This window comes from Coregonus lavaretus (genome assembly GCF_964263955.1).
Source record: "Coregonus lavaretus genome assembly, chromosome: 11".
Lineage (NCBI taxonomy): Eukaryota > Metazoa > Chordata > Actinopteri > Salmoniformes > Salmonidae > Coregonus > Coregonus lavaretus.
Window position 1 is genome coordinate 47,757,488 of NC_139998.1, and position 72,089 is coordinate 47,829,576.

The following is a 72,089-nucleotide window of genomic DNA, read 5'->3' on the forward strand; positions in this document are numbered from 1 at the left end:
ATAAAGGAAACCTTTTAATGAAGAACATTTATAAGAATACTACTTGCAGTGATATGTAACAAATGTAAACATATTGATGTTTGTGGTTGAACGATAATGTTATAATGGTGGTTATTATGCAGTGGTGCATATTTGAAGTGCTGTTCATGTTTTCCCCTGTCTGGTCTATACCTGCTGTTTCCATGGTCAGTATGCTATTTGTAAATACAGTTGGAAGTCGGAAGTTTACATACACTTAGGTTGGAGTCATTAAAACTCATTTTTCAACCACTCCACACATTTCTTGTTAACAAATGATAGTTTTGGCAAGTCGGTTAGGACATCTACTTTGTGCATGACACAAGTAGTTTTTCCAAAAATTGTTTACAGACAGATTATTTCACTTATAATTCACTGTATCACAATTCCATTGGGTCAGAAGTTTACATACACTAAGTTGACTGTGCCTTTAAACAGCTTGGAACATTCCAGAAAATGATGTCATGGCTTTAGAAGCTTCTGATAGGCTAATTGACATAATTTGAGTCAATTGGAGGTGTACCTGTGGATGTATTTCAAGGCCTACCTTCAAACTCAGTGCCTCTTTGCTTGACATCATGGGAAAATGAAAATAAATCAGGCAACACCTCAGAAAAAAAACGGTAGACCTCCACAAGTCTGGTTCATCCTTGGGAGCGATTTACAAATGTTTAAGGTCCTACGTTCATCTGTACAAACAATAGTACGCAAGTCTAAACACCATGGGACCACGCAGCCGTCATACCGCTCAGGAAGGAGACGCGTTCTGTCTCCTAGAGATTAACGTACTTTGGTGCGAAAAGTGCAAATCAATCCCAGAACAACAGCAAAGGACCTTGTGAAGATGCTGGAGGAAACAGGTACAAAAGTATCTATATCCACAGTAAAACGGGTCCTATATCGATATAACCGGAAAGGCCGCTCAGCAAGGAAGAAGCCACTGCTCCAAAACCGCCATAAAATAGCCAGACTATGGTTTGCAACTGCACATGGGGACAAAGATTGTACTTTTTGGAGAAATGTCCTCTGGTCTGATGAAACAAAAATAGAACTGTTTGGCCATAATGACCATCGTTATGTTTGGAGGAAAAAGGGGGCTGCTTGCAAGCCGAAGAACACCATCCCAACCGTGAAGCACGGGGGTGGCAGCATCATGCTGTGGGGGTGCTTTGCTGCAGGAGAGACTGGTGCACTTCACAAAATAGATGGCATCATGAGGAAGGAAAATGTACAGTGGGGGAAAAAAGTATTTAGTCAGCCACCAATTGTGTAAGTTCTCCCACTTAAAAAGATGAGAGAGGCCTGTAATTTTCATCATAGGTACACGTCAACTAGGACAGACAAAATGAGAAGAAAAAAATCCAGAAAATCACATTGTAGGATTTTTTATGAATTTATTTGCAAATTATGGTGGAAAATAAGTATTTGGTCAATAACAAAAGTTTCTCAATACTTTGTTATATACCCTTTGTTGGCAATGACACAGGTGAAACGTTTTCTGTAAGTCTTCACAAGGTTTTCACACACTGTTGCTGGTATTTTGGCCCATTCCTCCATGCAGATCTCCTCTAGAGCAGTGATGTTTTGGGTCTGTCGCTGGGCAACACAGACTTTCAACTCCCTCCAAAGATTTTCTATGGGGTTGAGATCTGGAGACTGGCTAGGCCACTCCAGGACCTTGAAATGCTTCTTACGAAGCCACTCCTTCGTTGCCCGGGCGGTGTGTTTGGGATCATTGTCATGCTGAAAGACCCAGCCACGTTTCATCTTCAATGCCCTTGCTGATGGAAGGAGGTTTTCACTCAAAATCTCACGATACATGGCCCCATTCATTCTTTCCTTTACACAGATCAGTCGTCCTGGTCCCTTTGCAGAAAAACAGCCCCAAAGCATGATGTTTCCACCCCCATGCTTCACAGTAGGCATGGTGTTCTTTGGATGCAACTCAGCATTCTTTGTCCTCCAAACACGACGAGTTGAGTTTTTACCAAAAAGTTATATTTTGGTTTCATCTGACCATATGACATTCTCCCAATCCTCTTCTGGTTCATCCAAATGCACTCTAGTAAACTTCAGACGGGCCTGGACATGTACTGGCTTAAGCAGGGGGACACGTCTGGCACTGCAGGATTTGAGTCCCTGGCGGCGTAGTGTGTTACTGATGGTAGGCTTTGTTACTTTGGTCCCAGCTCTCTGCAGGTCATTCACTAGGTCCCCCTGTGTGGTTCTGGGATTTTTGCTCACCGTTCTTGTGATCATTTTGACCCCACGGGGTGAGATCTTGCGTGGAGCCCCAGATCGAGGGAGATTATCAGTGGTCTTGTATGTCTTCCATTTCCTAATAATTGCTCCCACAGTTGATTTCTTCAAACCAAGCTGCTTACCTATTGCAGATTCAGTCTTCCCAGCCTGGTGCAGGTCTACAATTTTGTTTCTGGTGTCCTTTGACAGCTCTTTGGTCTTGGCCATAGTGGAGTTTAGAGTGTGACTGTTTGAGGTTGTGGACAGGTGTCTTTTTATACTGATAACAAGTTCAAACAGGTGCCATTAATACAGGTAACGAGTGGAGGACAGAGGAGCCTCTTAAAGAAGAAGTTACAGGTCTGTGAGAGCCAGAAATCTTGCTTGTTTGTAGGTGACCAAATACTTATTTTATACCATAATTTGCAAAAAAATTCATTAAAAATCCTACAATGTGATTTTTTTGGATTTTTTTTCTCTCAATTTGTCTGTCATAGTTGACGTGTACCTATGATGAAAATTACAGGCCTCTCTCATCTTTTTAAGTGGGAGAACTTGCACAATTGGTGGCTGACTAAATACTTTTTCCCCCCACTGTATGTGGATATAGTGAAGTAATATCTCAAGACATCAGTCAGGAAGTTAAAGCTTGGTCGCAAATGGGTCTTCCAAATGGACAATAACCCCAAGCATACTTCCAAAGTTGTGGCAAAATGGATTAAGGACAACCAAGTCAAGGAATTGGAGTGGCCATCACAAAGCCCTGACCTACATCCTATAGAAAATGTGTGGGCAGAACTGAAAAAGCGTGTGCGAGCAAGGAGGCCTACAAACCTGACTCAGTTACACCAGCTCTGTCATGAGCAATGGGCCAAAATTCACACAACTTATTCACACAACTTACCCAGGGTTGTGGGTTCGATTCCCGCGGGGGGTATGAAAAATAATAATGTAATCACTCACTAACTGTAAGTTGCTCTGGATAAGAGCGTCTGCTAAATGACTTAAATGTAAATGTAAATGTGGGAAGCTTGTGGAAGGCTACCCGAAACATTTGACCCAAGTTAAACAATTTAAAGGCAATGCTACCAAATACTAATTGAGTGTATGTAAACTTCTGACCCACTGGGAATGTGATGAAAGAAATAATAGCTGAAATAAATCATTCTCTCTACTATTATTCTGACATTTCACATTCTTAAAATAAAGTGGTGATCCTAACTGACCTAAGACAGGGAATATTTTTAGTAGGATTCAATGTCAGGAATTTTGAAAAACTGAGTTTAAATGTTTTTGGCTAAGGTGTATGTAAACTTCCGACTTCAACTGTATGTGCATATTTGAATGTAACATTTTCATATGTAAACATTTATCTTTTTTTTTTAATGTATTGTTTGTTGGTTTAATTATTTCTTAGCGTTAAAGGCCGAATTCAGAGTTGAGAAAAAATTTCGCAACTCAAAACGTTTTCCTAAATCATTAATGGAAGTCAATTGGAGAGTTATAAGAATCAAGTCTGAATACGGCCCAGTGTGTTGTCTTTCCCCATTTTGGTTGGATAGCTACTGTATCCTTTTTCAACGTATTACTTTCCCTAATCAAATATCAGAACCAATTCCCTGGAAATCGTTTGAGTAGCCTGTTGAATGGTCCTGTCATCTATCGTCAGAGATTATATCCATGGTTTGCTTTTCAAGTTTTTACTGTATTTTAAACGTTATACATTTTAATAGAGTTTATGTTAACAGGGAGTCACATTGAGAACCATGTCTCTTTTTATGAATGATGAGGTACAGGTATTATGAGTAGTAGAGGGTCTATTATATTTCAAAATTGTATTTAATGATCATAAAGTATGCGAAGACCACTGTGGTCTCTACTGTACATTGTTGTCAGTTGTCACTTTTGTGCTGTTTGCAAATAATGAGATACCTGTGGCTGAAATGTTCAGACTTCGATCTCTTGTTTGTATTATACTTTAGGTGTCTTTGCCACAGTTCGCTTTGACAGATCATTTTATACAGCTTCTTAGAGGAATTCTAATTTTGCCATATTCAACTAAACACGCCTATTTCAAATACTGCACAGGTGTATCTTTGTTCATGTTATATTTTTTTCTCCTAATGTGAATGTGTAGAACTTGTTTAGCAGAAGCCACGTACTGGAGGAAGCCTACAGATAGAGGAACATTTATCAAGTTCAATCTTTATTGTACTCCTATAATCTACATGAGATCGAATCCAATTTTATTGTTCACATACACATATTTAGCAGATGTTATTGCGGGTGTAGCAAAATGTTTGTGATTGTGCAAACGTATAGTAGACTAGGTCAGTTTGAATGTGTCCATGTCAATTTGTGCTTTTAGGGGCTTTAAACAAAAGGAAACATTAATTTATATTTTAATGCTGTATTCCAAAATAAATTGTACTGCTAAATTCTTCAGTGGCAACTAGATTTCCTTATATAATGAGCAGTGGAAATGCACCCAAGTTATTACTTGTATTGCAACAAGGGGTAGGTAATGGTTTAATAAACTAGATTAGATAAAATAGCAATCCTTCAATGAAAACCATTTGCAATGTTATGACAATCAAATTTTAACATACATTTATTTTCCTTTGTTGAAACTATACCATGTTTTGGCAGTAAGGGTTTCCAGAAATTTGAATTCAATTGAATTTAACACTAAAGAAAAACCTTACCCACACCTTGGCCAGAAAAGTATTTGCCTTATCAGATGTTTTATAAAGATCAGATGAACAGTACCACAAATAACTTTGACCTTGGATGACTTCGGTGTGATTTCCAAGAATTGTCTCACTAATTTGGAAAGGAAATGTGATTTCCTCCTCCATTCCAGTTGGTGAACTAGCTACTGGCCAAAACCATTCCGTCTGACCTGTAGTGCAACTTAACTATACTGAACATAAATATTAATGCAACAGGTGACAATTTCAACGATTTTACTGAGTTACAGTTCATATAAGAATTCAGTCAATTGAAATAAATAAATTAGGTTCTAAACTATGGATTTCACATGACTGGGCAGGGGCACAGCCATCGGAGGGCATAGGCCCACCCACTTGGGAGCCAGGCCCAGCCAATCAGAATGAGTTTTTCCCCACAAAAGGGCTTTAATACAGACAGAAATACTCCTATATTTCATCAGCTGTCCGGGTGGCTGGTCTCAGACAATCCCACAGGTGAAGAAGCCAGATGCGGAGGTCCTGGACTGGTGTGGTTACATGTGGTCTGCAGTTGTGAGGCCAGTTGGACGTACTGCCAAATTCTCTAAAACGACGTTGGAAGCAGTTTATGGTAGAGAAATGAACATTAAATTATCTGGCCACAGCTCTGGTGGACATTCCTGCAGTCAGCATGCCAATTGCACGCTCCCTCGAAACTTGAGACATCTGTGGCATTGTGTTGTGTGACAAAACTGCACATTTTAGAGTGGCCTTTTATTATCCCCAGCACAAGGTACACCTGTGTAATGATAATTCTGTTTAATCAGCTTCTTGATATGGCACACCTGTCAGGTGTATAGATTATGGCAAAGGAGAAATGTTCACTAACATTAATGTAAACAAATTTGTACACAATTTTAGAGAAAATAAGCTTTTTGTGTGTATGGAATATTTCTGAGATCTTTTATTTCAGCTTATGAAACATGGGACCAACACTTTACATGTTGCGTTTATATTTTTGTTCAGTATATTTACATTCACACCTTCAATGACACGTTCCAAATGGCACTTTTCCAAGTAAGGAGATGTGAGGACTAGAATTGGCAGTACTATAATGGTATCATTTCCAAAGATAGTTGAGCCTCCTGTTAAATGCATCTAGAGGGTCAGAGTAGACATGGTTTTGACACAACGCCCTGTTCAGCATGTCAAACGTTTAACTTCTAGCTAATTACTGAGTGGGTATTACCGAAGGTTCTGAGTGTTACCCTACCGAAATAATTCCTTTCTAAGTAAATGAAACCATGGGAACAGTTATTCAAATCTACTACTGTAAAAGATATGTTTCACATTCTCAAACATGAAAGGGATATAACAATAAGGGTATAAGGGGAATTTAACCAAATTATAAATTCACCTCACTATATTAATACCCAGAAAGACTGAAAATCATCAGTCACTGACTCTCCAGGACCATACAGTGGGGAAAAAAAGTATTTAGTCAGCCACCAATTGTGCAAGTTCTCCCACTTAAAAAGATGAGAGAGGCCTGTAATTTTCATCATAGGTACACGTCAACTAGGACAGACAAAATGAGAGAAAAAAATTCTCCAGAAAATCACATTGTAGGATTTTTTATGAATTTATTTGCAAATGATGGTGGAAAATAAGTATTTGGTCAATAACAAAAGTTTCTCAATACTTTGTTATATACCCTTTGTTGGCAATGACACAGGTCAAACGTTTTCTGTAAGTCTTCACAAGGTTTTCACACACTGTTTCTGGTATTTTGGCCCATTCCTCCATGCAGATCTCCTCTAGAGCAGTGATGTTTTGGGTCTGTCGCTGGGCAACACAGACTTTCAACTCCCTCCAAAGATTTTCTATGGGGTTGAGATCTGGAGACTGGCTAGGCCACTCCAGGACCTTGAAATGCTTCTTATGAAGCCACTCCTTCGTTGCCCGGGCGGTGTGTTTGGGATCATTGTCATGCTGAAAGACCCAGCCACGTTTCATCTTCAATGCCCTTGCTGATGGAAGGAGGTTTTCACTCAAAATCTCACGATACATGGCCCCATTCATTCTTTCCTTTACACGGATCAGTCGTCCTGGTCCCTTTGCAGAAAAACAGCCCCAAAGCATGATGTTTCCACCCCCATGCTTCACAGTAGGTATGGTGTTCTTTGGATGCAACTCAGCATTCTTTGTCCTCCAAACACGACGAGTTGAGTTTTTACCAAAAAGTTCTATTTTGGTTTCATCTGACGATATGACATTCTCCCAATCCTCTTCTGGTTCATCCAAATGCACTCTAGCCAACTTCAGACGGGCCTGGACATGTACTGGCTTAAGCAGGGGGACACGTCTGGCACTGCAGGATTTGAGTCCCTGGCGGCGTAGTGTGTTACTGATGGTAGGCTTTGTTACTTTGGTCCCAGCTCTCTGCAGGTCATTCACTAGGTCCCCCCGTGTGGTTCTGGGATTTTTGCTCACCGTTCTTGTGATCATTTTGACCCCACAGGGTGAGATCTTGCGTGGAGCCCCAGATCGAGGGAGATTATCAGTGGTCTTGTATGTCTTCCATTTCCTAATAATTGCTCCCACAGTTGATTTCTTCAAACCAAGCTGCTTACCTATTGCAGATTCAGTCTTCCCAGCCTTGTGCAGGTCTACAATTTTGTTTCTGGTGTCCTTTGACAGCTCTTTGGTCTTGGCCATAGTGGAGTTTAGAGTGTGACTGTTTGAGGTTGTGGACAGGTGTCTTTTATACTGATAACAAGTTCAAACAGGTGCCATTAATACAGGTAACGAGTGGAGGACAGAGGAGCCTCTTAAAGAAGAAGTTACAGGTCTGTGAGAGCCAGAAATCTTGCTTGTTTGTAGGTGACCAAATACTTATTTTATACCATAATTTGCAAAAAAATTCATTAAAAATCCTACAATGTGATTTTCTGGATTTTTTCTCTCAATTTGTCTGTCATAGTTGACGTGTACCTATGATGAAAATTACAGGCCTCTCTCATCTTTTTAAGTGGGAGAACTTGCACAATTGGTGGCTGACTAAATACTTTTTTCCCCCACTGTACATGCTAGGAATCCATGAGTTATTAACTCCGCCCCTCATAACTCAATGCAAATGAATCAGTATAGATCAGAAAACTTTGGTGGCAACAGGAAATATTGCTGCTGTCCTGTGCTGGACCAAAGTATACCAAAATGCTTGCATTTGACTTCGTTGCACCCAACTGAAGATAAAGCCCATGTAGACTACATTTTAGGTGTCCAATGTACTGTATAGCTAAATTGGATAAATCGACCCTTAATTATTGCTTGATTCTGTCAGTATAGGACAATGCCAACAAAATATAAAATGGATTAACATTAGAACATTATATGTTAATGGGATGTTAAAATACGTTAATTATTATGTAGCAAATAGTATGTTGATAATAAATATACATGTAAATCCACAGAGAAGACATTCAGGGGCACATTAAGAAGATCTTGAATTAATTGAAGACCTTTTGGCACACACATCTAGGTCAAATTGTGGCACAACCTCTTCCCAAGCCTCTCAAACTAGTTGCCCAGTTGCATTTTCCATCGCTTAACTGTTGGTTGACCTTTCCACCTACACGTCTTATATAGCCTGTGCAGTGTTAGGATTTGATTGGATTGCAGCCGTCCCTTTGTTGTATCTAGATCACAATGACGATCAAACCTTATGAGATTGACCTTAATGAGGATTCATCTACTGATCCTTAGATGTTTGTGATGGGATCAGTTTAATTGGGATTCATTTAATCTCAGTTCATAAATTTGATTTGAAGGCACAATTTTATAAAATGCCCCATTGTTACCTGGCACAGAATTGTTCAGTTTGGCAGTGCATTTGAGATTTAGGTACAGTTGAAGTCGGAAGTTTACATACACTTAGGTTGGAGTCATTAAAACTTGTTTTTCAACCACTCCACACATTTCTTGTTAACAAACTATAGTTTTGGCAAGTTGTTTAGGACATCTACTTGGTGCATGACACAAGTAATGTTTCCAACAATTGTTTACAGACAGATTATTTCACTTATAATTCACTGTATCACAATTCCAGTGGGTCAGAAGTTTACATACACTAAGTTGACTGTGCCTTTAAAACAGCTTGGAAAATTCCAGAAAATTATGTCATGGCTTTAGAAGCTTCTGATAGGCTAATTTACATCATTTGAGTCAATTGGAGGTGTACCTGTGGATGTATTTCAAGGCCTACCTTCAAACTCAGTGCCTCTTTGCTTGACATCATTGGAAAATCAAAAGAAATCAGCCAAGACCTCAGAAAACAAATTGTAGACCTCCACGTCTGGTTCATCCTTGGGAGTAATTTCCAAATGCCTGAAGGTACCACGTTCATCTGTACAAACAATAGTACGGAAGTATAAACACCATGGGACCACGCAGCCGTCATACCGCTTAGGAAGGAGACGCGTTCTGTCTCCGAGAGATTAACGTACTTTGGTGTGAAAAGTGCAAATCAATCCCAGAACAACAGCGAAGGACCTTGTGAAGATGCTGGAGGAAACAGGTACAAAATTATCTATATCCACAGTAAAACGAGTCCTATATCGACATAACCTGAAAGGCCGCTCAGTAAGGAAGAAGCCACTGCTCCAAAATCGCCATAAAAAAGCCAGACCACGGTTTGCAACTGCACATGGGGACAAAGATCGTACTTTTTAGAGAAATGTCCTCTGGTCTGATGAAACAAAAATAGAACTGTTTGGCCATAATGACCATTGTTATGTTTGGAGGAAAAAGGTAGAAGGGGTTGCAAGCCGAAGAACACCATCCCAACCGTGAAGCATGGGGTGGCAGCATCATGCTGTGGGGGTGCTTTGCTTCAGGAGGGACTGGTGCACTTCACAAAATAGATGGCATCATGAGGAAGGAAAAGTATGTGTATATATTGAAGCAACATCTCAAGACATCAGTCAGGAAGTTCAAGCTTTGTCGCAAATGGGTCTTCCAAATGGACAATGACCCCAAGCATACTTCCAAAGTTGTGACAAAATGGCTTAAGGACAACAAAGTCAAGGTATTGGAGTGGCCATCACAAAGCCCTGACCTCAATACTATAGACAATGTGTGGGCAGAACTGAAAAAGCGTGTGTGAGCAAGGAGGCCTACAAACCTGACTCAGTTACACCAGCTCTGTCAGGAGGAATGGGCCAAAATTCTCCCAACTTATTGTGGGAAGCTTGTGGAAGGCTACCCGACACATTTGACCCAAGTTAAACAATTTAAAGGCAATGCTACCAAATACTTATTGAGTGTATGTAAACTTCTGACCCACTGGGATTGTGATTAAATAAATAAAAGCTTAAATAAATCATTCTCTCTACTATTATTCTAACATTTCACATTCTTAAAATAAAGTGGTGATCCTAACTGACCTAAGACAGGGAATTTTTACTAGGATTAAATGTCAGGAATTGTGAAAAACTGAGTTTAAATGTATTTGGCTAAGGTGCATGTAAACCTCCGACTTTGGGACTGTCATCATACGTCTTATCTCATCACACTTTTTATCTTATGGATAAGGGGCTACTAAAATGGCTACTGCGAACTGGAGCACATTTGGGATGAAACCATGAAGGACCTCCTACTATAGCCTACCTACCCAACAAGCCTGTTGTCAATACTCCCATCTAGCAGTGCCATAGTGTGCTGAATTCACTTTGATAACATAAAATGCAGCCAAAGTCCATTTTCAAGGAATCCAAGTTATCATTTCGTAAAGAAAGAATCAGTGATGCACAATTGTGAATGCAAAAGTTTCTGAATGTATCATTTAATTGTGCGATACAAACAAAATAAAATGGCCTACAGACGGCCATATTGGTCAGCTAGTACAGGACTCGTAAAGGCACAGTGCACTACATTTCTGAAAAATGTTTTTTTTTTTCAGGGGGTGCTGCAGCACCCTCAGTACCCCTACTTCCCACAGCTATGCCCTCAGTAGCCTATAACTTGTCCAAGAAAGTTAATGGTCCTGCGAAAAGCAAGGTTGTAGCAGATTGCCTGTTACAGCTAGAAGAGGATGGACCTTACGTTCTTAGCTTTGTTCCTCTCTAGGTTTTCCTCTCTAGGCCTCTAGGGAGTTTTTCCTGGCTACTGTGCTTCTGCTTCCATTTCTGCTTGCTCTTTGAGTTCTATGCCGGATTACTGTAAAAGCACTTTGTGACAACTGCTGATGTAAAAAGAGCTTTATAAATGTGATGATTGATTGAGATGACAAGACATCAATAATGAGGAAGTACAAAAGCATGGCAGCTGTCTAACAACAAAGACATGTTCGATTTTATTACACACTTGTAAGCCTCTTAGTCCCACTAATTCTCCCTGACCGTGGGGCTGTGGCTGGCTGGTGTTTACTCTGCACAAGCCATGATGGCTTAATCCCCATGTGGGCTATATGGTTCCTAAGAATCGCCACACTCCAGAAGAAGTTGACTGTCTGCCCAGTGAAGGACTTGGAACTATGGAGGAGCTACTACTACTGCCCACTGAAGGCGAGGAGACACGCTCCAACAATAGCTCGTATTCTCCAAGAGGAGAAACCATGTACGAACGTGTCAATACATTTCTCCACAGGGCTTTTGTTGATGACTTGAAACAGTGGTTAAGGGGCTACCTGAAGCGCAACGGCTTGCTGACGCTCTCGGTTTTTGCCGTGTTGATGGGCTGTGTCCTGGGGGCTGTGTTGAGAGGGAGCCATCTCTCTACCCAGGTAAGTCACTCTTTATCACACAGTCAGATGCATGTGCAAATGCTGTTTGATTATTTGATGGGCCTGCCCTCCAGGTCCATATGTCTCTCTTGGTTTGGTCTCTCTTAGCAGTGCATACATACGTTGAGTGTACAAAACATTAAGAACACCTTCCTAATATTGAGTTGGATTTTACAAGTGACATCAGTAAGTGATCATAGCTTTCACCTGGATTCACCTGGTCAGTCTATGTCATGGAAAGAGTAGGTGTTCTTAATGTTTTGTACACTGTGTACATTTCTGTGTTTGAGCACCTCTCCCTCTTTTCGTGACGGTGTTCCACTTAAACGCCTACAGAGCTCCTGTTTGCATTGCCTTGATGCACTGGAGCATTTCGTTGTTGGGTTGTGGAAAACCATAGGATAACATCAACAGCCAGACCTAATGAACCATTGAGAGAAGCTTCAAGTGCACTACACTATCTGCAAATGATGGGACTGGAACCCTGTAAAGTGGTGTGTGTTACAGTTGTTATAGGAACAGAGAGTCAGTGCACAGCAATAAGAGCAGCCTGCATTCATCCCCTTGATTCAAAAAGTGGTTGTTGGGAAGGAGTTAATGACCTCTACTAAGCAACATGTTTCTGAGAGGAAAGCACTCCATTGACGCACATGTATCAGTCTCAATGCATTTTTTGGAGGAATACATTCGAATCTAGACCATAGATGGTGAATCGATTACTGGCTTCAGAAAAAGAATTGCAGCATATTCTTGGAGGGCAACAATAGATACTTAGATAGTTACAGGACATCTTTTGGGACTCATAAGGTTAGGAAGGAAATGTATCATCTGTCCACATTATCACGCCCTTCCAGTTCACTTTTACATGAAAGACGAAAGAAAACCGATGTTCAGAATCGGAGGGGATTATTTGATCTCAGACTGAGAATTGGCTTGCCAAAGCAAACATGGCCTTAAGTGTGCTCGATAATCACAGGTGACGTGTGACCCAAGGCTGATGTTTAAAAGTGAGCAAATGTTTAACTGGAGGGAATTACTGTGCGTGTTACTACTAAGAACTGTGTCACGTATCAGGGTTGGGGTCAATTCCATTCCAATTCTCTTCAATGCTTTTCAATGGGTAACATTTAGAATTTCTGAATTTAAATGGAGTTGACCCCAACCCTGTCACTTATAGCTAGTCATCTATGGCTTTGAGACCTATTAATGCAATCCAAACATTTGAAACCACATTGATTTTAAATTTTATCAACGCCAATGACTAATGTAAATTATATAGTTTCCATTCTATTCATATGAACCTGATCGAATCAACCAAGATTATTCCACATTTTTGTATGTCTATTTTGAAAACCATGAACAACTTTTTCACAAGGGGTGAATCTGAAAAGCCTTTTCCTAGATTTCCCTTCTCAAAACATCAGAGGGAAGTTGGGCGCATTGGAGGAGAAGGAACCTTAGATCTTCTTCAATGCGCTCCTCACCTCCCTTTGATGGTTTGAGAAGGAATCTAGGAGAGAGGACACAAGGAATCTAGGAGAGAGGACACAAGGAATCTAGGAGAGAGGACATAAGGAATCAAGCAAAAGGCATTTGAGATTCACCCAAGTGTGTGCTGATGGGCACTTTTTCCTATAGGAAAGGAATGCTTGAAACAAAAATATCTGTCCAACCTTTGAAAAGGGTCTCCTGTGGTAAAGTCAGGAACACTGCTTGGGTTTCTTAAGTTTTGTAATATGTTTGAAGGTGCTCTTTGGCTCTTTTTTCAAAAGTCACCAGCTGCCACTGCTTTGGAGGGGTTCATGTCTACTTCTAATGTATAATATTTTTTTTAATGTAACTTATGTTTCTTCTGATTTCCCCTCCAGGCTAAGATATATTTCTCGTTCCCTGGAGAGCTTCTCATGAGAATGCTCAAAATGCTTATTCTTCCCCTGATCACATCCAGGTAAACATCTGTGATGTCAGCCTCTGTCCAGTAATATGGTTTTATATTTCATCAGCAGTAGCGGAATACAAATATTTGATGTTCACTCACCACAAAAGATATTCAGCCTCAAAAGTGACTTTTTAAATGCTTTTGAGAAAAGTGCATAACTGGACAAGGGATGTTGAATGAACTGTAGAAAGTGCTGACTGCAGTGACCAATTTTGCTGTTGTTATCACACTACATTTTACATTTAACTTATCCAGAGCGACTTACAGGTAGTGAGGGCATACATTATTTTATTTTTTTCATTTTATTTTTTTTCATACTGGCCCCCCGTGGGAAACAAACCCACAACCCAGGCGTTGCAAACGCCATGCTCTACCAACTGAGCTACACCCAAAATAAGTAGTAACCCCCTACAGACAGGCAATTATAATGATAAAAGATGACAAAACCAGACTTTTTGGAAACCAAATGTCAATAGATTCCATATTGTCTACATAACATGACAGGTTGTAGTTATATCACACCTGTCAGATAGTATAAGAAGAAGTAGTACTTACAACAAACATTTGAAATTAGAATTAGATCTCGCTTAGGTCCACACTCTCTCCTGGTCATTCACCGTAGCTTCACTTAACCAGTCAGTAGAATGGAACCATATTTGAGTTCCAATTTAGGCACCTGAGCATTTATGGGGCCATTTGTATTATATATATGCGTTATTTGATCCTATCTAATCCTCTCTCTCTCTTTTCCCTTTTACAGTTTAATGTCAGGCCTGTCGTCCATGGAGCCCAAAGCATGTTGTCGTATGGGTGTTCTCACTGTGACCTACTACCTGTGGACCACCTTCATTGCGGTGGTGGTGGGTATCCTGCTGGTGATCATCATCAAGCCCGGGGTGGGTACTGAGATGGACAGCAACAGGCTAGGAGGAGGGCCCGTCATGACTTCTGCTGATGCCTTGCTAGATCTCATCAGGTGAGTGACCAATGAAGATAAACCTGAAGCTCAACAAGAAATATCTACAAACAATCAATACTGTCTAGGGCAGGGGTAGGCAACTAGATTCAGCCGTGGGTCAATTTTTGTCAGAGCAGATGGTCGGGAGACCGGAACATAATTATAGGAATTTGTACACTGCAAATTGACCACAACTAAGCCCAAAATAGATTTTATTTGAAAATAACAATCATTTCATAGCTTAATTACTTTGAAACACGATCACATACACTAAAAAAGTATGTGGACACCCCTTCAAATTGGTGGATTCGGTCATTCCAGCCACACCCGTTGCGGACAGGTGTATATTTCTGCCCTGCTAGAGCTGCTCCAGTCAACTGTAAGTGCTGTTATTGTGAAGTAGACCGGCCCAGCCGCGAAGTGCTAGGCCACACAAGCTCACAGAACGGGACCGCCGAATGCTGAAACGCGTAGTGCGTAAAAATCGTCTGTCCTCTGTTGCAACACTCACTACAGAGTTCCAAACTGCCTCTGGAAGCAACGTTAGCACAAGAACTGTTCGTCGGGAGCTTCATGAAATGGGTTTCCATGGCCGAACAAGCCTAAAATCACCATGCACAATGCCAAGCGTCGGCTGGAGTGGTGTAAAGCTCGCCGCCATTGGACTCTTGAGCAGTGGAAACGTGTTCTCTGGCGTGATGAATCATGCTTCACCCTCTGGCAGTCCGACGGACGAATCTGGGTTTGGTGGATGCCAGGAGAACGCTACCTGCCCCAATGCATAGTGCCAACTGTAACATTTGGTGGATGAGGAATAATGGTCTGGGGCTGTTTTTCATGGTTCGGGCTAGGCCCCTTAGTTCCAGTGAAGGGAAATCCTAACTCTACAGCATACAATGACATTCTAGATGATTCTGTGCTTCCAACTTTGTGGCAACAGTTTGAGGTAGGCCCTTTCCTGTTCCAGCATGACAATGCCCCCATGCACAAAGCGAGGTCCATACAGAAATGGTTTGTTGAGATTGGTGTGGAAAAACTTGACTGGCCTGCACGGAGCCCTGACCTCAACCCCATCGAACACCTTTGGGATTAATTGGAACACTGACTGCGAGCCAGGCCTAATCGCCCAACATCACTGCCCAACCTCACTAATGCTCTTGAGGCTAAATGGAAGCAAGTCCCTGCAGCAATGTTCCAACATCAAGTGGAAAGCCTTCCCAGAAGAGTAGAGGCTGTTATAGCAGTAAAGGGGGGACCAACTCCATATTAATGCCCATGTTCGACTAGCAGGTGTCCACATAACTTTAGTTGTGTAGTGTATGTCTCCTTCCTAAATGAATTTTATTCTGCTGAATTACTGGTGATTTTAGTCTTTCTTTGTCCAAAAATTAAAACTATATTTTTTTGTTTACTTGGAGGGCCCAAAAAATAACTTGCGGGACGGTTCTGGCCCGCGGGCCTTCTGTTGTCGACCCCTGGTCTAGGGACAAGCAATATCTACAGCAATCAATATATGTCTAGGGCCTAGGTGCTAGGGACAAGCAATATTACAACAATACCTATATTTTATGGACAACCAAGATCTACAACAATACCTTCAGTCTAGGGACAAACAATATAGTCATTTTCATGTAAAAGGAACCATAAACACCAACATGTGAAGTTCATAGGAGCATGTCAAATGAAAGCTAAGAGTATATATTCATTTTAATTAAGGCATATATAGATTTTCAACCATTTACCATCCTAGACCTTTTGAATAAGCAAAGGCTTCTATTTCATGTCTATCAGATGGTAAAAAGGTATTAGAAATAAATCAAAAGCAAAGACCCTGCCAACTAAGATAAATGTTTATATTTCATTTAGGATCATTTTTTGCCTTGTGCCTTGAAATTCCATTACCAAAAACCTACATATTTTCTAATTCAAATCAAATCAAGTCAAATCAAATTGTATTTGCCACATGCGCCGAATACAACAGGTGTAGACATTACAGTGAAATGCGTACTTACAAGCCCATAACCAACAATGCAGTTTAATAAAAAAAAATAAAAAGCAAATAATTAAAGAGCAGTGGTAAAATAAAAGAACAGTACGGAGGTTATATACAGGGGGTACCGGTACAGAGTCAAGTGTGCGGGGGCACCGGTTAGTCGAGGCACCGTTTATCCTCCCTCATGAGGGAGGACAATGAAAGTTCACAGAAGTAACAAGTAAAGGTAGACCTATCAACTAGTTATGTTTTTACTGATATCAATGTTGTTTATTAATTATTAAGTGATAAAACATTTGAAATTCTGTTACCAAATTTCAGAAAAAGCAGGATTTCTGCAGTTGAATTAGCTACAATGGGAAATCATAGTAGTTACAAACCCCATTTGGGTCACCTGCTATAGTCCTCCCTTCCACTGGCATACTGTTGTTCAGCTGATAACTGTTTCTTTCTCTTTCTGTCATCTGGTGGTCAAAGCAAGAGTGTGAAAAGTCTGGACAACCTCTCTCTCTCTCTCTCTCTCTCTCTCTCTCTCTCTCTCTCTCTCTCTCTCTCTCTCTCTCTCTCTCTCTCTCTCTCTCTCTCTCTCTCTCTCTCTCTCTCTCTCTCTCTCTCTCTCTCTCTCTCTCTCTCTCCGCCATGGGCGGTGCACAATTGGTCCAGCGTCGTCCAAGGTAGGGGAGGATTTGGCCGGCAGGGATGTTGGTTCGTTTCCCACGGGGGGCCAGTATGAAAAAAATAAAAAAAATAAAACGTATGCATTCACTAACTGTAAGTCGCTCTGGATAAGAGTGTCTGCTAAATGACTAAAATGTAAATGTAGTACAGATCAGGGACCCATGATGAAATTCCTTTACCGCAATTCTGTTACCGGGTGTAAATCCACTTCACTTACTGTAGTCAATAACCAAAGTACATTTTTTCAAAGTCAAGGTGTCATGGCTGACACCCCATTCTTAATTTGGAGCAGATATTTAACAGAGTTTTTGGAAAATGTGATCACATAAAAAACGGAGAGAGATTTTACCAAAGTTTTGTTACCAAACTTTGCATCTGCACAGTTCTTCCAGTAAATGTGTTTTTGTAAAAATGTCTGTGTGAATTGTTAAAAGTAGTCCTTGTGCATAGAGTTGTATGGTTTGTTAAACTTTGAAATCAATTGTTTTTATGTGGCATAAATATTAAGTGAAAAATGTGAGTCTGAGCGTAATTCCGTTACCGTGGAATTGCTATATACAATACCTAAAGTCTAGGGACCAACACAGTGGCCTTGTGATTACAGTTTCCGCTCTGAGATTGGAAGGTTGGGAGTTTTATCACTGGCTGAGTCATACCAAATACTGTAAAAATGGGACCCGATGCGTCTCTGCTTGGCACTCAGCATTAAGGAGATAGATTGGGGGTAAGGTCCAGGGGGACTACATGAACATCAAGCTGCCTCACGGTACAGTAATAATCTCCTGCTCCGTTCCGGCTCAAGGCTACTTACTTTTTCTTACAGTCCAGGGAGAACTAACAACCAAAATCTTCAGACTGATTGCAAGCAAAACCTAGGCCTGTATTCAATCAATTGCAGATAGTGATTTTCCAAAAAGTGCTTTCAGGAGTAAAGGCCTAAATTGGATTTGTTACAGCAGTGTGTCCTGGGTGAAGGGGAGCTGGCACTAGATTTAGGAACTGGCAGTCCTGTGGCGAGACACTATTCAGTGCTGATGACAAATCAGGCTTAGAAGTCACCCAGCACCCACAACCAGACTGCCAATTTCTATATCAAGTGTCCACTCCCTTCATAGGACTCTGTGCAAATCAAACACACTTTTGCTAAACGGAAATCCACTGTCTACAATTGATGAAATACCGGCCTCAGTCTAGTTACAACCTACACCTAATGTCTCACAGAAACTAGCAAACTAGTATCTGTAGTTTCAAAACAGCCTATATATCCAGTCTAACAACAATCAATTACCAGAATCTCACATCAAACTCCTATCTAATATCAGTCCCAATCACAGTGGCTTTTGAATGTTTTTAAATGACAAAAAGCAGGGAGCTGCATATTGGCTTTACTGTAATACAAGACATGCTAAAATGTCAAGCCTATGTCTTAAAGTGATCTCTAGTGTTTGAGTGTTAATCAATGTGTTTCTTTTCTCCACTCAAATAAATAACATCAGTAGACATTCCAGTCCAAATAACTACTTCTGGCAATAATTAAATCAATAAAACATATAAATAAATACATATTTGAATTGTTAGATACTACTGCACTGTTGGAGCTAGGAACACAAGCATTTCACTACACCCGCAATAACATCGGCTAAATATGTGTATGTGACCAATATGATTTGATTTGATATGATATGATGAAGACATGTCCCCTCGCAAATTGTGCAACTTGAGACTTGACTTGGCAAAAATTAAAAACACTTGCCGCTCGACTTCGACTTGAGCATCTATGACTCGTGACTTAACTTGGACTTGAGCTGTGTGACTCGAGAGACTCAATTTGTCATCTCGCGCACTATGTTATCCTATCTGTCCTTTATATCGGAGTGCTGCAGGTTCTGTGCTTTTTGTTCTGTGTCTTGAACAATCAGATTCACAGAGATCACTGGTTGCACAGGACGGGCACAAAGCATGTCATCTAGAAAAGCATAAAGCGCGCGCCGCCCAACTGTCCTCTGGTATTTATTTAGAAAAAGTGATAACACATCACTCCCGACATACACAAGCAAGAACTCATCACAGAAATGTTGCAGCACCCTACACCTAAACTGTATGGGAATAAAACGAGACGATTTCTCAGTCTGATCAACTAAGCTACTGATAACAACCGCAGCTACATGGACTACAGGCTACAGCCAATACGCCCTGTCCCCTCTTGCCCTCTGGCCAGGGTAAACAAAGTGGTAATGTTATGTAGCCTATTTATAGCCCATTTATATGTGTTAGGAGAAAATGTGAATGTGATAAAAGAAATTTGGTTTAGGCTATATTGAAACTTGGGCTGGCTGGCTAGGCTACCTTGACCTTTTCAGTCCAAAATGATGAACTGAAATTAATCAAACAACACAATACTGATTATGTAAATAGACTGTGAGGGTAACTTTTTAATTGCAGTTGCATAGGCCTATACAATGCAAACCTGCATAAAGCAAGCTCAGCCCTGTGAGTTATACAGTATTGTCCAATTGCAGTGGTTGTGTCTGGGTAAAGGAAAGTTTTACAATTGTATATACTGTAAGTACAACGTTGCTGCAGTTTGACAGGGTTTTCATCCTCCCTAGTGCCAGGAGTTTTTCCAGATTTTCTTTAAAACCATGTGACTTGTTTAGAAAATAATGTTTCTGTATACCTAGGTGAGTAGGCGGTAAGTGTTTAAGAGCGTTGGGTCATTGGTTCAAATCCCTGAGCCAACTAGGGGAAAAATCTGCTGGTGTGCCCTTGAGCAAGGCACTTAACCCTAATTGCTCCTGTAAGTCGCTCTGGATAAGAGCATCTGCTCAAATGTAAATCTGGTCCCACTCCCATCATTGCCCATATAAATACCTTTTTACAACTACTAATTAATCACTGTCAGACCCGGGTATCCTGGATGGATATTGACCTCATTCCGTCAGTAGAGGATGCCTGGTTGTTCTTTAAAAGTGCTTTCCTCTCAATCTTAAATAAGCATGCCCCATTCAAAAAATTCAGAACTAAGAACAGATATAGCCCCTGGTTCTCCTCAGACTTGACTGCCCTTGACCAGCACAAAAACATCCTGGGGCGTACTGCATTAGCATCGAACAGTCCCCGCGATATGCAACTTTTCAGGGAAGTCAGGAGCCAATATACACAATCAGTTAGGAAAGCAAAGGCTAGCTTTTTCAAACAGAAATTTGCATCCTGTAGCACTAACTCCAAAACGTTTTGGGACACTGTAAAGTCCATGGAGAATAAGAGCACCTCCTCCCAACTGCCCACTGCACTGAGGCTAGGAAACACTGTCACCACCGATAAATCTACAATAATCGAGAATTTCAACAAGCATTTTGCCATGGCTGGCCATGCTTTCCACCTGGCTACCACTACCCCGGCCACCAGCTCTGCACCCTCCGCTGCAACTTGCCCATGCCCCCCCCCCAGCTTCTCCTTCACACAAATTCAGACAGCTGATGTTCTGAAAGAGCTGAAAAATCTGGATCCCTACAAATCAGCTGGGCTAAACAATCTGGACCCTCTCTTTCTAAAATTAGCCGCCGAAATTGTCGCAACCCCTATTACTAGCCTGTTCAACCTCTCTTTCGTAACGTCTGAGATCCCCAGAGATTGGATAGCTGCCGCGGTCATCCCCCTCTTCAAAGGGGGTGACACTCTAGATCCAAACTGTTACAGACCTATATCCATCCTGCCCTACCTTTCGAAAGTATTTGAAAGCCAAGTTAACAAACAGATCACCGACCATTTCGAATCCCACCATACCTTCTCCGCTATGCAATCCGGTTTCCGAGCTGGTCATGGGTGCACCTCAGCCACACTCAAGGTCCTTAACGATATTATAACCGCGATCGATAAAAGACAGTACTGCGCAGCCGTCTTCATCGACCTGGCCAAGGCTTTCGACTCTGTCAACCACCGCATTCTTCTTGGCAGACTAAATGGCCTTGGTTTCTCAAATGACTGCCTCGCCTTGTTCACCAACTACTTCTCAGATAGAGTTCAATGTGTCAAATCGGAGGGCCTGTTGTCTGGACCTCTGGCAGTCTCTATGGGGGTGCCACAGGGTTTAATTCTCTGGCCAACTCTTTTCTCTGTGTATATCAATGATGTCGCTCTTGCTGCTGGTGACGCTCGGATCCACCTCTATGCGGACGACACCATTTTGTATACATCTGGCCCTTCATTGGACACTGTGTTAACAAACCTCCAAACGAGCTTCAACGCCATACAACACTCCTTCCATAGCCTCCAACTGCTCTTAAACACTAGTAAAACTAAATGCATGCTCTTCAACCGAACGCTGCTTGCACCCGCCCACCCGACTAGAATCACTACTCTCGGCGGGTCTGACCTAGAGTATGTGGACAACTACAAATACCTAGGTGTCTGGTTAGACTGTAAACTCTCTTTCCAGACTCACATTAAGCATCTCCAATCAAAAGTTAGATCTAGAATCGGCTTCCTATTTCGCAACAAAGCCTCCTTCACTCATGCTGCCAAACATGCCCTCGTAAAACTGACTATCCTACCGATCCTTGAATTCGGCGATAAATAGCCTCCAACACTCTACTCAGCAAATTGGATGTAGTCTATCACAGTGCCATCTGTTTTGTCACCAAAGCCCCATATACTACCCACCATTGTGACCTGTACGCTCTCGTTGGCTGGCCCTCACTACATATTCGTCGCCAAACCCACAGGCTCCAGGTCATCTATAAATCACTGCTAGGCAAATCCCCGTCTTATCTTAGCTCACTGGTCACCATAGCAACACCCACCCGTAGTCTGCGCTCCAGCAGGTATATCTCACTGGTCATTCCCAAAGCCAACACCTCCTTTGGCCACCATTCCTTCCAGTTCTCTGCTGCCAATGACTGGAACAAACTGCAAAAATCTCTGAAGCTGGAGACTCTTATTTCCCTCACTAACTTTAAGCGTCAGTTGTCAGAGCAGCTTACCGATCACTGCACCTGTACACAGCCATTCTGAAATTAGCCCACCCAACTACCTCATCCCCATATTGTTATTTATTTTGCAAATTTGTACCCCAGTATCTCTATTTGCACATCATCTTTTGCACATCTATCATTCCAGTGTTAATACGAAATTGTAACTATTTTGCACTATGGCCTATTTATTGCCTTACCTCCATAACTTACTACATTCGCACACACTGTATATATATTTTCTGTTGTATTTTAGACTTTATGTTTTGTTTACCCCATATGTAACTGTGTTGTTGTTTTTATCGCACTGTTTTGCTTTATCTTGGCCAGGTCGCAGTTGTAAATGAGAACTTGTTCTCAACTGGCTTACCTGGTTAAATAAAGGTTAAATAAAATTTTAAAAAATTATAATTAAAATAGTGTCCTGATTTATACCTGGTTAGGTTACCAGATTAGGAAAAGCTCCGGGCCCCAGGGAAAACAATTTGCCCTACCACTCTGGGACCTGTGGGGCCACCTCTGCATCAGGGCATCATCAGTCCAAAAAAATTGTTGCATTCAGTTTCAAAGACTATGTGGTAGTGGGGGAAAAATGGATGCAGTTTGTAAAACACGTGGGTCCAAAATCACTGATGCATTGCAATTGCACTGAAATTGGCATAAAACACAGTGACTTGAGGACTCTAAACCCCAAATTAGGGACTTTTGACTCGACCTGAGCTGTGGAACTTAGGAATTTACTTGAGACTTGCCCATTATTACTTGGGAATTAGTCATGTGCAGTAGCAATGACTGTCTCACAATCCAGTTAAATCACAGGGGTGATTAGGGTATTTTTAGTAATCCATAAGGGATGATTTACAGATTAACTCAGTGATGAACAGTGGGGATACAATGATCTCGGTGCAGGATTGTTTCGCCGGCACACGTCAGGAGGGCATCTGGCTCGTGTCTGTCTGAACGTAACTCCCTCTTTTAAGGGCCCTCATGGGAGTGGTCTGCCCTCCTTATCCAATTATTAAGTTAAGGAAAGAGAGGGAGAGAGTAAGAGAAGAAGAGAGGAGAGCCCGAGTTAAACAGAAAACATAGGGGGCAAATTGCCTCTACTGTGTTCACAACTGAGACACTTCACAAGTTCTTACTTTCTTTGCAAATACATCAAATTACTTGTTTGGCCCATGCAAATACTTTAAACACATAACATATTTTTGTATTGTCAAACAGCTGTACTTTATGCAGACACACAGTACCAGTCAAAAGTTTGGAGACACCTACTCATACAAGGGTTTTTCTTTATTTTTACACATTGTAGAATAACAGTGAAGACATCAAAACTTAAATAACACATGGATTCATGTAGTAACCAAAAAAGTGTAGCCACCCTTTGCCTTGACGACAGCTTTTCCAACAGTCTTGAAGGAGTTCCCACAAATGCTGAGCACTTGTTGGCTGCTATTCCTTCATTCTGTGGTCCAACTCATCCCAAACCATCTCAATTCCGTTGAGGTTGGGTGATTGTAGATGCAGCATTCCATCACTCTCCTTCTTGGTCAAATAGCCTTTACACAGCCTGGAGGTGTGTTGGGTCATTGTCCCACTAAACGCAAACCAGATGGGATGGCATATCGCTGCAGAATGCTGTGGTAGCCATGCTGGTTAAGTGTGCCTTGAATTCTAAATAAATCACTGAGTGTCACCAGCAAAGCACCCCCACACCATCACACCTCCTCCTCCATGCTTTGCGGTGGGAACCACACATGCGGAGATCATCCGTTCACCTACTCTGCGTCTCACAAAGACACGGTGGTTGGAACCAAAAATCTCAAATTTGGACTCATCAGACCAAAGGATAGATTTCCACCGGTCTAATGTCCATTACTCTTGTTTCTTGGCCCAAGCAAGTCTCTTCTTATTCTTGGTGTCCTTTAGTAGTGGTTTCTTTGCAGCAATTCGACCATGAAGCCCTGATTCACGCATTCTCCTCTGAACAGTTGATGTTGAGATGTGTCTGTGACTTGTGGTCCTCTGTAGCTCAGCTGGTAGAGCACGGCGCTTGTAACGCCAGGGTAGTGGGTTCGATCCCCGGGACCACCCATACACAAAAATGTATGCACACATGACTGTAAGTCGCTTTGGATAAAAGCGTCTGCTAAATGGCATATTATTATTATTATTATTACTTGAACTCTGTGAAGCATTTATTTGGGCTGCAATTTCTGAGGCTGGTAACTCTAATTAACTTATCCTCTGCAGCAGAGGTAACTCTGGGTCTTCCTTCCCTGTGGCGGTCCTCATGAAAGCTAGTTTAATCATAGCGCTTGATGGTTTTTGCGAATGCACTTGAAGAAACGTTCGAAGTTCTTGACATTTTCCGGGTTGACTGACCTTCATGTCTTAAAGTAATGATGGACTGTCGTTTCTCTTTGCTTATTTGAGCTGTTCTTGCCATAATATGGACTTGGTCTTTTACCAAATAGGGCTATCTTCTGTATACCACCCCTACCTTGTCACAGCACAACTGATTGGCTCAAACGAATTAAGAAGGAAAGAAATTCCACAAATGAACTTTTAAGAAGGCACACCTGTTAATTGAAATGTGCAAAGCTGTCATCAAGGCAAAGGGTGGCTACTTTGAAGAATCTCAAATATAAAATATATTTTGATTTGTTTAACACTTTTTTGGTTACTACATGATTCCATATGTGCTATTTCATAGTTTTGATGTCTTCACTATTATTCTACAATGTAGAAAATAGTAAAAAATAAAGAAAAACCCTTGAATGAGTAGGTGGTGTCCAAACTTTTGACTGTTACTGTATCTCAAAATGTGTATTCATCACTGAATATATACATTCTGTAGAATACACCATAAAAATTCTCAGAGTGCAGGGGACCACGGTCCTTTGTACGGCTCACAACTTCCTGTAACAATTCAAAAGGATGCAAAAGGATTTTATTCATGACAATCATACTCATCAAATTGGAATAATTATAATATTTTATGAGTCTCTCTTGTGCTGTAATCATTATACCTTACTGACGCTGATCATTAATGATTGACCATGTGTTTCACCCTTACTGCATTCACCAACATATTAACATGCTAAATTATAACATATTATATTTTTACAGGAATATGGTTCCTTCCAATCTTATTGAGGCGACATTTCAGCAGGTGAGTAACACCAGACCAATGCGAATGTACAGGTATGACACATTTACCATTGTTCCTAATAAGTCAGACATTCCATTGGTTGTGATTAACAAATCTCTACAGCTCATGGATATTGTAGTTTATATTGCCTTACTCATCCGCAATGTTCTCATTGATTCCAGTACAAAACAGATCTGATTCCTATCCTGAAAGTCTCCAGGGTCACAGTGCAGCCCAACTTTGTGTACGTCATGCCTGACGAAAGTGACCCCAGTGGTCGGACGGTGTTCCTGGAGCTCACTCCACCCCCTGAGATCCACTACAAGACCAGCCCTGGCAATAGCCAACAGATGAATGTGCTGGGGATCGTCATCTTCTCTGCCACCATGGGTAAAGCCAACAGTGGTGTAAAGTACTTAAGTAAACAGACTTTAAAGTACTACTTACAGTTGAAGTCGGACGTTTACATACACCTTAGCAAAATACATTTAAACTCAGTTTTCACAATTCCTGACATTTAATCCTAGTACAAATTCCCTGTCTTAGGTCAGTTAGGATCACCACTTTATTTTAAGAATGTGAAATGTCAGAATAATAGTAGAGATCATTATTTATTTCAGCTTTTATTTATTTCATCACATTCCCAGTGGGTCAGATGTTTACATACACTCAATTAGTATTTGGTAGCATTGCCTTTAAATTGTTTAACTTGGGTCAAATGTTTCAGGTAGCCTTCCACAAGCTTCCCACAATAAGTTAGGTGAATTTTGGCCCATTCCTCCTGACAGAGCTGGTGTAACTGAGTCAGGTTTGTAGGCCTCCTTGCTCGCACATGCTTTTTCAGTTCTGCCCACACATTTTCTATAGGATTGAGGTCAGGGCTTTGTGATGGCCACTCCAATACCATAACTTTGTTGTCCTTAAGCCATTTTGCCACCACTTTGAAAGTATGCTTGGGATCATTGTCCATTTGGAAGACCCATTTGCGACCAAGCTTTAACTTCCTGACTGATGTCTTGAGATGTTGCTTCAATATATCCACATAATGTTCCTCATGATGCCATCTATTTTGTGAAGTGCACCAGTCCTTCCTGCAGCAAAGCACCCCCACAGCATGATGCTGCCACCCCCGTGCTTCACGGTTGGGATGGTGTTCTTCGGCTTGCAAGGTACCCCCTTTTTCCTCCAAACATAACGATGTTCATTATGGCCAAACAGTTCTATTTGTGCATGTGCAGTTGCAAACCTTAGGTTGTCTTTTTTATGGCGGTTTTGGAGCATTGGCTTCTTCCTTGCTGAGTGGCCTTTCAGGTTATGTCAATATAGGACTCGTTTTACTGTGGATATAGATACTTTTGTACCTGTTTCCTGCAGCATCTTCACAAGGTCCTTTGCTGTTGTTCTGGGATTGATTTGCACTTTTCACATCAAGGTACGTTCATCTCCAGGAGACAGAACGTGTCTCCTTCCTGAGCGGTATGACGCCTGCGTGGTCCCATGGTGTTTATACTTGCGTACTATTGTTTGTATAGATGAATGTTGTTCCTTCAGGCGTTTGGAAATTGCTCTCAAGGATGAACCTGGCTCGTGGAGGTCTACAATTTTTTTCGGAAGTCTTGGCTGATTTATTTTGATTTACCCATGATGTCAAGCAAAGAGGCACTGAGTTTGAAGGTAGGCCTTGAAATACATCCACAGGTACACCTCCAATTGACTCAAATGATGTCAATTAGCCTATCAGAAGCTTCTAAAGTCATGACATAATTTTCTGGAATTTCCCAAGCTGTTTAAAGGCACAGTCAACTTAGTGTATGTAAACTTCTGACCACTGGAATTGTGATACAGTGAATTATAAGTGAAATAATCTGTCTGTAAACAATTGTTGGAAAGATTACTTGTGTCACGCACAAAGTAGATGTCCTAACCGACTTGCCAAAACTATAGTTTGTTAACAAGAAATTTGTAGAGTGGTTGAATAATGAGTTTTAATGACTCCAACCTAAGTGTATGTAAACTTCCAACTTCAACTGTAAGTAAAAATACTTGAAAGTACTACTTAAGTAGTTTTTTGGGGTATCTGTACTTTACTTTACTGTTTATATTTTTTACAACTTTTACTTCACTACATTCCTAAAGAAAATTATGTACTTTTTACTCCATACATTTTCACTGACACTCAAAAGTACTTGTTACATTTTGAATGCTTAGCAGGACAGGAAAATGGTCCAATGCACGCACTTATTAAATAGAACATCCCTGGTCATCCCTACTGCCTCTGATCTGGCGTACTCACTAAACACAAATGCTTTGTTTATAAATTATGTCTGAGTGTTGGAGTGTTCCCCTGGCTATCCGTAAATGAAAACAAAACTAGAGAAATCGTGCTGTCAGGTTTGCTTAATATAAGGAATTTGAAACGATTTACAGTGCCTTCAGAAAGTATTAATTCCCCTTGATTTATTCCACATTCTGTTGTGTTACAGCCTGAGTTCAAAATTGATTAAATAGCTTTTTTTCTCTCACCCATCTACACACAATACCCCATAATGACAAAGTGAAAACATGTTTTTAGAAATATTTGCTAATTTATTGAAAATTAAATACAGAAATATCTAATTTACATCAATCTTCACACCACTGCATCAATACATGTTAGAATCACCTTTGGCAGCGATTACAGCTGTGAGTCTTTCTGGGTAGGTCTCTAAGAGCTTTGCACACCTGGATTGTATAATATTTGCCCATTATTCTTTTTTAAAGACTCTTCAAGCTCTGTCAAGTTGGTTGTTGATCATTACTAGACAGCCATTTTCAAGTCTTGCCATAGATTTTCAAGCCGATTTAAGTCAAAACTGTAACTAGGCCACTCAGGAACATTCAATGTCGCCTTGGTAAGCAACTCCAGTGTATATTTGGCCTTGTGTTTTAGGTTATTGTCCTGCTGAAGGTTGAATTAGTCTCCCAGTGTCTGTTGGAAAGCAGACTGAACCAGGTTTCCCTCTAGGATTTTGCCTGTGCTTAACTCTATTTCGTTTATTTTTATCCTAAAAAACTCCCTAGTCCTTGCTGAGAGTGGTACTCAGTGATGTGTTGTGTTGGATTTGCCCCAAACATAACGCTTAGTATTCTAGACATAAAGTTAATTTCTTTGCAATTTTTTTGCAGTTAAGTATGTTACATTTACTTTTGATACTTAAGTATATTTAAAACCAAATACTTTTAGACTTTTACTCAAGTAGTATTTTACTGGGTGACTTTCACTTTTACTTTAGTCATTTTCTATTAAGGTATCTATACTTTTACTCAAGTATGACAATTGGGTACTTTTACTCAAGTATGATGTTTGGGGACTTCTACTCAAGTATGATCATTGGTAGAAAAGACTGAAGGCCAGTCTTTTCTGTTTACATCTACAGCTGTCCGTCTGTCTGTTTACATCTACAGCTGTCCGTCTGTCTGTTTACATCTACAGCTGTCCGTCTGTCTGTTTACATCTACAGCTGTCCGTCTGTCTGTTTACATCTACAGCTGTCCGTCTGTCTGTTTACATCTACAGCTGTCCGTCTGTCTGTTTACATCTACAGCTGTCCGTCTGTCTGTTTACATCTACAGCTGTCCGTCTGTCTGTTTACATCTACAGCTGTCCGTCTGTCTGTTTACATATAACATCTACAGCTGTCCGTCTGTCTAGTATCAATATTAAATGTATCCATCTCTCTAGACTGAGTAGATAGAGCGAGATATACATTTTTTTTCATTTTGCTCTTTCAGGGCTGTTGCTGGGGAAAATGGGCGAGAGAGGAGCACCACTAGTCAACGTGTGTCAGTGCGTCAACGAATGTGTCATGAAAATCATCACGACTGCTGTTTGGTAAGCGGGGGACCAGCTTTGTAGATACCAGCATCTGTGTCCATGACCATATTTATCATTAGTTTATCATGTTAAATGTTCTAATTTACTGGCTCAGTGGGTTAGAGGATGGTACCGGCAACACCAGGTTTGTGGGTGTGATTCCCACATGGGCCACATTCTGTATACTGAATATGTGTCACTATAAACTGTCACTTTGGATACAAGCATCTGCTAAATTACCCAAGAAATATAATCAGTCTGTTGCATTTGATGGCAACCTAGCCTTTTGGCTTTCTGCTATGAGCAGCATAAACCTTGGCCATTCAAACTAGTGGGATCCAAAGAAACAGTCTGCTACCCAGATGTGTGTTCACTGTGACTTTCTGAGGCTATGACCTGTACACGGGCATGTGGTGAGAACGTGGTCATCGCCTTGTGGCAAGCTGTGGTGGAGACGTTAAGCAACCATCTTTCCTCGCTCCACCCAGCAGCGAACTGCACATGCCGAGGATTAGTCAAGCAGGAGGAGCTCACCCTGTGCTCAGGGTCAACAGTGACTTATCCCAGGGACTTTGGCACCACCCATGCAGTTCAGGTTTACCTCAAACGGCCGGGCCATATTGTATGATGTCCCTTACCACAGAGGTTCTGCTGCTAATAGGATTGACCTCAAAGCCTTGAATGACTTTTGGCTCTGACATGGTTTTAGAGGCAGGGAGCAACTCAGGTGACACAACAGGGCCATTTTTTTCTTAGTATTTTTTATGAATAAAGTACTTGACTAGTTTTCACAATACATAACATAATAGAAAATTACCATTTATTTACTTTTATTCTGTTCGACTGGGTGGAAACTGATCATTAGGAAAAACACATTGACATTTTGCCAAGTATAGACAGTCTTTGGAGGTGTGTATTTAACAAAAGTGAAACACAGTTTTATATATACAGTAGGTCATTCATTCTTTTTTCATTTCCGGACAGGTATTTTCCATTTGGGATCATATTCCTCGTAGCTGGAAAAATCCTGGACATGCAGGACCCATCTAATCTTGGGAAGAAGCTGGGCTGGTACACCATCACTGTTCTGGCCGGGCTGTTTGTCCACGGCCTCATCCTCCTCCCCTTCTTCTACCTTGTCCTGACTCGGAAAAACCCCTTCACTTACATCAGAGGCCTGCTACAAGCCTTGGTCATAGCACTGGCCACCTCCTCAAGGTAAGGCAGTTGTCTCTCAGTGCCTATGTTTCTCATCGAACAATGTCTTCTTCTTCATTGTCCTGAAGGTCAGCAGTATGCAACCAGGGTTGGGGTCAATTCCTTTCTTAATTCAGTCAGTTCAGCAAGAAATGAATTGACATTCAACTCATGTTGAATTGGAAATGTACCTTTGCTTTTTATGAGGAATTGAATTTCAGCTCACCCTCTGAATAGAAATGGAATTCACCCCCACTCAGCAAAGTTCCATAACACCTGATTCATCAGGTGTGGTAAGGCGTCAGCATGCTTCAGTTCGGCTGGCGCCTAGCCGAACTCTGCTAGCCGAACCGAACGTGTGTGCTCGCATACTCCCTTAAAAGACCTTCGCTTGAAAAACAAGAAAAATGCGGCAATAGTACTGTTTGTCCATTTTTGAGACGCCGTAGCCAGTATATACTTCCTCAAAATAGTCAGAATGAATCTAAGATAACTCAAGAAATCTGTCATTTGATGTTTTTGTAGAGGAGATCTTAGTCGCGCCATTTTACATCTAACTAAGATGTTTGGTGCAGTATTTTTCTTTGAAAAAATGTGCAGGAAAACGAGTCGTCTCTGGTTGAATGACAACAAAGACTTTATTGAAGAATCCCTACTGTTGACCAATCACCAACGAATTGGCGTAGACTTTGACTGCAAACTTGTTATGTGCCCAAACAGCCCCAAAAAAACGAACCGAAGTCCAAAACGAACAAACACACAAAACTGTTTTGGCTGGGAAACAAAAGCTTGTAAACACTGTGGCCTTCCAGGACCAGATGTTAAAAAGACTGTCAAAGTGGATTGAGCTGAATGCATGAAAAAGGTTCCTTATAAACATTGTAATGGCGAGTTTGATTGATCATCTCCAGCTTCAAACACTCTCTACAAAACCCTTACCTTAGTCAAATTCATCTGCATCATGTTGCAATTGATCCCCAGTATGGTGAGATTAGAGGCAAACAGTCAAGTACAGAAATGTATTAAGAGAATAATAACTTAAATGTCCAAAATTATATTTAAAATTGTAGTTTAAAAAGCATGAAAGCTCAGTGTTGCAATTGTTGTAAGTAAGGAGTGTAAGCAGAAGGAAGCCAGAAGGAGTAAAACTGACAATAATCTATCCAGAGGATATCAGTTCATAATAGTAGAAGCCCCTTCCTTACTCAACTATCTCTCTTTCTCTCTCAAGTTCTGCCACTCTGCCCATCACTATGAAGTGCTTGCTGGAGAACTGCAATGTGGATCGGCAGATAGCACGCTTCGTGCTGCCTGTGGGGGCCACCATCAACATGGATGGAACGGCTCTTTATGAGGCCGTGGCGACCATCTTTATCGCCCAGGTCAACGATTATGAGCTGGACTTTGGCCAGCTGGTCACCATTAGGTATGTATTGGGTTTCAAATCATAAAGCTACCATTGCATCTGCAGGGTGAAACTTTGAGTCCTAACTCAAAAGCAGTAACCACCCGGTGTAGTCTGCCATGACAGCCTGGGTGTTGAGATTATAACCGCTGGGACAAAAAGTTACATTCTTCCTGATATTACTTTTGTTTCACACAACTTTAGTACATGTGAATGTGCATTATTGCTGTACTGAATAAATATATTTTTTTCCACAATGACATTCAATCACTGTGTTTGATTTAATAAAGAAATCACTACAAGCTCTAAGGCTGTCAAGATGTAGGTCATGTAACTTTTTTTAAAGGTATTTCTCATATCAGTGTTACCATGGCAGGACAATATTGTAATGCACCTTCTTAGCTTTGTAATTGATTGTTTTGGTCTCTGTTTAACAGTATAACAGCTACAGCTGCCAGCATAGGTGCTGCTGGGATTCCCCAGGCCGGCCTTGTTACCATGGTGATTGTCCTGACATCAGTGGGTCTGCCGCCTGATGACATCACTCTCATTGTGGCCATCGACTGGGTGCTGTAAGTTCACTATGACAACAATTAGTCATATTCAATATCTACAGTAGGCCTAAAACATATTAGAACATATGCTACACATGTTGATAATAGTGACTGAAACTGCTGACTATGGTTTAGAATGGTTGTCAAGGGAAACCTTAAATTGTTTACTAACTTCATGGCATAGAACAGACTGGTTGTAATGGGGCCAGTATTTTGGTGCTTTCAGAGACAATGTTTGTGGTTGGAGTGGGAGGCTGATCTCTGAAGCTTTTGTATTCTCTGTGCTTTCAGGGACCGATTCCGAACCATGATCAACGTGCTTGGAGATGCCCTGGCAGCAGGAATCATTGGCCACTTATGTCAGAAAGACTTTCCTCTCGGTGGTAGTGGCAAGGTAGGCAGCTGTCACAGTCTAGCTGCAACAATTTCATTTAACATCATCCACCTGTAGTCCTGAGCTTCTGTTAAACTGTTTTCATGTGAGGTATAAGAGACCCTGCACAAAATAATTACTGAGGTCTTAGATTGATTTAATTTGTGCCAGCCAGGGTTACAAATTCAACAATCTGAAATCAATATGTTATTTGAATATAGACCTCTGAACGTCTGCTCAGTTTCTGTCACTTATCACAGAGATACTGATCACTGTGTGTGTGTGTTCCTTCCCAGTCACAGCCTTCATATGGCACACAGAACAAACACAACTTGCACGACATGCAGAATGGCATGCCTCTGACCGAGCTGCCTCTGTACAAGCAAGACTGCTGTTATGAGGTGATGGAGGACACAGTCAACGAGAGCCCCATTATATACTACAATATCTGTCAAGTTTAACTCCTGCGAACACGCAAACCTCAAATGCTGGACGTTTTTGGAGTACTTTTCCCCCAACTGTGCCATGAAACAGTACTGAACTGCTGTCACCTACCCAATGTTTTGTGACTGAACATTTAGTTCCGCTTTGATGGTGACACGCTGTAAAGGACAAATCTGTGTTTTCCACAAATCTGTTATTAAAAAAAAAAACATTGAGTTAAGAATTGCCCCATTGTACCACTACCATCTTGTCTATGTGGTATTGACTATGGCTTTTAACTCGGCTCGTCCAACATCAAGTGGATTCCCTGGATGTTTTATTTAATTTATTATGGTTCTCTACTGAACCGTTCCTTATCATGATCCATGTATTAATAACTGCATGCATTTTGAACAACTTCATTGGATGTTATGTGCGTTATTGATCTGTTTGACAAGCATAGGAAGTACTGTCGGGTCATATTGTACATTCTGGGTCAATTGCAATGAACTCATATTAAACTCAACTTCATCTTCCGTTTAATGTACCTAACATTTAGTGGCAGTTTCAACCATCTCTAAAGGGAACAAATGCTGTGTAATTCAAAACACCTCCTCTGATTATCTTTGTATGTGAGGCCACTTTATTAATATTCAAAGACTTTCAAAAAACTAAATGTAGGGTTGCCTTAAATCAAATATTAAATGTATCATCTACACAGACATCAACCATTTTGTCTGCCAACACAAAAGCAAACTAACATACCATTCCTCCCTTTATCCTAGCAACATATTACTTTAGAAATAACATTGTTTCTTCAGATTCATTTATTGTACATATTTTGATTTCTGGTCTATTTATATTTTGCTATAAAATGCAACATCAACATGGACGAGAGTTCCTTCCCACTGGGCACAAACTGGATAAATCAACATTGTTTCAACATCATTTGTCAACATATTTTGATGTGGAATCTACATAGAAAATACATTTGATTTGAAAACGTCATCAACGTAAACTGTTGTTTGAGGGTGAAATTTCAACTAAAGGATTATGCCATATGGTAACCAATTTTCAACATAGACAAACCTTGCATAGCATATGTTGAATTTGTACCTTTGAAACAATATCAGATCGTCGACATTATATCCACTATCAGGAAAAAAAACAATAGGCTGGGCAGCACCTCCTGCAGGAGAGTTGATCTATCTACAGCTATCCATTTGGTCTCCCATCCAGGGTTTTAACTAAGACATTTACATTTTAGTCATTTAGCAGACACTCTTATCCAGAGCGACTTACAGTTAGTGCATACATTTCTTTTTTTTTTCATACTGGTCCCCCGTGGGAAACAAACCCACAACCCTGGCGTTGGAAACGCCATGCTCTACCAACTGAGCTACACAGGACTAGCTACGTAAGACCAGCCCTGCTTAGTGCTGGTCACTGAGAATGATTTCTGAAAGATCTCTTAACAACAGAATAGATTCACTGTTTCTATCAAGGTCATTCCAAAGGATAGATTTAGCAGAGCAAATTAAATGTAACCATACTTTATAAGTCATATATCATCAATGATACTATACTGAAAAGAAATATGAATGCAACATGTAAAGTGTTGGTCCCAGGTTTCATGAGCTGAAATAAAAGATCCCAGAAATGTCTCATACGCACAACAAGCATATTTCTCTCAAATGTTGGGCTCAAATTGGTTTACATCCCTGTTAGTGAGCATTTCTCCGTTGTCAAGATAATCCATCCACCTGACAGGTGTGGCATGTCAAGAAGCTGATTAAACAGCATGATCATTACACAGGTGCACCTTGTGCTGGGGACAATAAAAGGCCACTCTAAAATGTGCGGTTTTGTCACACAACACAATGCCACAGATGTCTCAAGGGAGCGTGCAATTGGCATGCTGATCTCAGGAATGTCCACCAGAGCTGTTGCCAGAGAATTTAATATTCATTTCTCTACCATAAGCCGCCTCCAACGTCATTTTAGGGAATATGGCAGTATGTCCAATCGGCCTCACAACAGCAGACCACGTGTAACCACACCAGCCCAGGACCTCCACATCCGTCTTCTTCACCTGCGGGATCGTCTGAGACCAGCCACCCGGACAGCTGATTAAACTGTGGGTTTGCACAACCGAAGAATTTCTGCACAAACTGTCACAAACATTCTCAGAGAAGCTCATCTGTGTGCTCGTCGTCCTCACCAGGGTCTTGACCTAACTGCAGTTCGGCGTCGTAACCGACTTCAGTGGGCAAATGCTCACCTTCGATGGACACTGGCTTGCTGGAGAAGTGTGCTCTTTACAGATGAATACCGGTTTCAACTGTACCGGGCAGATGGCAGACCGCATGTATGGTATCATGTGGGTGAGCAGTTTGCTGATGTCAACATTGTGAACAGAGTGCCCCATGGTGGCGGTGGGGTTACGGTATGGGCAAGGCATAAGCTACGGACAACGAACACAACTACAGCCTCATACTACAGCCTTAAAAGAGTCGCTTGGATTTCTCAAAATCAGATCCTTTCATTTCTGAATGTGTATTAAAACGACATTATATTTGTGTGTTTAGCCCCTCTGAAATGTTTTGCCTTTCCCCCCCATTTCACTGCTGGTACTACATTGCTCCTGCCATGGATTCGTGTATCCAGGTCTTAAGTGTGAAATGTACAATCATACGCAATATTCATAAACTCAGTTATGTATTTTTCAATACAAATATTGTACAGTTTTATCGATGGCAATTTGAATGCACAGAGATACCGTGACGAGATCCTGAGGCCCATTGTTGTGCCATTCATCTACTGCCATCATGTCATGTTTCAGCATGATAATGCCTGGACTCATGTCACAAGGATCTGTACACAATTCCTGGAAGCTGAATATGTCCCAGTTCTTCCATGGCCTGCATACTCACCATGTTTGGGATGCTTTGGATCGACGTATACGACAGCGTATTCCAGTTCCTGCCAATATCCAGCAACTTTGCACATCCATTGAAGAGGAGTGGGACAACATTCCACAGGACAAGTATTTGATACACTGCCGATTTTACAGGTTTTCCTACTTACAAAGCATGTAGAGGTCTGTCATTTTTATCATAGGTACACTTCAACTGTGAGAGACGGAATGTAAAACAAAAATCCAGAAAATCACATTGTATGATTTTTAAGTAATTAATTTGCATTTTATTGCATGACATAAGTATTTGATACATCAGAAAAGCAGAACTTAATATTTGGTACAGAAACCTTTGTTTGCAATTACAGAGATCATACGTTTCCTGTAGGTCTTGACCAGGTTTGCACACACTGCAGCAGGGATTTTGGCCCACTCCTCCATACAGACCTTCTCCAGATCCTTCAGGTTTTGGGGCTGTCGTTGGGCAATACAGTCTTTCAGCTCCCTCCAAAGATTTTCTATTGGGTTCAGGTCTGGAGACTGGCTAGGCCACTCCAGGACCTTGAGATGCTTCTTACGGAGCCACTCCTTAGTTGCCCTGGCTGTGTGTTTCGGGTCGTTGTCATGCTGGAAGACCCAGCCACGACCCATCTTCAATGCTCTTACTGAGGGAAGGAGGTTGTTGGCCAAGATCTCGCGATACATGGTCCCATCCATCCTCCCCTCAATACGGTGCAGTCGTCCTGTCCCCTTTGCAGAAAAGCATCCCCAAAGAATGGTGTTTCCACCTCCATGCTTCACGGTTGGGATGGTGTTCTTGGGGTTGTACTCATCCTTCTTCTTCCTCCAAACACGGCGAGTGGAGTTTAGACCAAAAAGCTCAATTTTTTTCTCATCAGACCACATGACCTTCTCCCATTCCTCCTCTGGATCATCCAGATGGTCATTGGAAAACTTCAGACGGGCCTGGACATGCGCTGGCTTGAGCAGGGGGACCTTGCGTGCGCTGCAGGATTTTAATCCATGACGGCGTAGTGTGTTACTAATGGTTTTCTTTGAGACTGTGGTCCCAGCTCTCTTCAGGTCATTGACCAGGTCCTGCCGTGTAGTTCTGGGCTGATCCCTCACCTTCCTCATGATCATTGATGACCCACGAGGTGAGATCTTGCATGGAGCCTCAGACCGAGGGTGATTGACCGTCATCTTGAACTTCTTCCATTTTCTAATAATTGCGCCAACAGTTGTTGCCTTCTCACCAAGCTGCTTGCCTATTGTCCTGTAGCCCATCCCAGCCTTGTGCAGGTCTACAATTTTATCCCTGATGTCCTTACACAGCTCTCTGGTCTTGGCCATTGTGGAGAGGTTGGAGTCTGTTTGATTGAGTGTGTGGACAGGTGTCTTTTATACAGGTAACAAATTCAAACAGGTGCAGTTAATAAAGGTAATGAGTGGAGAACAGGAGGGCTTCTTAAAGAAAAACTAACAGGTCTGTGAGAGCCGGAATTCTTACTGGTTGGTAGGTGATCAAATACTTATGTCATGCAATAAAATGCAAATTAATTACTTAAAAATCATACAATGTGATTTTCTGGATTTTTGTTTTAGATTCCGTCTCTCACAGTTGAAGTGTACCTATGATAGAAATTACAGACCTCTACATGCTTTGTAAGTTGGAAAACCTGCAAAATCGGCAGTATATCAAATACTTGTTCTCCCCACTGTATAGGCCTAGGGTTTAAAGATTTGGTTGACATCAAATGTAATCTTCAAGTTAATAATGAATAAGTTGGATTCACGTCTCCATCTCAACCAAAAATCTAAGTTAAAGAATAAGACTAAATAAAATCAAACTTTTTTAAAAGTGCATAAAACAAATCTGTATTTGATTTAGTCCTATTCTTTAACATAGAGTTTTGGTTAAGATGGAGACGTGAATCTAACATATCAGTTATTCATTTGTAGAAAACTGGATATTGAATTGTGTTTTGGTTGTCAACGCAACTAAATATCAATGTTTTAAGGAGATGTATCTTCTTCTTGGATAGTTCCATCTGTGCCACAAACTTAGTCTGTCTTTAATTCCAGTTTTTCATTTGATTTAGTCAAATTCTTTAACTTTTATTTTAGGTTGAGATGGAGACCTGAATCCAACATATTAGTTTTTATGACAAACTGGAATTAATGCCAGACTAAGTCAGTGGCACAAAATATACATCTCCTTCGATTGTTGCCATTTGGTTGCGTTGACAACAAAACCCAATTCAATATCACTTTTGCAATACAGTAAATAGCCTATTTAATTGTCAACAAGTTAATAAATTATATGTTGGATTCACGTCTCCAACTAAACCAGGAATAAAAGTTAAAGAATAGGATTAAGCCAGTGTCTCAGATGAAACTATCCAAGCATTAGATACATCTCTTTTAAATGTTGATATTTGGTTGCTTTGTCAACCAAACACAATTCAATATTACTTTTGTAATACAGTAAATAGTCTAAAGTTAAGGCTATCTTACAAACTAATGTAACAGTATTTATTATTAAAATGAGTAACACATCCATGACCACATTTTGAGGTTACTACTATAAATGTCTTATGTAATCATTATAAGTGTGCATGTTCAAGATAGCATGGAAGGTCGCAGGTCTGTGGAGGTCTTCACAATTACTATAATAATCTGTGCAGAATCTTGAACTGCATTGATCACTTGCACCATGTACTTTTAATGTAATCTCAACTGCAATCTAGGTAATTTGGTTGTGCTTTGTTGTGCTTTTAAATGGTTGAAAACGCAACAAAGATGACAATCAAACCAAAAATGAGACGTTCTTCCACTGGAATTTGGTTGTGCTTTTCAGATGGTTGAACACATAGTGATAACACATTGGGAATTGAACAAACTTCTGTCTTATTTTTTGGAGTGGGTGAATAAAGGTTGAAATCTCATTGATCAACGTCTCAACCAAAAATTAGCAAAATGTCCATGTTGAAATGACGTGGTGTGCCCAGTGGGTTTCAGTGATTCATCCAGTTAGTTAGTTAGGACATGAGGAAGACACGAGTTCTGAAGCCCTCGGGCGGCATGCAGGTGCAGGTGCCGCCGGTGTTAGCCAGAGATTAAGTCACGGTGAAGACTTGGACAAACAACAAGGATTACGGAGGAGGGTCTTTTGAGTTTATAGTGCATTGATCATCCTCAAGGACATTAACTAACTAGCCATTTGGGTAAATGTGGGTATGGAAGATACACTTCTTGTTAATGGCATGCTTTTGGCTGGTTTGCAAATCTTGTTTAGTTGTCTAATAAGGCTGAGGGTTGCCTAACGCTGCCTGTGAGATTTACCTATCATGTAGGCATAGAACCTTTTCTGTTACCTAACTTCAGCTGATCATGGCCTGGTGGCTGTTTAGTTCAGTGGATTGGACTGTCTGGAGTTTTTCCCTCAAGATAAGGATTGGAACAAAGAAAGAGGTGTCTGTCATTCTGCATCAGGGGTGGCTATAACTTCCTGAACTCAAACGCCTGAGAGAGGAAATTAAAATGAAAGAAAGATGTTACACCAACAATACAGTGGAAGCTTTTCTCAGAGACTGTTTCCACTTCCTGATAAATACTGACCCCAATACCTCAAATGCAGATCATTACACTGGTCTGCATCCCTTGAGGGCAGGATAGGTTAAAACTACAGTAAACTACAGTATGTAATGGATCAAAGAAAGTTGTTTTATGGCTGCTGAGGGGAGGACGGCTCATAATAATGGCTGGAACGGCGCGAATGGAACGGCATAAAACACATGGAAACCATGTGTTTGATGTATTTGATACCATTTCATTCATTCCGCTCCAGCCATTTCCAAGAGCCCGTCCTCCCCAATTAAGGTGCCACCAACCTCCTGTGGTTTTATGTTAAAAGTTTTCCATTGTTGACAAAAGAACACATCTACCCTAATATTGTTCACCAGCTGTCTGTCTGGCAGAGGTGAGGCTAGTGCATACATGTGTTTCCCACTGGAGTACAGGAGCTGTGTGTCCAGCAGACGTCACTGTGGTGCAGCGGCTGAGGCATAGCTGTCTTTCACCAGCCATGTATGCTACGTGGCCAAAGGTACTTGGACACCTGCTCGTCGAACATCTCATTCAAAAATCATGGGAATTAATATGGAGTCGGTCCCCCCTTTGCTGCTATAACAACCTCCGCTCTTCTGGGAAGGCTTTCCACTAGATGTTGGAACATTGCTGCGGGGACTTGCTTCCATTCAGCCACAAGAGCATTAGTAAAGTCGGGCACTGATGTTGGGCGATTAGGCCTGGCTCGCAGTCGGCGTTCCAATTCATCCCAAAGGTGTTCGATGGGGTTGAGATCAGGGCTCTATGCAGGCCAGTCAAGTTCTTCCACACCGATCTCGACAAACCATTTCTGTATGGACCTCACTTTGTGCACGGGGGCATTGTCATGCTGAAACAGGAAAGGGTCTTCCTCAAACTGTTGCCACAAAGTTGGAAGCACGTCAAGAATGTTACTGAATGCTGTAGCGTTAAGATTTCCCTTCACTGGAACTAAGGGGCCTAGCCCGAACCATGAAAAACAGCCCCAGAACATTATCCCTCCTCCACCACACTTTACAGTTGTCACTATGCATTCAGGCAGGTAGCGTTCTCCTGGCATCCACCAAACCCAGATTCGTCCATCGGACTGCCAGATGGTGAAGCGTGATTCATCACTACAGAGAACGCGTTTACATTGCTCCAGAGTCCAATGGCAGCGAACCTTACACCACTCCAGCCGACGCTTGGCATTGCGCATGGGGCTCTTAGACTTGTTTATGGCTGCTCGGCCATGGAAACCCATTTCATGAAGCTCCCGATAAACAGTTCTTATGCTGACGTTGCTTCCAGAGGCAGTTTGGAACTCGGTAGTGAGTGTTGCAACCGAGGACAGACGATTTTTACACGTTACGCACTTCAGCACTTGGCCGTCCCGTTCTGTGAGCTTGTGTGGCCTACCACTGTGTGGCCATTGTTGCTCCTAGACGTTTCCACTTCACAATAACAGCACTGTTCTAGCAGAGTGAAATTTGACAAACTGGCTTGTTGGAAAGGTGACATCCTATGACGATGCCACTTTTAAAGTCACTGAGCTCTTCTGTAATGCCATTCTACTGCCACGGTTTGTCTACGGAGATTGCATGGCTGTGTGCTCGATTTTATACACCTGTCAGCAACGGGTGTGGCTGAAATAGCCTAATCCACTCATTTGAAGGGGTGTCCACATACTTTTGGCCATATAGTGTATCTGCCTTGCCTGGCTACCCAGACTCCTTGCTTCGGCCAAATGCTACGCCACGCCCACGGATGTTAGTTTCTTCTCTACAATAGAGAGCAATAGTAATGGCATCTTTTTGTAGTCACTAACTCCACCATGGTTCGTTGGACAAGGCCTATTGGAAAATGAATCAAGTTTTTGTAGGGTTTTTCACAGAAACACAGAAAATAAGGTCTGTGGTAAACACAGGCTTAGGAGATCTTATGCGTTTTGTTCTATGAGATCATATTAATCAGCTCTACGTCACTTTTTCTGAATTTTGAAGCATTTAGGTAATAATAAAAAACACATAAAGCAGAGATAAAAGCTTCATTATTCATAAAGGTCGATGCTCCTTACCAGATTGATGAGGAGGAACATGAGGAACATGACAGCAAACCATTGTTGTCGAACTGTCTGTGTCACTCAATCTTTGAGTGATAATGTAACATACAACATTCAAGTGATAATGTAACATCCCCTTACAAAAACGAATATAGGAGTCCTGCAGGATTTGTTTTCCATTGTGAAGGAATTGTGGTGACCTGCAGGAGTCCTGTAGGCCTTCATTGTAAGAGTTTTCAACGCATAATAGCAGAGGTGGGATCAAATCACTATTATTTGAGTCACAAGCAATTCTCAATTCACGAGGTTCGAGTCCCAAATCTAGTCTCGAGCCATGTCCAAGTCGTACATTCTAAGAGCAAGTCAAGGCGAGTCGAGTCACAAGTTTTCAAGTCAAGTCTCAGTCAAGTAAAAAAATATACATGCAATGATTTGTTCAACTACAAATCGAGACCTTGGGACTTTAAGGTCTGACATTTTTGTTTAAAAAAATTAGTTTGTGTCACAAGCTGATGTGGATGCGGTGTTGGAGTCAGGCGCAGGACACAGAAGCTTAGTCAAATTGACTTTACTTGTCAACAAAGACAATACAAAATAACGGGCCTCAAACACAGGAGGCGAGCGATTACGCAAACAGTGCGTAAAAACACTCACAACTAGAGAACAATAATAATGCACCAACGGACAGGCGGACAACAACACACAACTGCAAACAAAACCAAAGGAAACTTATAGGTGACATAATCAATACATAAGACGAAACAGGTGCACCAACAAGACAAAACCAAACAAACATAGAGAACATCAAGCGGTAGTAGCTAGTACTCCGGGGACGACGAACGCCGAAGCCTGCCCGAACAAGGAGGAGGAGCAGTCTCGGCGGAATTCGTGACAGTTTGTCACATATAATAGATCTATAGATGGTTTTTCATATGTCGTGAAGTTAGATGTTTGAAAAATAACATTTTAAGTGAAAAAATATTTATACATTTGAAAGTTCTATTTGCATAAACCAATTTGAACTTGGCGCTATAAGGTTTTATCTGCAATCCAATCACAAGCCTGAACAAATACAGACGGACCAATCAGAAAACATATCTTTGCCATCTCCCTCTAAGTATGGTCTAATTACCTTTTTCGATTTGCTCTGCCCGGATTACCCCTGAAGTACCCCCTCGTGCATTTTACCAGTAAGCCTATGGTCTCATGAGTCTTCTCAAGTACCCCCTGTGGATAGGCCAAGTACCCCCAGGGGTCCTAGTACTCCTGGTTGGGAACCACTGGTCTAGGCTAATCTAGTCAGCAATAACAACACTGTCAGAAATATTAAAGTAAATGATGTTGTCACATCATTGTTCACTGATGACAGTAATTTGTCTGATGATCATAATACTTAATGTATTTGATGATGTGTTCTGACTATCTTGTTAAAATTGTGTTATTCTATCATTTGTGCATTCAAATAGCTACAGTCTTCTTAAGAACTGAACGTGTCTAATTCAGAAGTGTCAGATAGAACCCAGATTGACATTTCAGAGCCATAAGGTTCCATCAGGATTTTGATACTCTGTACTTTAGGTACTGTATCTTTAAGGTGAGGACATTAATGGGTTATGAAAGAAGAATTCACTACAAAACAATCTATTTATTGAGGCTACCATACAGCTCTTTTCATTATTTTGTCAACAACACATTTTGATTATGTAATATTTTAACAACAAAATCCAAATGCAAACTTCATAAGTAAATTATCAATTTCAAGCAATTTTGACATACCAAAAGACCAGTAGTCCTATGCTAGTTACTGTTGCTTGATACCCCATTGCTGTTAAGCTTGCAAAGTAAACAGTTAATATCTTGATCATCAAACCATTTTTGAAGCTGAATATCAAAAATAAAATAAAATGTTATTGGTCGCATACACATATTTAGCAGATGTTATTGCAGGTGTAGCGAAATGCTTGTGTTCCTAGCTCCAACAGTGCAGTCGTATCTAACAATTCACAACAAAACACACAAATCTAAAAGTAAAATAATGGAATTAAGAAATATATAAATATTAGGACGAGCAATGTCGGAGTGGCATTGACTAGAATACAGTAGAATACGGTATATACATATGAAATGAGAAAAACAGTATGCAAACATTATTAAAGTGACCAGTGATTCCATGTGCCTCTAAAGTGCAGGGTTGAGTAACCGGGTGGTAGCTGGCTAGTGACAGTGACTTAGTTCAGGGCAGGGTACTTGGTGGAGGCCGGCTAGTGAAGGCTATTTAACAGTCTGATGGCCTTGAGATAAAAGCTGTTTTTCATTCTCTCGGTCCTAGCTTTGATGTCCTTGATTCTCTTTTTGTCCTTCCTGTGACACCGGGTGCTGTAGGTGTCCTGGAGAGCAGGCAGTGTGCCCCCGGTGATGCGTTGGGCAGACCGCACCACCCTCTGGAGACTCCTGTGATCGCGGGCGGTGCAGTTGCCATACCAGGCGGTGATACAGCCCGACAGGATGCTCTCAATCGTACATCTGTAAAAGTTTGTGAGTGTCTTAGGTGCCAAGACGAATTTCTTAAATCTCCTGAGGTTGAAGAGATGCTGTTGCGCCTTCTTCACCACACTGTCTGTGTGGGTGGACCATTTCAGATTGTCAGTTATGTGTACGCCGAAGAACTTGAAACTTTTCACCTTCTCCACTGCGGTCCTGTCATTGTGGATGCGGGCGTGCTCCCTCTGCTGTTTCCTGAAGTCCACGATCAGCTCCTTCGTTTTGTTGACGTTGAGGGAGAGGTTATTTTCCTGCCACCACTCCGCCAGGGCCCTCACCTACTCACAGTAGTCTGTCTCGTCATTGTTGGTAATCAGGCCTACTACTGTTGTGTCGTCCGCAAACTTGATGATTAAGTTGGAGGCGTGCGTGGCCACGCAGTCATGGGTGAACAGGGAGTACAGGAGGGGAATGGCACGCACCCTTGTGGGGCACCTGTGTTGAGGATCAGCGTAGTGGAGGTGTTGTTTCCTACCTTCACCACCTGGGGGGCGGCCCATCAGGAAGTCCAGGACCCAATTCTACAGGGCGGGGTTCCATAATGATGAGCTTGGAGGGTACCATGGTGTTGAAGGCTGAGCTGTAGTCAATGAACAACATTCTTACATAGGCAATCCTCTCTCCACACAATGTGATGTTTGCGCTGCACCTGATCCTATAGCTGTACAGCATACCAGCAGTCTGTTCGTTGCTCAGTGGTTCTTGACCCAGGACCCCCCAAAAGGAGCTTGCATGCATGTGCACACAGGGCTAACATGCCCGCACAATCGTTGCACAAATGTAGCCTGTCATTACAGCCATAAAAGGTGATGCATTTTCAAAACACAAGATACAGAAATAAACTACATTTTAGACCAGCATTTTGAGGTGAAAGTCATTCATGTTAGCGGTCAATATCAACTAGTCCAGAGCAAGCAGGATCATATGGCCTACCTGTATGCAGCGTGGGTTGCAGGAACGGATGGAAAGCATGATCTGTTTGTAGCCTTTTTCTTCCTCACAAATAGCATCATTAATTCACCAGAATATGTTACATCTTCATCCCATAAGTATTGAAGGTAGTGAGATGTTACAACTATCTTTAGACATCTAGCCAGTACCACCACAGAGGTATATACTTATAACCCAGCCAAACTAGGCCAATCTGAAATATGAAAATGATCAATTAAATAATCACCAGGTAGACTATTGCTCTGGAAAAGACGCGTCCGTAGCAGATTGCTAAAGTGTAACCTATTTTATATGGATAATATTAAAGTAGGTTGCCTACTCTTGTTTTGCCAGGCAAAAACTGCGAAAATTAAACAAGCCTTTCTGGTCACTAATCTGGATATGTGAGCCCGCCTTTGCGCGCCAATGCTGATGACTGGTGATTGGTCAACAGTCAAGATGCACAACTTTTTTGAAACTGATATTTGGTGCAATGCCGTAGGTCTATGCTAGTGACCAGATCGAACAAACAAAGGTATAAATATAACATACAGATGGTAGGCTATATGTAGCCTATTCAAATATGTATGAAAAAATATATAAAACATTTCCCATTCAGTTTCACACTTGCGACCACCCAAAATCTTCTCACTGCGCTAACTCACCCGACCTGTGTTGATTGACAGTTGATCCAATCAGAGGGCCGAGTGTGCGTTTCACTAGCCAATTGAATTTCAGTTCAACCCCTAAATTGAAATGGAATTGACCCCCACTCAGCGAAGTTCCATAACAACTGCTTCATCTGATTCAGGTGTGTTAGTGCTGGGCCAGGACAAAACCTTGGAAACACTGTGGCCCACCAGGACCTGGTGTGAAGAACACTGTCACAGAGAGTTGAGCTGAACAGGTCAACATTCACAAGGCCGCGAGGCCAGACGGATTACCACGACGTGCACTCAGAGCATGCGCAAACCAACTGGCAAGTGTCTTCATTGACATTTTCAACCTCTCCCTGACCGAGTCTGTAATACCTACATGTTTCAAGCAGACCACCATAGTTCCTGTGCCCTGCCTAAATGACAAGCGCCCGTAGCACATCGTTAGCCATGAAGTGCTTTGAAAGGCTGGTCATGACTCAGATCAACACCATCATCTCGGAAACCCTAGACCCACTCCAATTCGCATACCGCCCCAACAGATTACACAATCTCAATCACACTCCACACTGCCCTTTCCCACCTGGACAAAAGGAACACCTATGTGAGAATGCTGTTAATTGACTACAGCTCAGCGTTCAACACCATAGTGTCCACAAAGCTCATCACTAAGCTAAGGACCTTGGGACTTAACACCTCCCTCTGCAACTAGATCCTGGACTCCCTGAAGGGCCGCCCCCAGGTGGTAAGGGTAGGCAACAACACATCTGCCACGCTGATCCTCAACACTGGGGCCCCTCAGTGGTGTGTGCTTAGTCCCCTCCTGTACTCCCTGTTCATCCACGACTCCAACACCATCATTAAGTTTGCTGACGACACAACAGTGGTAGGCCTGATCACCGACAACGATGAGACAGCCTATAGGGAGAAGGTCAGAGACCTGGCAGTGTGTTGCCAGGACAACAGCCTCTCCCTCAATGTGAACAAGACAAAGGAGATGATCGTGGACTACAGGAAAAGGATGGCCGAACAGGCCCCCATTCACATCGACGGGGCTGTAGTGGAGCGGGTCGAGACTTTCAAGTTCCTTGGTGTCCACATCACCAACAAACTATCATGGTCCAGACACACCAAGACAGTCGTGAAGAGGGCATGACAACACCTTCCCCCCTCCCCACCCCTTTGTTTTTACACTGCTGCTACTCACGGTTTATTATCTATGCATAGTCACTTTACCCCTACCTACATGTACAAATTACCTCAACTAACCTGTACCCCCGCACATTGACTCGGTACCGGTACCCCCTGTATATAGCCTCGTTATTGTTATTTTATTGAACTGCATTGTTGGTTAAGGGCTTGTAAGTAAGCATTTCACGGTAAGGTCTACACCTGTTGTATTCGGCGCATGTGACAGATCAAATTTGATTTGATTTGAATGCATGAAAAAGGTTCCTTAGTCAAATTCATCTGTATCATGTTGCAATTGAGCCCCAGTATGGTGAGATTAGAGGCGAACAGTCAAGGACAGAAATGTATTAAGAGATAATAACTTTAATGTCCAAAATTATGTTTAACATTTTTGTTTAAAAAGCATGAAAGCTCAGTGTTGCAATTGTTGTAAGTAAGGACTGAAGCAGAAGGAAAACAGAAGGAGTAAAACTGACAATAATCTATCCAGAGGATATCAGTTCATAATGGTAGAAGCCCCTTCCTTACTCAACTATCTCTCTTTCTCTCTCAAGTTCTGCCACTGCCCATCGCTACAAAATGCTTGCTGGAGAACTGCAATGTGGATCGGCAGATCAACTATACAGCTATTTACGAGGGCGTGGTGGCCATCTTTATCGCCCAGGTTAACGATTATAAGCTGGACTTTGGCCAGCTGGTCACTATTAGGTATGTATTGGGTTTCAAATCATAAAGCTACCATTGCATCTGCAGGGTGAAACTTTGAGTCCTAACTCAAAAGCAGTAACCACCCAGTGTAGTCTGCCATGACAGCCTTGGTCCTGGCATGGGTGTTGAGATTATAACCGCTGTACTGAATGAATATTCTTTTTTTCACGATGAGATTCGATCACTGTGTTTGATTTAATAAAGAATCACTGCAAGCAATAAGGCTGTCAAGATGTAGGTCATGCAACTTTTTTAAAGGTATTGCTCATATCAGTGTTACCATGGCAGGACAATATTGTAATGCACCTTCTTAGCTTTGTAATTGATTGTTTTGGTCTCTGTTTAACAGTATAACAGCTACAGCTGCCAGCATAGGTGCTGCTGGGATTCCCCAGGCTGGCCTCGTTACCATGGTGATTGTCTTGACATCAGTGGGTCTGCCGCCTGATGACATCACTCTCACTGGGTGCTGTAAATTCACTATGACAACAATTAGTTTACAGTAGGCCTACAACATATTAGAACATATGACTGAAACGGCTGACAAGGGAAACCTTAAATTGTTTACTAACTTCATGGCATAGGACAGACTGGTTGTAATGGGGCCAGTATTTTGGTGCTTTCAGAAACAATGTTTGTGGTTGGAGTGGGAGGCTGATCTCTGGAGCTTTTGTATTCTCTGTCCTTTCAGGGACCAATTCCGAACCATGATCAACATGCTTGGAGACGCCCTGGCAGCAGGAATCATCGGCCACTTACGTCGGAAAGACATAAGAGCAATAGTAATGGAGTCATTTTGTAGGCACTAACTCCGCCATGGTTTGTTGGGAAAAGCTTATGGGAAAATTGAGTTTTTGCAGGGTTTTTCGATAAAAGACAAAAATAAGGTCTGTGGTAAACGCAGGCTTAGGAGATCTTATGCATTGTGTTCTATGAGATCATATTCATCAGCTCTACGTCACTTTTTCTGAATTTTTAAGCATTTAGGTAATGTGGTGGATGAACAACGATGCTGATATGCTGTGTTGATAAGAAATCCGCTGACACTGTACTTTGATTATAAAGGTTTATTATATCAAAAGATTTTAGCGTCAATTTACAGATTTCTGCAGAATCTGGAGAACAACTAACCCAATCTCAAATATGATTATTCTCTCCGTCCTTTGTTGAAAACCTGGTATATATCCTATGTAACATAAGATGGGTGTTTTGGATAGACCAATCCCTGGCCTCCACATATCCAAGTGTCCTCTGTTTCAGGGGGCCCCTATAGTAATGCTTTCCAGATGTTTCAGCAGAGTAAAGTTCATCTAACACACCATTTGCAAACGACAGCCAAAATTATAAACTGTTCAGATACTACAGTAATAATAAAAAACACATAAAGCAGAGATAAAAGCTTCATTATTCATAAAGGTCAATGCTCCTTACCAGATTGATGAGGAGGAACATTAGGAACATGACAGCAAACCATTGTTGTCGAACTGTCTGTGTCACTCAATCTTTGAGTGATAATGTAACATACAACATTCAAGTGATAATGTAACATCCCCTTACAAAAACGAATATAGGAGTCCTGCAGGATTTGTTTTCCATTGTGAAGGAATTGCGGTGACCTGCAGGAGTCCTGTAGGCCTTTATTGTAAGAGTTTTCAACACATAATAGTTATAATGCCCTACATAAGTATATACTCATTAATTTAGCCTATAAGTGTTTTTTTGTAGCATAATCGTCTTGAAATTATAACACACACTCAGCAACTTGTGCACTCAGTCTAGTCTCGGCCCAACAGGTAGGCTATATGCTAATGTGGACATTGGAAGTCAGAAATCGACCTCTCCTGAGAGTCCTCTCATCTCACTTCGACCAGCAAGGGGAGTGGCGAAGAGAGGATGTAGGCACGTTTCCCTCCACTATTGTGCACGGACTCTATTTGTGTCAATTGTTTGTCAATGTTTATCAATGCCCCTTGAAATATGTACAGTGGGGAAAAAAAGTATTTAGTCAACCACCAATTGTGCAAGTTCTCCCACTTAAAAAGATGAGAGAGGCCTGTAATTTTCATCATAGGTACACGTCAACTATGACAGACAAAATGAGAAAAAAAAATCCAGAAAATCACATTGTAGGATTATTTATGAATTTATTTCCAAATTATGGTGGAAAATAAGTATTTGGTCAATAACAAAAGTTTCTCAATACTTTGTTATATACCCTTTGTTGGCAATGACACAGGTCAAACATTTTCTGTAAGTCTTCACAAGGTTTTCACACACTGTTGCTGGCCCAATTTTGGCCCATTCCTCCATGCAGATCTCCTCTAGAGCAGTGATGTTTTGGGGCTGTCGCTGGGCAACACGGACTTTCAACTCCCTCCAAAGATTTTCTATGGGGTTGAGATCTGGAGACTGGCTAGGCCACTCCAGGACCTTGAAATGCTTCTTACGAAGCCACTCCTTCGTTGCCCGGGCGGTGTGTTTGGGATCATTGTCATGCTGAAAGACCCAGCCACGTTTCATCTTCAATGCCCTTGCTGATGGAAGGAGGTTTTCACTTAAAAATTCACGATATATGGCCCCATTCATTCTTTCCTTTACACGGATCAGTCGTCCTGGTCCCTTTGCAGAAAAACAGCCCCAAAGCATGATGTTTCCACCCCCATACTTCACAGTAGGTATGGTGTTCTTTGGATGCAACTCAGCATTCTTTGTCCTCCAAACACGACGAGTTGAGTTTTTACCAAAAAGTTCTATTTTGGTTTCATCTGACCATATGACATTCTCCCAATCCTCTTCTGGATCATCCAAATGAACTCTAGCACACTTCAGACGGGCCTGGACATGTACTGGCTTAAGCAGGGGGACACGTCTGGCGCAGCAGGATTTGAGTCCCTGGCGGCGTAGTGTGTTACTGATGGTAGGCTTTGTTACTTTGGTCCCAGCTCTCTGCAGGTCATTCACTAGGTCCCCCCGTGTGGTTCTGGGATTTTTGCTCACCGTTCTTGTGATCATTTTGACCCCACGGGGTGAGATCTTGCGTGGAGCCTCAGATCGAGGGAGATTATCAGTGGTCTTGTATGTCTTCCATTTCCTAATAATTGCTCCCACAGTTGATTTCTTCAACCCAAGCTGCTTACCTATTGCAGATTCAGTCTTCCCAGCCTGTTGCAGGTCTACAATTTTGTTTCTGGTGTCCTTTGACAGCTCTTTGGTCTTGGCCATAGTAGAGTTTGGAGTGTGACTGTTTGAGGTTGTGGACAGGTGTCTTTTATACTGATAACAAGTTCAAACAGGTGCCATTAATACAGGTAACGAGTGGAGGACAGAGGAGCCTCTTAAAGAAGAAGTTACAGGTCTGTGAGAGCCAGAAATCTTGCTTGTTTGTAGGTGACCAAATACTTATTTTCCACCATAATTTGCAAATAAATTCATAAAAAATCCTACAATGTGATTTTCTGGATTTTGTTTTCTAAATTTGTCTGTCATAGTTGACGTGTACCTATGATGAAAATTACAGGCCTCTCTCATCTTTTTAAGTGGGAGAACTTGCACAATTGGTGGCTGACTAAATACTTTTTTTCCCCACTGTATTAATCAGTGAAGTTACTGTTAATCCCAACATATCCCCACTTTAATTTAGAATGTTTTTGTTAATGGAAATGTTTATAATTCATTAAATATAATATACATTCATACTATTCTCATTCTCCAAGTGGAACGTTTGTTTGGAGAGCTCACAAACTGTGCAACACTAGTGATAAAGAACTTTTGGTTGATTTAATTGCTTTTACTAGTTTACAGTCAATTTCTTCGTTGTCTTTGGAGAGCGCGTGTCCGGTTTCTCCATCATGTTTAATGTTGTGTGAACTTGCGCTTTAGCGTGGCATGGCCAATACATTTTAGTGGCCCTCCTCTTGGCTGCAGAGACAAAGACCGTGTTCGAGAGGATTATAAAGGCAATGTATCATGGGTAAATTGTGACTGATTGACTGATCTATAAATAATAATGAGTCGTTATTTATGATGCAAGGGGATGTGTAGATCAGTCAGTCAGCAGTCGCCTGCAGTCATTTTGATGCTCTCGAACACGGCCAATATGTTGCTGATTTCCTGCAATTCTACACATCTTGCCATGGTGCGGAGAGAAAATAGTACAGTTTTAAAGCTAGTTTCCTGCAATCCTACACATTTTGTCATGGGGCTGATGCCATATTCTTATGCAATCTGAGTGACTTAAAGTTTATTACAACAACAACAAAAACATTTGACATTTTTGATTCTCCCTGACTGTCTAGTTTTTATTTTGGTTGTTGTTATTTGTCAAAGATGATCTTATAAATGCTGTATGTAGCTCCATTATCTTTTCTACATTCAGTAATTTATATCTGGTTTAAGTTTACACTGAAAATGTTTTACCATCCCGAAAATTAGTTTCATATATATTAGGCTTACTCAACTCTATGTGAAGATCTTCATGCCTGCTCTGCCAGTGAGTTAACCAAGCCCGTAGTTCTTACAGAATTCTGAAAAGTGTTGGCTCATTCTACTGATTTAAGATCTGCATGTGAATCTCATGGCTGCAGTGTCTCCACAGGCATCCTTCATGTACCAGCTGCAGGGAAGATACCTTCAAAACTAGGTGCCATATGCATTTCAATAGAACTCATACAGCCACATCAAAATCAAACAACCATAGGAGATGGCTGTCACCTTTCCTCATAACTTTCATCCTTTCCATCACAGGGGATCTGCAGCTGCTAACACCATCTCCCAGTACACCTTGGCCATAGTCATCTATGTGTACATCCTATGGAGAGGGCTGCACAAAGCCACCTGGGACGGTGAGTCCCTGACCTCTGACTTCAGTTTGTATTGATGTGATTTACATTTAAGTCATTTAGCAGACGCTCTTATCCAGAGCGACTTACAGGAGCAATTAGGGTTAAGTGCCTTGCTCAAGGGCACATCGACAGATTTTTCACCTAGTCGGCTCGGGGATTAGAACCAGCGACCTTTCGGTTACTGGCACAACGCTCTTAACCGCTAAGCTACCTGCCGCCCCATGTGACATGTGATGAATGTCAATACATTGCTTTGCGCAATAGCCAGGGGACAAGGTTGATATTGATGTGTTTAGTTGTAGATCATGTTATATAGATGGGGAAAGTCCACCAACCAACTGTAGTCAGACATTGCTAATTGCTGAAGCGAGTGATATAAGTGTACTTGTGAATATAAATTGTTTAAATTATTTTCTCTTGGTCTCAGAGCTGGGTTGGAATTTTCATGGTCAAAGTAGCTACTGTTTCCCGCCCAACGCTCTTAACCGCTAGGCTGCCTGCCGCCATTAGAGGGCAAGGTAAACACCAATAATTACACAGACATTCTGAGTGATCACCTTCAACCAATGGTGAATCATTTCTATCCTGATGGGAGTGGATGACAATTCCCCCATCCGCAGGGCACGAGTGGTCACTGAATGGTTTGATGAGCATGAAAACGATGTAAACCATATGCCGTGGCCGTCTCAGTCACCAGATCTCAACCCAATTGAACACTTATGGGAGATTCTGGAGCGGCGCCTGTAACAACGTTTTCCACCACCATCAACAAAACATCAAATGATGGAATTTCTCATGGAAGAATGGCGTCGCATCCCTCCAGTGGAGTTCCAGACACTTGTAGAATCTATGCCAAGGCACATTGAAGCTCTTTTGGTGGCTCATGGTGGCCCTACGCCCTATTAAGGCGCTTTGTTGGTGTTTCCATTATTTTGGCAGTTACCTGTATATGCGCCAATGAATAAGAGGGCATTTTTCCTCCTTGGGAAGCGAAGTAAAGCCTTCTGGGTGTTTCTACAGGTGTTGATGGGCGGCATTGTAAGGGGAGCAGGAAAAGCAGATGGTTGGTGCTGCGTCCTACCTGGTTGGTTACTACATTGTAGGCCTGCCCATTACAGTGTCTCTCATGTTCCCTTCAAAATGGGCATATAAAGTAAGGCATTTGACATTTGGAGACCGCAATGACCCATCATTGTGATGTACAGTGTAACCTTTTCTAACATGGTCATATTGTCCATTTGTCTCAGGATGTAGGATTGGGCTCTTCCTATGTAGCGTCCTGCAGGCTATTTTCCTTGTTGTCTACATGTGTAAACTCAACTGGAAACAAAGCACCTACCAAGTAAGCAGCCCCTCTTATAACCTCTTCTAACCTTCACCTTCTTTTAATCCTGTTTGCAATTGTGTTTTACCATCTTTACTGAACCAATGTTATACTTCTGACGATGTACATGTAGATTGTTTGTCAATTATTGTTTTGTCAGGCACTGGTGAGGGCAGGAGTGCAGAGCCCTAAGGAAAAGGAGGAGAACACTCCCTGTCTGGAAAAGACTCAGGGTAATTACAGGAACACTCAAACTTAAAATTGTGCAAAGTCAACCATGGACACTAGCCCTTAAAGAAACAATAAGGCTGCATTTACTTGTCTTCTAACACAATCTTTCCATTCCCCTCTGTCTCCTCATAGGCTCGTGCCAGACCCTTTTGACCAATGAGCAGAGTCCAGTGGGTGTGGTTCTGTCTGTCAGGCATCTGGTTCTTCGGCGTGGGCTGGCTGTGGTCGTCATGCTGCTCAGCCTTGCAGTCTGAATCATCACCAACCAGCTGCTGACTGTCCTGCTGCCCGCCACGTCAGTCACCACTGTCATGTGATTGGTATGAAGAAATGGGTCCGGACCATACATTTGTCCACTTTGTGGGCTGTAGTACATATTTGCAGATTGAATGACGTGCATTTGCACAAAAAAAATCATACAAGCACCTCACAATTTTTGAGCGCGCTGATTGTGAACTGATTGATCACATCAGCAAATGTAATTTTGATTAACTTCTTTGCATTCTTTAGCAGTTCTAAATACACATTTATTACCACGATTTTTGTTTCAAATATTAATTCAAGTGTGATTCTTACAAAATATTGTTTGCAAATTATGCTGCATGTTACACGACTTCGTTATCATTTGCCCATTCTAGTCTATAACATGGACAAAGCATACATTTACATTTATGTCATTTAGCAGATGCTCTTATCCAGAGCGACTTACAAATTGGTGCATTCACCTTATAGCCAGTGGGATAACCACTTTACAATATGTTTTTATATATTTTTTAAAAAAAATGGGGGGTGGGGTAAGGGGGGGTAGAAGGATTACTTTATCCTATCCCAGGTATTCCTTAAAGAGGTGGGGTTTCAAGTGTCTCCGGAAGGTGATGAGTGACTCCGCTGTCCTGGCGTTGTGAGGGAGCTTGTTCCACCATTTGGGTGCCAGTTCAGCGAACAGTTTTGACTGGGCTGGGCGGGAACTGTGCTTCCGCAGAGGTAGGGGGGCCAGCAGGCCAGAGGTGGATGAACGAAATGCCCTCGTTTGGGTGTAGGGACTGATCAGAGCCTGAAGGTAAGGAGGTGCCGTTCCCCTCACAGCTCCATAGGCAAGCACCATGGTCTTGTAGCAGATGCGAGCTTCAACTGGAAGCCAGTGGAGTGTGCAGAGGAGCGGGGTGATGTGAGAGAACTTGGGAAGGTTGAACACCAGACGGGCTGCGGCATTCTGGATGAGTTGTAGGGGTTTAATGGCACAGGCAGGGAGCCCAGCCAACAGCGAGTTGCAGTAATCCAGACGGGAGATGACAAGTGCCTGGATTAGGACCTGTGCCGCTTCCTGTGTAAGGCAGGGTAGTACTCTCCGAATGTTGTAGAGCATGAACCTACAGGATCGGGTCACCGCCTTGATGTTAGCGGAGAACGACAGGGTGTTGTCCAGGGTCACTCAAAGGCTCTTTGCACTCTGGGAGGAGGACACAACGGAGTTGTCAACCGTGATGGCGAGATCATGGATGGGCAGTCCTTCCCCGGGAGGAAGAGCAGCTCCGTCTTGCCGAGGTTCAGCTTGAGGTGGTGATCCGTCATCCACACTGATATGTCTGCCAGACATGCAGAGATGCGATTCGCCACCTGGTTATCAGAAGGGGGAAAGGAGAAGATTAGTTGTGTGTCATCTGCGTAGCAATGATAGGAGAGGCCATGTGAGGATATGACAGAGCCAATTGACTTGGTGTATAGCGAGAATAGGAGAGGGCCTAGAACTGAGCCCTGGGGGACACCAGTGGTGAGAGCACGTGGTGCGGAGACAGATTCTCGCCACGCCACTTGGTAGGAGCGACCTGTCAGGTAGGACGCAATCCAAGAGTGAGCCGCGCCGGAGATGCCCAACTCGGAGAGGGTGGAGAGGAGGATCTGATGGTTCACAGTATCAAAGGCAGCAGACAGGTCTAGAAGGACAAGAGCAGAGGATAGAGAGTTAGCTTTAGCAGTGCGGAGAGCCTCCGTGACACAGAGAAGAGCAGTCTCAGTTGAATGACCAGTCTTGAAACCTGACTGGTTTGGATCAAGAAGGTCATTCTGAGAGAGATAGCAAGAGAGTTGGCTAAAGACGGCACGCTCAAGAGTTTTGGAGAGAAAAGAAAGAAGGGATACTGGTCTGTAGTTGTTGACATCGGAGGGATCGAGTGTAGGTTTTTTGAGAAGGGGTGCAACTCTCGCTCTCTTGAAGACGGAAGGGACATAGCCAGCGGTCAAGGATGAGTTGATGAGCGAGGTGAGGTAAGGGAGAAGGTCTCCAGAAATGGTCTGGAGAAGAGAGGAGGGGATAGGGTCAAGCGGGCAGGTTGTTGGGCGGCCGGCTGTCACAAGTCGCAAGATTTCATCTGGAGAGAGAGGGGAGAAAGAAGTCAAAGCATAGGGTAGGGCAGTGTGAGCAGGACCAGCAGTGTCATTTGACTTAACAAACGAGGATCGGATGTCGTCAACCTTCTTTTCAAAATGGTTGACGAAGTCGTCTACAGAGAGGGAGGAGGGGGGGAGGGGGAGGAGGATTCAGCAGGGAGGAGAAGGTGGCAAAGAGCTTCCTAGGGTTAGAGGCAGATGCTTGGAATTTAGAGTGGTAGAAAGTGGCTTTAGCAGCAGAAACAGAGGAAGAAAATGTAGAGAGGAGGGAGTGAAAATATGCCAGGTCCGCAGGGAGTCTAGTTTTCCTCCATTTCCGCTCGGCTGCCCGGAGCCCTGTTCTGTGAGCTCGCAATGAGTCGTCAAGCCACGGAGCAGGAGGGGAGGACCGAGCCGGCTGGGAGGATAGGGGACATAGAGAGTCAAAGGATGCAGAACGGGAGGAGAGGAGGGTTGAGGAGGCAGAATCAGGAGATTGGAGGGAGAAGAGCAGAGGGAAGAGATGATAGGATGGAAGAGGAGAGAGTAGCGGGAGAGAGAGAGCGAAGGTTGCGACGGCGCATTACCATCTGAGTAGGGGCAGAGTGAGTAGTGTTGGAGGAGAGCGAGAGAGAAAAGGATACAAAGTAGTGGTCGGAGACATGGAGGGGAGTTGCAGTGAGATTAGTAGAAGAACAGCATCTAGTAAAGATGAGGTCAAGCGTATTGCCTGCCTTGTGAGTAGGGGGGGACGGTGAGAGGGTGAGGTCAAAAGAGGAGAGGAGTGGAAAGAAGGAGGCAGAGAGAAATGAGTCAAAGGTAGACGTAGGGAGGTTAAAGTCACCCAGAACTGTGAGGGGTGAGCCATCCCCAGGAAAGGAACTTATCAAGGCGTCAAGCTCATTGATGAACTCTCCAAGGGAACCTGGAGGGCGATAAATGATAAGGATGTTAAGCTTGAATGGGCTAGTGACTGTGACAGCATGGAATTCAAATGAGGAGATAGACAGATGGGTCAGGGGAAAAAGAGAGAATGTACACTTGGGAGAGATGAGGATTCCTGTGCCACCACCCCGCTGATCAGATGCTCTCGGGGTATGCGAGAACACATGGTCAGACGAGGAGAGAGCAGTAGGAGTAGCAGTGTTTTCAGTGGTAATCCATGTTTCCGTCAGCGCCAAGAAGTCGAGGGACTGGAGGGTAGCATAGGCTGAGATGAACTCTGCCTTGTTGGCCGCAGAACGGCAGTTCCAGAGGCTGCCGGAGACCTGGAACTCTCGTGGGTCGTGCGTGCAGGGACCACCAGGTTAGAGTGGCAGCAGCCACGTGGTGTGAGGCGTTTGTATAGCCTGTGCGGAGAGGAGAAAACAGGGATAGACAGACGCATAGTTGACAGGCTACAGAAAATGGCTACAATAATGCAAAGGAGATCGGAATGAAATGAACTAAACATCTGGGAAAGCGAGAGAGCAGGGCCTCCCTCACTTACGTTACACTGAAACACCCAAATATAACTCTCCCAACTTCCACCTCAGAAACTATAATTGTTGTAAACTACAGCGGTTCAATGTTTTCTAGGAATAGACTAGCTTAGTTTATTCAGCTAGCTAACTTGGTACAGTATTCTTCCGTGAAAACCGTCCAGGGCACCGAATCCTATGACGCCACAGCCAACTAGCATGCCAGCCTCCAACAACACGGTTTAGCACCAATACTCGGCCACAACAAACCACCAGTGTGTCAACACGCCAAGCAGATAATTTGTGTCCTTGTCTAACGTATATTGAAAAGTATTAAATTTAATATTAACGTTGTGTAAAGTTCTGGGTTAGTCCCGACAGCTTGAGCGAGTCCGACGTCAACTTATTCAGCCAGTTAGTTAGCTAGAATAGTTAGCATACTAGCTAGCCATTGCTTTCTGCCAACGAAAAAAAACCTCCTCCCACGGCACGAACACACAGAGAGAGCCAAGCTAACGTAGTACACATTTGTATGCTATGTATTTACAACGTTTAAATATTTATCTCTGTTGGCCTCTTGATCTTTTTTTTTTTATTAGTCATTTGAAGACATTGAAGGGGTGATGATAGGTTTAACAGCCCATCATGTAGGCCTATATAGATGTATTTATAAATGTTTTTGTGAAAAAATTCTAACAAACAAAGAGGAAAATGTGTGGTGTGACAGGCTGGTGGACTCGCCTTGTATGCACAAGGTTCGCATCCAGCCAGGCCTCTCGGAAATTCGTTTTTAGCTTTTAAAGGGGCAATCAGCAGATGTTAAATACATTTTTGGACTTATGAATAAATGAACCTATCCATTGATTGTTGAAGAATATAACCTTTAAATACCTCATGAACTTATTTCAACTGTCGTACCCCATCAGAACCCAGAATATAAGATTGTTTTACTCCAATGTTTATTAACAAAGTAAATGTAAACAAACACTGTATAGCCTCAACATGGTTGAAACTATTATTTTGATACTGATTTTGTGTGCAGTTACTCCCTCTAGTGGCATTGACTTGCTGACCAGCAGGGTCCTCGCTTATCTTGAACCTATGATATTGGTGTTAATATTACCAAATGAAGAGCAATGGAGCTCCTTGTAAAATGCTGCTGAAATCTCTGAATATTTGAGGGGAATACCAGAAATAAATACATGGCTATGTTCTGAATGTTTGTAGATTCATTTGTAGAAAGCTTGTATAAAAGGGGGCTCACTTACAATTAGCTCAGTACAATTTACACATATTCCAGTTCAGCTTTCTAAATGAAACAGAAAATCAAGAAATATATCTGAATGTTCAGCTGGCTAACTTAATGATCCTGCTTTATGGAACAGCCAGGAGATTGGGAACTGATGTCCTACACAGTACACACAAAACAATAGGACATAAAACACTTCACTCCATGGTTCTGAAAGACTAAGCTATAGTAAAAGGCAAGAAGCAAATCAAGATTGTGTGTTGCATGGGAGAGCACTTAACCAATAGGAACGAGACGCAGGTTTCATTGTACAAAGTAGGAGCGAGACAAAAGCTGAGAATGAACCAAAAAGGCTTTATTCAATTTAGACTAGAAACAACATGCATAAAGCTCTCTGCAAGCATGCAAATGATCATGTTCTCCATGGAAATAAAAACCAAGCAACCTTCACAACAATGGTAAAATATATCAACAGTGCCCTAGGAAATATATTCAAACCCACATTTGCCTTTATATGTAAAAATGCATAAAATTATGCTTTTTTAAATGATGTACATAACTCACTCCAAACTTTAAAACATTTTGAATTAATTAAACAAAAAATCACATATTGACATGAGTAATTGCGACCCTTTGTCAATACTTTGATGGAAAAAGGATTGGCAAATTCAGCTGTGAATGTTTTGACTCATTTCTGACTTTGTGACATACCCCTGATGTCAAATAAAGTGACAACCTTTGCAAAACAAGCAATCCAGCTCTGCTAGCTATAAAAACGCTAAGAAAATGTCAAAATGTTCATCTATGTCAGGGTCTAACACAGAAATCCCCCCAGGTCATGCACCTGTCCTCATTCATGGTGACGTGAATGACATGGTCTTGGTTCAGCCCGCCAGCATCAGAGACCGTCAGATCAATGTAGAAGTTTCTCTGCTCCCTCATGGCCTTGAATGTCAATTCAACCACAGTTCCTGGGACAGGAGAAAAAGGGGACATATTTCAACCTTGAATGTGAAGAGTATGTTGATGTTGTCAAAAGAACATGCAGACAAAATGACATACTTGGTCTGTTGATATTATGAATAAAATTCAACAGACTAATGCAGAGTGAATATGTGAAAAGCAATGAACTGTGCACCTGCAGTGCAGTTTTGACACTAAAGGTTGCAAAACCATTAAAAGACATGTCCCCCTATTTCTCACCTGTTTTGTCCATTTGGGCAGTGCAATACATCTTGGACCCTTTCAGAAGTTCTACACTGAAGGGTTCAGCAAAGTCTGGGCCATCTCTGTCTGTCACCGCCAAACGCACTAGACGGGGGTCTTGGTTGCAGAGCTTCAACGGGGTGTCATCAATAGTCGGAGCATTGTCGTTTACATCTTCCAGTTCTATCAGAATGGTTCCAGTTGCAGTTGCAGGGATTTCATCTGATAACCCAAAGCAAGATACTTTTATCAAAAGGAGTAATGAAGAAGTCACAACTAAATTAACCTTGATCCCAGGCTGAAGCCTGCTGGTGAACGATATTACAACGAAATCAAAATACCACTTTCGATTGCGAGAATGAGAACTCTGTATTTGCCATCTTTGACAAAGGGAGATTCTCTGTCCAGAGGGTGTTTGGTTTTGATCATTCCAGTCTCGCTGTTGATGTCCAGCCATTTAGCAGGATCTCTGTACATGCGATACCTAGAACATACAGTATATTGAGTTAAAACATCGCCATTCACAAGTCTTCTTGAAATCTTAATGCATATGCATCTGATTGTACATCATCATAAAGTGCTTGTTATATAATTGAATTGACTTATCTGCATAATGTATCTCTCTCCATTTATATACCAGGGCCTCAACTCAATTTAATCAATTGCAGATAAAAGAAAGATTCATGAACTCACATGAGTTTATGTGCCATGATGTCTGGATCAATAGCTGCATACAGAACCAAGTCACTGTCCACTGGCAGGTGTTCAGATATGGAAACAACCTTTTCCACTGGGTCAAAGACAAGAGGTTCATTCAGATCCTCCACATTCACCTGGACTGTGGCAGTGGAGGTGGGCAGGCGGATGGCAAATGGGACCTCATTCTCCACAGTCACCAACAGGGTGTAGCGATTGTTCTTCTCAAAGTCAAGGGGCTAAACGGGAACGAGATACAGCTAGGTTCATGACACAATGACAAAAACATCAACAATTTTGTCAAATATTTGTATGGTTTGGCTTCTACGATGAAATTCAGACCTCGGTCAAATACATATTTGCTGTAACTCAGTTCCATTCACATACTCATCTGAAAAAAGAAACAAAAAACCAAGCAGGTACCTTGGCTGTAGTAATGATTCCTTCCAGTCTGCAAGGCCCGGTGTTAACAGTGAACAATCCACCTGGGTCTCCATCTACAATCCTGTACACTGTGGCCCAGTTGGAAGAGTGTGGCTCATCTCCATCAATCACTGGCATTTTGACCACCAGAGCATTCACTTTATTCTCTGGGACAGACACCGTGTTCTGAAAAGAAAATACATTTTGAGAACATGTGAGAAGATGTGTTGTATGCCATTTATCAAGTTCATCATATTTTCCTCAAGTCAGATCCTTCAATCAAAATATTTCCCTCTTTAAGTCACCTTTACTGTTTAATGATCAGGACTGTTTGCTGATTGTGCACTTACCGAAGACATCACAAATTGAGGAGCCATGTCATTGACGTCCGTTACCGTAATTATGGATTTTCCGAAAGATGTCAGACCATTTCCCACCATATCAACAGCTTGGATATCCAAGGTATATTTTGGAATTTTCTGGAAAATGACACCAGATGGAGCATATTGAGAAATGTAGCGGTTAAGTTAAAATTGCATGCTAGTAGTATAGCCACTAACCTCTCTGTCCAGTCCAGCAGCATTGACCCGAATCCAGCCTGTGACAGGGTTGATGACAAACATGTTGGGACTCGGCAGTTTAGGTTCTTGATTAATAATAGTGTATCTGACATCAGAATTGGCTGAGCCAGGCTCATCTGCATCGGTGGCTGTTACCTCCATGACCTCAAAGCCTGAGAAGAAAATATTTCAACATAATACATTATTTTCATGGATGACATCAAGAAAAAAAAAGATTGAATATTGATACATTACTTTTATCCTAAACCTCAGTTTATGATATCTGACTAAATGTTGACTGAGACACACCTGGTAGGTATGCTTCAGGGACACTCCCTGTAAAAGGATCTTGGGTGAATACCGGCTTGTTGTCATTCATATCAATTACTGTAACAATAATCTCCATGGGTTCTTCTGCTCTACCCGAACCAACTGCAAAAGCATGAGCCACAAGCTAAAGGGGAAAATATATAATCATTTAATCAAAATAACACATGCATTCTAATTTCTATAATTCAAAAGACAAAACACAAACAGACATTACCATATATTTGTCTTGTTTACAAACATTACCAGATATTTGTCTTGTTTACAAACATTACCATATATTTGTCTTGTTTACAAACATTAACATATATTTGTCTTGTTTACAAACTTTACTGGATATTGGTCTTGTCTCTCTCTGTCCAAAGGCTGGGTCACATAGAGAACCCCAGAGTTTTTGTCCACAGTGAACAGTCCCACAGGGGGTTGATCTGCTCCACTACCCGTGATGCTGTACTGGATCTTCAACTCTTTATCATAGTTGGACCTGATCTGAATGTAAATATTAACAATGTTAAAACCAGAGCAAAATCCTGAACCAACCATATTTCCTGCCAACATAAACCTACAATCACTCACCTGCACCATATTCTTGGGGAAGGGGCCTCTGTCGTTCTCTGGGAAGTTAATGGGAGGAATGACCCAATCCCTTTTCCTTCTCACCAGACCTACCAAAGACTTAGGAAACTCCAGAACTGGAAGACTTGCAGGATATTTAGGCTGTCAGAAAAATATATTTACAAATTAGAAAAATAAGACCACCCCTATGGCACTTATGCAGATGGATGACAACAATGATTAGTTATTGAGGAATGAAACGGACACTAAGTTGTAAGATCCACATTCTCACCTGAGAGACAATGCCAGCATCCTCATGCCCGAAACCCTCTGTGAGGAGATCAAATTAATATTAACACTTAAAGCAAACAATGCCACTACAGTATGTTGCTACTACTCTGCATAATGCATATTAAAATGATCTTGATTTGACAAATCTAATTTTTTTGCCAATATTCTAAACAGTAAAATAAGTCACCCTCAGTTTCTTCCCCTCCTGTCAGTGGATAGTCAAAGCCATTGCCTGACTTTAAAGTCTCAGACATTCTCCCCAGGGCCCAACCCTGAGGTTTGAAGGAAAACAAATATTGTAAAACATGATCTACACTTCCCTCCATATGTTATTGTACAGTGAAGTTAAACGTTTTTATTTGGCTCTACACTCCAGCCTTTTACATTTGAGAGATAATGTTTAATATTAAGCAACAGTACAGAATGGCAGCTTTTATTTGAGGATATTTTCATACACATCTGTTCCACCATTTAAAAATGAAAGCACTTTATGTATCTAGTCCCTCCATTTGAAGAAGTCATAAGTATTTGGACAAATTCCCTTATAGTGAATTAAAGCAGTCAAAGTGACACTACAAACTTGATGGATGAATTTGAGGTGTCTTTTGGATAATGTTTTGCCCAATAGGAACTGAAAAATATGGCTAGGTTGTAGAATCGAAAGATCATTTAAATACGTGGGTGCTGGTTTTAGGCCGGTAGCAACCACCACAGGGTGTCCATCCAGAACACGAGGAACCAACATTTCAGTTTCAGGGGGTTTAATAAATGATCCACACACACACACACACACACACACACACACACACACATCCAACACCACTCTGAAACTAATTATGTCTGACAAGGATTGTGGTTCTGAAAACAGAGGTAAAACTTAGACTATAGCACTGATATGCTTAAAATGACTAACAAGCTAGAACAGGCTTGTGTATTAAAGAATGGGCTATACACTGTAGCAGGAAATGTGTGTTCACATGGCAATAACCAACAGAGGCTATGGAACTTGTAGACATGGTAAACTTAGTAAATATACTAATGTAAACAGTGCAGTATTTTAAGTACAGTGGGGGAAAAAAGTATTTAGTCAGCCACCAATTGTGCATGTTCTCCCACTTAAAAAGATGAGAGAGGTCTGTAATTTTCATCATAGGTACACGTCAACTATGACAGACAAATCCAGAAAATCACATTGTAGGATTTTTAATGAATTTATTTGCAAATTATGGTGGAAAATAAGTATTTGGTCACCTACAAACAAGCAAGATTTCTGGCTCTCACAGACCTGTAACTTCTTCTTTAAGAGGCTCCTCTGTCCTCCACTCGTTACCTGTATTAATGGCACCTGTTTGAACTTGTTATCAGTATAAAAGACACCTGTCCACAACCTCAAACAGTCACACTCCAAACTCCACTATTGCCAAGACCAAAGAGCTGTCAAAGGACACCAGAAACAAAATTGTAGACCTGCACCAGGCTGTGAAGACTGAATCTGCAATAGGTAAGCAGCTTGGTTTGAAGAAATCAACTGTGGGAGCAATTATTAGGAAATGGAAGACATACAAGACCACTGATAATCTCCCTCGATCTGGGGCTCCACGCAAGATCTCACCCCGTGGGGTCAAAATGATCACAAGAACGGTGAGCAAAAATCCCAGAACCACACGGGGGGACCTAATGAATGACCTGCAGAGAGCTGGGACCAAAGTAACAAAGCCTACCATCAGTAACACACTACGCCGCCAGGGACTCAAATCCTGCAGTGCCAGACGTGTCCCCCTGCTTAAGCCAGTACATGTCCAGGCCCGTCTGAAGTTTGCTAGTGTGCATTTGGATGATCCAGAAGAGGATTGGGAGAATGTCATATGGTCAGATGAAACCAAAATAGAACTTTTTGGTAAAAACTCAACTCGTCGTGTTTGGAGGACAAAGAATGCTGAGTTGCATCCAAAGAACACCATACCTACTGTGAAGCATGGGGGTGGAAACATCATGCTTTGGGGCTGTTTTTCTGCAAAGGGACCAGGACGACTGATCCGTGTAAAGGAAAGAATGAATGGGGCCATGTATCGTGAGATTTTGAGTGAAAACCTCCTTCCATCAGCAAGGGCATTGAAGATGAAACGTGGCTGGGTCTTTCAGCATGACAATGATCCCAAACACACCGCCCGGGCAACGAAGGAGTGGCTTCGTAAGAAGCATTTCAAGGTCCTGGAGTGGCCTAGCCAGTCTCCAGATCTCAACCCCATAGAAAATCTTTGGAGGGAGTTGAATGTCCGTGTTGCCCAGCGAAAGCACCAAAACATCACTGCTCTAGAGGAGATCTGCATGGAGGAATGGGCCAAAATACCAGCAACAGTGTGTGAAAACCTTGTGAAGACTTACAGAAAACGTTTGACCTGTGTCATTGCCAACAAAGGGTATATAACAAAGTATTGAGAAACTTTTGTTATTGACCAAATACTTATTATCCACCATAATTTGCAAATAAATTCATTAAAAATCCTAAAATGTGATTTTCTGGATTTTTTTTTCTCATTTTGTCTGTCATAGTTGACGTGTACCTATGATGAAAATTACTAAATACTTTTTTTCCCCACTGTACATCTACACAACACCAGCACACCCCTTTCCTGCAGTCAAATGGCCAAATCGCCCTCTAGTGGCCTCATGGTTGGAATGTTAATATTTTTCATTATTTCACAATGAATAAAACATGTTTCTGTATAAAACGGTTTTGTTATATTTCAGTCTTCTGTGATGTATATAAAGCGTAATATTGGTGAACAGGGAACTGAGGGCTAAGATGCTCTGGACCTACTGGGACTATAGGGGCTATAGACTGAGGACCTAGTAGGACAGAGGGTGAGGTGTCACCTACGACAGGATACTGAACACCTCGGTGAGGAGGGTCCTCCACGGGGACGTCAGGCGGGTCTTCCACGGGGACTTCAGGTGGGTCTTCCACGGGGACGTCAGGCGGGTCTTCCATGGGGACGTCAGGCGTGTCTTCCACGGGGACGTCAGGCGGGTCTTCCACAGGGACATCAGGCGGGTCTTCCACGGGGACATCAGGCGGGTCTTCCACGGGGACGTCAGGCGGGTCTCCTAAGGCAGGAACTAGCAGGACACAGTTCAGAGGGGCTAGCATAAACCACAAGACTTGGACAGGCAGGTCACACTAGGCAGGGGCTGACAGGGCCTGGACAGCAGGCATGGACCAAGCCACTGCAGCAGAGATTGGATGGGGCTCCCAGGGCGTCTTTGGACAGCAGCAGGCTGTATGTCAAAGGTTGGACTAGTTGGTTCCCACCAGACAGGGACCGGAGAGGTCTGAGTGGCAGGGCTGGACTTGTCGCCTTCTGCGGCTGCAAGCAGGACTCCCGCATTATGGACCAGCTGACATTCGGAGGCATTGGTTGGAGCACAGTGGTAGGGTGCTCTCCCAGGGTGAGCTCAGGTAGCTCCACTGTTCATAGATAAGGCTGTAGGTCTTCCTGCTCCCAATCGGACAGGGAGGTGTGGATTGATCTTGGGTACAGAAAAGGGGTCAGCAGAATCTCTTTCGCTGAAGACAGCGACGGCACCACTGTGGGAACCATTTGAGACTGCGGCAGTAGCTTGTTGGAGCACGGTGGGGTGCTCCCCCAGGGTGAGCTCAGGTATCTCCTCTGTTCCTGGAGGAGACTGTGGAACCACTGTGGAGACGATTTGAGACTCCGTGGAAGGAGCTGGATGAAGCACAGAGGTGGGAGTGGCAAGCTGAGGCTCCATGGCAGGAGCGAGTGTAGTAGGCCCACTATTATCTTGAACTCCATGGTCAGCGCAGGCTAGATCTTCACGGCTAGGGTCGGCTGGAGCACAGTGGTGGGGTGATCCGCCAGGGTGAGCTCTGGTAGCTCCTCAGCCCTGGAGAAAGATGTAGCACCAATGTGAGGGAGTCCATAGCAAGGGTTGGATCCGAGACCAGGGCTGATGATGAAGCTGATGTGGAAGGGCGTAGCTTCTCAAGCATCTTCTGATGTCTGGCTTCGCGGAGTTGGCCGTGTTGGCGCCGCAGAACCTCATTCTGGCGCTTCTGTTGTAGTATCTGTTGCATGACAATCTCTGAGATGATGTCATGTTTTTGGGCAGCTTGGTGGCCCAGGTCCCTGTTCTCCCCGTCTAAGACACCTTTCAGTTGTAAGAGGAGAGAATTGTTGAAGGCCTGGCTGAGACGGTCAAGTGACAACTTGCAGTGTCCATCAGGTAAGTACTGGCGATGGTGGTCAGGTGGATAGTAGGAACCTTCCATCTTTCTGACTGTTTCAATGAGCTCACCTATCTCGTCACGCTGGCTGTGAGAACACACTGCGTCCTCTCCGGTTGTCACTGGCAGTCCACGCTCAGGTCAACGATGAACCCGGTGATCTCTGGTCGAGGTTCGACACTGATCCTCAGGATTTCTGGTCGAGGTTCTATGCTTATCTTGGTGATCTCTGTTCGAGGTTAGCCTTAGGTGGGAACCCGGTGAATTTGCAACCGATGAAAAGGCTGAGGCTCTGTCCTCTATTCTGCTGGTCAGCCTGGGTGGGGACTTGGACCGGTGATGAGTCGTTGAAGGGGAAGATGGCCATTTTGAATGCAGAATGTCTCGAGTGCTCAAGAGAACCCTCTAGCTGCTCTCCCTCGTAGGAGTGGTATGTGGATGTGTGTGGTAGTCTGTTCCTTGACTCGTATCCAAGCCATAATTATCAAGAGATTGTGGCAGGTGAGCTGGTCGGCGAGGATGGATGACATCTTATGGAGGATCTTCTCTGTTAACTGGCATCCTTGGGCTGTAGCAGTTACTGGATCAGGCTCAAAAGGACCATGAAAAATAGGTGGGAAACGTAGGTGCTGGTTTTAGGCCGGTAGCAACCACCACAGGGTGTCCATCCAGAACACGAGGAAACAGTATTTCAGTTTCAAGAGGTTTAATTAATTATCCACACTCACAAATCCAACACCACTCTGACAGTAATTGTGTCTAACAATGATTGTGGTTCTGAAAACAAAGAGGTAAAACTTAGACTATAGCACTGATATGCATGACATGACTAACAAGTTAGAACAGGCTTGTATTTAACAGCACAGGCTATACCACTGTAGCAGGAAATGTGTGTTCACATGGCACTAACCAACACAGGCTATGGAACTTGTAGAAATAGTAAATATACTAATGTAAACAATGCAGTATTGTAAATAAGTCTACACAACATTAACACATTAAACATGAGCGATATACACAGAAAATTGCATAGCAGCACACGTGGGAAATTCGGTTAATCGATAACAGGAATGCTAAATACTAATGCATTCTGAATGGAAATTACAGAGGCACAAGGATCATACCCCCCAAAAAATGCTTATCTATCCTGTTATTGATGAGAGGTTAGCATGTTTTGTTGTAGCCTCTGAAAGGCACCTTACTCATCATTATTCATGATTTATTCATGATTTTTCTTAATCATGAATATGGTCCTCTGTAGCTCAGCTGGTAGAGCACGGCGCTTGTAACGCCAAGGTAGTGGGTTTGATCCCCGGGACCACCCATACACAAAAATGTATGCACGCATGACTGTAAGTCGCTTTGGATAAAAGATTCTGCTAAATGGCATATTATGGCATTATCATGACTTATTTTGAAATGTTCAGAAACATCTTAGAAGGAAATTCCAGTCACCATTTACCGTTCAGTTCCTATTATGCAAAACATAACCCAAAACACAACAAAAACAAACTGCAAACGCATCCAACAAATTTGAAGAGTCTCAAGCTTGATGTAGTCATTGAGTGCAAGGAATATGGGACCAAATAATAAACCTTTGACTACTTTGATACACTATAAGTGAATTTGCCCAAGTACTTATGACTTGCTCACATGGCGGGGACTAGTCAAATAAAGTGCTTTCTGTTCTAAACTGTAAAACAGATGTGTATAAAAGAAAAACTCAAATAAAAGGTGACATTCTGTACTGTCGCCTCATATGACACATTTGATCTCAAATCCAAAATGCTGTAGTATAGAGCCTAATTTAAATTGTATATTTAATGTCCAAAAACACATGTAGGGGAGTGTACTTCACATGTCACGCCAAAGAGGTACAGTACAGTGCCTCGCAAAAGTATTCATCCCCCTTGCCTTTTTTCCTATTTTGTTGCATTACACCTGTTATTGAAATTGATTTTTTTGGTGATTTCATGTAATGGACATAAACAAAATAGTCCAAATTGGTGAAGTGAAATGAAAAAAAATTACTTGTTTCAAAAAATGCTAAAAAATAAATAACGTAAAAGTGGTGAGTGCATATGTATTCACCCCCTTTGCTATGAAGCCCCTAAATAAGATCTGGTGCAACCAATTACCTTCAGAAGTCACATAATTAGTTAAATAAAGTCCATCTGTGTGCAATCTAAGTGTCACAGGATCTGTCAAATGATCTCAGTATATATACACACCTGTTCTGAAAGGCCCCAGAGTCTGCAACACCACTACGCACCACCAGGCAAGCGGCACTATGAAGACCAAGGAGCTCTCCAAACAGGTCAGGGACAAAGTTATGGAGAAGTACAGATCAGGGTTGGGTTATAAAAAAATATCAGAAACTTTGAACATCCCACGGAGCACCATTAAATCCATTATTAAACAATGGAAAGAATTTGGCACAACAAACCTGCCAAGAGAGGGCCACCCACCAAAACTCACGGCCCAGGCAAGGAGGGCATTAATCAGAGAGGCAACAAAGAGACCAAAGATAACCCTGAAGGAGCTGCAAAGCTCCACAGCGGAGATTGGGGTATCTGTCCATAGGACCACTTTAAGCCGTACACTACACAGAGCTGGGCTTTACAAAAGAGTGGCCAGAAAAAAGCCATTGCTTAAAGAAAAAAATAAGCAAACATGTTTGGTGTTCGCCAAAAGCCATTTGGGAGACTCCCCAAACATATGGAAGAAGGTACTCTGGTCAGATGAGACTAAAATTGAGCTTTTTGGCCATCAAGGAATACGCTATGTCTGGCACAAACCCAACACCTCTCATCATCCCTAGAACACCGATGTTTTTCCATCGGCAGGGACTGGGAAACTGGTCAGAATTGAAGGAATGATGGATGGCGCCAAATACAGGGAAATTCTTGAGGGAAACCTGTTTCAGTCTTCCAGAGATTTGAGACTGGGACGGAGGTTCACCTTCCAGCAGGACAATGACCCTAAGCATACTGCTAAAGAGACATTTGAGTGGTTTAAGGGGAAACATTTAAATGTCTTGGAATGGCCTAGTCAAAGCCCAGACCTCAATCCAATTGAGAATCGGTGGTATGACTTAAAGATTGCTGTACACCAGCGGAACCCATCCAACTTGAAGGAGCTGGAGCAGTTTTGCCTTGAAGAATGGCCAAAAATCCCACTGGCTAGATGTGCCAAGCTTATAGAGACATACCCCGAAAGACAAGCAGCTGTAATTGCTGCAAAAGGTGGCTCTACAAAGTATTGACTTTGGGGGGGTGAATAGTTATGCACACTCAAGTTTTCTGTTTTTTTGTCTTATTTCTTGTTCGTTTCACAAAAAAAAATATTTTGCATCTTCAAAGTGGTAGGCATGTTGTGTAAATCAAATTATACAAACCCCAAAAAAATGCCAAGGGGGGTGAATACTTTCGCAAGCCACTGTATATGATATCATATGCATGCATCTTCATATTTATAAATGTTGTTGTATATAAGTATATAAGCACAAGATATTGGATCATGCACTTGCGTGCCCCACATTCAGAAAAGAGTAAGAACTTAACAACATATCTTATTAAGCAAAACAGTCTTTTCATTTTTTGATTTGACATTCTAGTGAACATTAAAATATAGACCTATTCAATAATCAAATTTAGCCAGAGCTCACCCAGATCAAGAAGATGGTGATGTGAGATGCCATCGGTCGGAATAATAGTAATTTCAACAACTGATCAATATTAAAAACATGACAAAATAACTCAATTTGGCTAAAGTGACACTTCTCATCAACCAGTTTTGTATTCAGTGTCAGTTTGTCACGCCACAACTTCCTGATCGAGACTAGAAGTGACACTCTTCAAAAGACCACCACATGGTTATGAAGAATGGATGCATGGACTGAAAGATATATTGCAAAACTATCACTACCACAGTATTGAAAACTAGTTAAGTGTTATAAACAAGGCCTCAGGTCTATAAACTAATTCCTGGACAAGCAGGCAGATGAAGGGCCATGATCAGTAGGGCACAACAATGTTTTGAAACAAAAAGCAAAAATGACACTGTCCTGCAGTCTAGGTAAAAACAAATGACCAAGAGAGTAGACACATCTGTTGTGCATGTTTGCAGATTCAAGGGTTGTGTGGTAGTCACAGCCCACTGGGTACACCACCCAATTACAACGGGGATAATTGGGAAACATTTTGGTTGAGATGTTGATCAATGCGATTACAACCTAAATTCACCCACTCAAAAAGACAGCCAAAAGTTAGTTACATTTCCAATGTGTTATCACTATGCTTTCAACCATTTTTAAAAGCACAACCAAATTCCAATGGAAAAACAATGTCAGATTTTTGGTTCAGTTGTCACCCAAATGTCTATCACTGCGCTTTCAAACATTTTAAAAGTACAACTGTGCATGTGCAGGCCGTCAAATCAAAGGCAGTCCTTTGAAAACATGTCAGTTTGTCACTTTCACAAGGTTGGAG

At 42.1% G+C, this 72,089-nt stretch overlaps 3 protein-coding genes across 3 annotated transcripts in view; 2 read left to right on the forward strand and 1 right to left on the reverse strand.

Annotated features, from left to right (window-relative positions):
• Positions 1–625, forward strand: part of LOC311137679 (zinc transporter ZIP3-like) — a 5,856-nt gene extending 5,231 nt beyond the window's left edge. The window contains exon 3 of the mRNA XM_084172208.1: positions 1–625. This exon is cut by the window's left edge and continues 1,152 nt beyond it. The gene's annotated coding sequence lies outside the window, so the exon portion shown is untranslated.
• A 10,937-nt stretch (positions 626–11,562) lies between these two features.
• On the forward strand, positions 11,563–33,855 carry LOC311136740 (excitatory amino acid transporter 5-like; the record flags this gene model as incomplete). Its single annotated transcript, XM_084171009.1, has 11 exons — positions 11,563–11,730; positions 13,599–13,678; positions 14,430–14,645; positions 25,401–25,443; positions 25,605–25,812; positions 29,194–29,293; positions 30,260–30,493; positions 31,704–31,898; positions 32,315–32,449; positions 32,723–32,825; positions 33,101–33,855. 11 exons carry the CDS (start codon positions 11,563–11,565, stop codon positions 33,263–33,265), a joined length of 1,647 nt encoding a protein of 548 aa, XP_084027135.1. The 3' UTR covers positions 33,266–33,855.
• A 25,772-nt stretch (positions 33,856–59,627) lies between these two features.
• LOC311137566 (B-cadherin-like) lies at positions 59,628–66,739 on the reverse strand (the record flags this gene model as incomplete). The annotated part of the gene is made up of 13 exons (XM_084172082.1): positions 59,628–60,263; positions 60,496–60,720; positions 60,840–60,982; positions 61,192–61,433; positions 61,618–61,803; positions 61,968–62,096; positions 62,178–62,350; positions 62,487–62,631; positions 62,838–62,993; positions 63,081–63,221; positions 63,352–63,389; positions 66,228–66,470; positions 66,664–66,739. 13 exons carry the CDS (start codon positions 66,737–66,739, stop codon positions 60,100–60,102), a joined length of 2,061 nt encoding a protein of 686 aa, XP_084028208.1. The 3' UTR covers positions 59,628–60,099.
• Positions 66,740–72,089: the final 5,350 nt, after the last annotated feature.